This window comes from Myxine glutinosa, chromosome 14, assembly GCF_964187855.1.
Source record: "Myxine glutinosa chromosome 14, kmMyxGlut1.1, whole genome shotgun sequence".
NCBI lineage: Eukaryota > Metazoa > Chordata > Myxini > Myxiniformes > Myxinidae > Myxine > Myxine glutinosa.
This window is the reverse complement of record NC_136274.1, coordinates 59,104,552-59,176,640: the sequence shown is the minus strand read 5'-3', so window position 1 is coordinate 59,176,640 and position 72,089 is coordinate 59,104,552. Positions and strand designations below refer to the sequence as shown.

The following is a 72,089-nucleotide window of genomic DNA, read 5'->3' as shown; positions in this document are numbered from 1 at the left end:
AAACACTGTGTGTGTGTGTGTGTGTGTGTGTGTGTGTGTGTGTGTGTGTGTGTGTGTGTGTGTGTGTGTGTGTGTGTGTGTGTGTGTAATGTTACCGATAGACTCCTAAACGGAGAGGCTTACGTGCTTGATATTTGGCATAGACATGGCCATTGAGCCTGGGACGAACATGGCCGAACTCAAAATATTTGACGATCCATATTTTTTATTCATATTTACCTCAGCGCATTTCAGCGCACGGAATCAACGGAATCAGAGCATGTGGGCGCTGATTCGCTCAGAGCGATCACGTGATGACGCTATGACGCTATGAACGATATGACGCTATGAACGATATGACGCTATGAAAAAAAAAATCGCTATGACGCTATGACCGCTACGACGCTATGAAAAAAAAAAATCGCTATGACGCTATGAACGCTATGACACTATGAACGCTATGAAAAAAATAATCGCTCGCTTTGCCAAGGGGCTCGCACCCCCCCCCCCCCCCGTTCCCCGCCCCTCCCCTCTCCCGCCCGGCAATGCCGGGTACTTCTGCTAGTATAATATAATATTATAGTATAATGGTCCAAATATACTGGTCTGCGAGCTAAAGACTGGTGGTACCACCAATCGTAAGGTCGTGCAACCAGTCGGGACAGGTTGTGACTGGTCGCACTACCGATCGTGAGGTCGTACGACAGGTGGCACCACCAATCGTCAGGTGGCAGGACCAGCAGCACGACCAATCATGCGACTACTTAACCCGCGATCATGCACGACTGGTGGTGCGTCCATGCGCGACTGGTGGTACGACCATGTAAGACCTGTCTATGACCTCTTACGATTTGGAATCGCAGGTCAGAAGTTTTGAACATGACCATCGACCTTGCTGCGACTGATTTTGCTCTGGCGATCACCCACGAGCTCTGCGACCAGTCGCGCTCTCTTTCTACGATTTGCCCGTGATTCACAAAATTTTCGGTCGCAGCTAGGTCATAACCTGGTCGCAGGCCCGGTGTGACTGGGGCTTAAGTAAACACCCTGAACACACCCGTTTCATGGTCTTTCAAAAAGGTCTCAGAACACGATGCAATAGGCCGGTACAAGAGCAGGTTAGAGATGGAGGAAAGGGACCCACTTTTACTAAAACTAATAATTTTAATAAGACGGGTCAATTACAATCTTTAAATTTACAGGAGACTGGGATTTTATTCTGGAAGCCACAGGGAATTACATTGGAGGTAAGAGTAAGAGTCTGAACAACTCAGCCAACCAGTCAGAATAACAAATAAATTATTTTCCAGCCCTAAATATATTCTCATGTATATAAACAGATCCACATGGAGAAAAATTGCAGCACAGGTGTGGACGGTTTCACTCGGAACCACACTCATCAGTCATTTACACTTTGGAGAAACTCCCTCAACACCCTCTGGGCTGGCTCCGCTCCCTCACATCTTGCTCTGCTTGGCAGCGTGGAAACCAAGGCCTTCAACATCGTTGGAATCTCCCGCGATGAAGCTGAGTCTATGGGCCTATCACTTCGCCATCGCAGACAGGTCGGTGATCTCTATGTTTTCGACCTATTCATTTCTGGTCTTGCATCCTCTGCTCTTTCCGTGCTTTGTCATCCCCCAGGATTCTGCAAGGAAAAACACAGCGTACCGTCAACCTCCTTCTGGTGAAACTACCTAAATCCAGAATCACTGCTCACCTCCACTCATCTGTTCCTCTTTTCTACCACCTGTAGAAGCAACTATCACATTCTCTTCAATCCCACTCTTCCCTCCAGGTACTCAAGACATCTTCAAGATGACCATTTCAGGTCATCCTCAATCCAAGACCATGATCTCATCCATCCTCATTAACCCAACCCAAACCACCACCATAATTCCAAATTTCCAGTTTTCCCGACTGAGAGTTTCCTTCTGTATCCATCTTGGCCTTCAACTCTGCTGTTGGCATTTCCCCCTCTCTCCAGACTTAACTGCTCCTTTTGTCATGATCTGTTAAGTGTACGTGTCCTAGCTCTTCCATGAGCCTCGACTATGTATACAAAAAATACGTGACTTGTCCAAACACTTAAATAGCATTCCTTGACAAAATGTAGAAACTTATCCTTTGCGGTGCCCTTCTGCCATACCTGGAATCGATAATCTACTGGCCAATTGAAATCCCCCATAATCATTGATCATGACTCTTCCCTTTCTCTTCATTGTCCTCAATTCCTCCTCCGATTTATGTTCCATCCAATCCTTCTGAAAACACTTATTTTGCCTCCAAAACATTTCTCAATGTTCCCTTCGTGGACGCAGCACCATCCATTATCCCAACAACACTCAACAGGTAAATAAATATAAGCCTGGCGAGGTGAACGTCCATTCCCTTGCTGAGGTATTCGGTTCGTTTTTCTGTAAGAATACTCGAAAAAGGTAACTTCACAACCCCAATTGGTTTTAGGATGATGTCTATTAACCCCGATAACCCGTCTTTCACCTCCTCAATTAGATTTTCATTCCAACGTCCTCTTGACACCAAGACCCTCCGCCATTTCCGCTCTCCCCATCGCAGCATCGCTCGAAGCAACAAACCGCTCACCAAGTCGCTAATAAGCCTCGGCTAATCGTCCCTCCATAAGTATCGGGCCAGCTCAACCATAAAAGGCCGTGCGTGCCGCGTGGTCCTCACAACCGACCACGTTACGAAAATCGACGCATCTGCTTCCGTTGCGCATTACACCGCCTGTCCGTCAATGACAGATCGGTTTTATGCTCCGCCCTGAAGTAGGCGTGTGCCATCGGAGACTGTTTAGAATTAGAATTAGATTGTCATAGCGCCAAAATGGTATACGGTACACACTGTAAACCTCAGCTTGCGCTGTGTAAGGTCGATTCCTACACTGACTCAATGACGGCATTAAAGCGCGGCGTTACGCGCGCTGCTTGTGAGCAAGGAGGAAGCGGACAAGCGGTAACATATAAACGTCTTTATTGTAAGACTACACTGTAACACTGTACTGTCCCGGGCTGGGCGCCCGGTGTATATCATGAGGCCACGCCTACCCCTGGTGCGTGGCCACCGCCCACTTGGTGCGCGGAATGATGTCACCACGCCAGTGGGCTTTTGTGTCCGCCACACGCGCCCCCCCAGAATTCCCGCGCACCTGGAGGGCCAGTTTGCGGGGCAGACGAATGACCCGGCCGAAGCGCCCCCTGGCGATCGGCGGCGTCCGGGGTGCAGGGATGCCAGGCGGGATGCCCCTGGCTGCCCCTGGGATGGGTGCAGGACCGGGGGGCGGCGTGGCGGCGGGGCTGGGCGGTGCCGGGGGTCCGCCCGCAGGAGGGCGGCCCCGACGTGGGGGTCGGGCCACTGGCGGTGGATGGTCCACATCGAGGTGGGCCGGCTTGAGGCGGTCTACCGAAACGCGGTCAGGAGTACCGCCGATGTCCAGGGTGAAGTGCTTCGCCCCGGTCTCCAGCACGCGGAAAGGCCCGTCGTACGGGGGCCGCAGTGGTGTCCGATGGGCATCGTGGCGGACGAAGACGTACTCCGCCGTGCGAAGCTCCGGGGCGACGTGCGTCGGTGGGTGCCCGTGGCATGCCGTTGGCACCGGGGCGAACCTCTGGGCGGTCTCTTGTAGAGCGGAGCGCTGCTGTGCCGCGGACCATGGTGCCGTGGAGTCGGGGAGGAACTCGCCCGGCACCCGCAGCGGTTGCCCGAAGACCAATTCCGCCGCGGATGCGCGCAGGTCCTCCTTGGGCGCCGTCCGGAGGCCCAGCAGGACCCAGGGGAGCCTGTCGACCCAGCCGCCGTCGCGGAGGGTGGCCCGGAGCGCGGCCTTCAATGAGCGGTGAAATCGCTCACACAGGCCGTTAGCCTGGGGATGGTAGGCCGTGGTTCGGTGCAGCCGGACCCCGAGCCCCTGCGCAACCGCCCCCCAGAGCTCCGAGGTGAACTGGGGGCCGCGGTCGGATGAGATGTCTGAGGGGGCGCCGAACCGGGCGACCCAGGTGGCGATGAAAGCCTGCGCGACATCGGCCGCCGTTGTCGACGCCAAGGGCACGGCCTCCGGCCACCGGGTGGTGCGGTCCACCATGGTGAGGACGTAGGTGAAACCCCGCGAGGGGGGCAGAGGTCCCACCAGGTCCACGTGGACGTGGTCAAACCGGCGTTCCGGCACCGTGAACGGGGCCAACGGGGCCTGGGTGTGCCGGTGCACCTTGGCGCGCTGGCACGCGAGGCACGTCCTGGCCCAGCCGCGGACGGCCTTCCGGAGGCCATGCCAGACGAACTTGTCGGCGATCAGCCTTTGGGAGGCCCTCGCGCCCGGGTGGGACAGGCCGTGGATGGCGTCAAACACCTGGCGCTGCCAGCCCGCGGGCACGATGGGGCGAGGACGCCCGAGGGAGACGTCGCACAAGAGGGCCGCGCCCGCGCCGTCAAACGGCACCTCGGTGACGCGGAGGCCCGTGACGGCGGTCCGCAAGGCCTGGACGTCGGGGTCAGCGGCCTGGTCCGCTGCCATCCGGGCATAGTCGATGCCGAGGTGGACTGCGTGGGCGACGGCCCGGGAAAGGCAATCCGCCACCGGGTTGTCCTTCCCCGCGACGTGCTGGATGTCCGTCGTGTACTCGGACACGGCCGAGAGGTGACGTTGCTGCCGGGCCGACCACGGCTCGGTGCCTTTGCCCATCGCAAAGATCAGCGGCTTGTGGTCGACGAAGGCAGTGAACGCCCGGCCCTCGAGCAGATGGCGGAAGTGCCTGACCGCCAAGTGAAGTCCGAGCAACTCGCGGTCGAAGGTACTGTAACGGCGTTCGGGCGGGCGAAGCTGCCGGCTAAAGAACGCCAGCGGTTGCCAAGCTCCACGCACCCATTGCTCATGCACTGCGCCCACCGCGTAGTCCGAGGCATCGGTGGTGAGGGCGATCGGTGCATCGGGCGCCGGGTGCGCGAGCATGGTGGCGTTAGCCAAGGCGAGCTTCGCGCCCGTGAACGCCGTGTCCATCTGCTCGGTCCAGGTAACGTCGCCTTTGCCCGGCTTACCTCGGAGAGCTTCGTGCAGGGGGCGCAGGAGCTGGGCGATACGGGGCAGGAACCGATGGTAAAAGTTCACCATGCCCAGGAACTCCTGCAGCCCTCTGATCGTGCGGGGGCGCGGAAACCCCTTCACCGCCTCCACCTTGGCCGGTAGGGGGACGGCTCCGTGCCTGGTGACACGGTGCCCCAGAAAATCGATTGTGGCGGCGCCGAACCGGCACTTTGCGGGGTTCACAATCAGGCCATGCTGGCCCAGGCGTTCGAAGAGCGTGCGGAGGTGGCGTAGGTGCTCTTCGCGGGACGCGCTGGCGACGAGGATATCGTCCAGGTAAACGTAGACAAAATCCAAGTCGCGCAGGACGCTGTCCATCAGTCGCTGGAACGCCTGAGCCGCATTCTTCAGACCGAACGGCATGCGCAAGAACTCGAAGAGTCCGAATGGCGTGATGACCGCCGTCTTCGGGACGTCCTCCGGCCTGACGGGGACCTGATGGTAGCCGCGTATGAGGTCCACCTTCGAGAAGAAGGACCTGCCCGCCAAACGGGCGGAAAAGTCCTGAATGTGGGGGACGGGGTAGCGGTCGGGAGTCGTGGCGTCATTGAGACGGCGATAGTCCCCGCACGGTCGCCATCCCCCGCCGGGCTTCGGCACGATGTGCAGCGGCGACGCCCAAGCGCTCTCTGAGCGCCGAACGATGCCGAGTCGCTCCAGGGTAGCGAACTCCGCTTTTGCCACCGCCAGCTTCGTCGGCTCGAGGCGGCGTGCCCGGGCGTAGACCGGTGGCCCAACGGTGGGGATGTGATGGGCCACCCCGTGCTTGACGGCCCCCGCCGAGAAGGTGGGCCGCGTGAGGGCCGGGAAGCCGGCGAGGAGGCGGGTGAATGCGTCCGCTGCCGGAAGCGTACAGACCAACGTGGCCGGAACCGAATCGTTCGGCAAGCCGCTTGGCAAGCCGCTCGTTGAGCTGGGCAACGCACAAGCGAGCGAGCTGAACGTCTCGGCCTGGACAAGCCGTCTGCGCTTGACGTCGACCAGGAGCCCATTAGCGCACAGGAAGTCCGCGCCAAGCAGTGCCATGGGCACGTCGGCGGTGACGAACGTCCATCGGAAAACCTGCCCTCCAAACCGCAGAGAGAGGCAGCGTTTTCCGTACGTACGGATGGGCGTCCCGTTCGCGGCAAGCAGCGCGGGGCCCCCACCCACGGCGTGCTTGTCTGACGTGCCGGCGGGAATGACACTCACCTGCGCTCCCGTGTCGCACAGGTAACGGCGCCTGGAGAAGGTGTCCGTTATGAACAGCAGGCTGTTCGAATGGCCGGCGCTCATCGCCACTATTGAGCGCCGGCCCGGGCGTTTCCCGACCCGTTGAAGGAGCACGGCGGATGACACCGCCGAGCTTCGTGGCCGAACTTGGCATGGAACCAGCACCAGGTGGTGGAGCTGGAGGAGCGCGGCTGGCTCCGCCAGGCCGGTGGAGTTGGCGGGTTTCCCCGCGGTGGCGGTTTTCGCCGCGGCGGTGGGCGGGGCGTGGCGGCGTTCACGAGGTGCGTATCAGCATGCTGCTGAACATCAGCGTGCTGTAGAAGCTGATGCTGTGGAACATGCTGCTGAACATCAGCGTCGAGGGCCGTGACGGCCACGCCGACGCTCGCCCGCATGTCCGAAGCGGCGAAGTACCTGTCCGCCTCCGCCGCCAATGCTCGGGGTTCCGTTAGCTCGGTCCCGGCCAACGCGAGGCGGACCTGCGCTGGAAGTTGGCGCCGGAAAAGCGCCCGGAATAGCGAACCGGGGGCTTCGTCGCCCAACAGTGACAGCATATGGTCCATTCGGACCGACGGGCGCGTCTCACCGAGCTCGGGGAGATCCAGGAGGCGGTCGGCCCGTGCGTCGTCCGTAAGGCCGAACGTGGCTAGGAGTAGCCGCTTGAGTGCCTCGTACTTGTGGCCGTTCGGTGGGTGGCGAAGGACGGACACAACTCGAGCGGCCGTGCCGGGCCCGAGGGAGGCGACGACGTGGCAATAGCGCGTGTCATCGCCGGTGAGGCGCCGAAGCTGAAATTGGGCTTCGGCCTGGACGAACCAGACTTCGGCCTGAGCCTCCCAAAATTCCGGAAGTTTGACGAAGTCGGCCATGGCGATGGCGTCGCGTGTGGAAGGATCGCTCCAGCAGATCCAACGTCGAGGGTCACCAGTAAAGCGCGGCGTTACGCGCGCTGCTTGTGAGCAAGGAGGAAGCGGACAAGCGGTAACATATAAACGTCTTTATTGTAAGACTACACTGTAACACTGTACTGTCCCGGGCTGGGCGCCCGGTGTATATCATGAGGCCACGCCTACCCCTGGTGCGTGGCCACCGCCCACTTGGTGCGCGGAATGATGTCACCACGCCAGTGGGCTTTTGTGTCCGCCACAGCATATTACCTGAAGGCATAGGTGTAGTTTCACTTCTCCATTTGGGGTTCAAGGGGCTTAATATTAATAAATTGGTAGGTACGTCGGTCTGACTTCCAAAATTTCGATTTGTTAGTGTACGGTAGTTACAGTGTACATGAAATCACAAATACAGTTTACATTCATTATTTAATCACCCTTGGTTTTTCGTTTTAGCCTCATTATTTCACACGTTTACCAGCTAACACCAATATTAGCTTAACAACAAATTGTTGAATGAAAAAAAAATCGAGCACTTTTTGAATCGTCTGACATACATGTTACACATACATAAACATTGTGTTCTACTAAAAAAAGGATGAGGTGTGTTGTGCATGTGCGTGTGTGTGTTGTGTGTGTGGTGTGTGTGTGTGTGTGTGTGTGTGTGTGTGTGTGTGTGTGTGTGTGTGTGTGTGTGTGTGTGTGTGTGTGTGTGTGTGTGTGTGTGTGTGTGTTGTGTTGTGTGTTACTTGTGTGACATCTTAACACTGAGTCACAAAAGTGGATTTGTATGAATTCCATTTGTGTGATATCTTAACACTGAGTCACACACTCGAGGCATTCATATCTATCTATCTATCCATCTATCTATATCTATCTATATAATTATAAAATTGAAATCTTGCGTGTTTGTATGTAACATTCGATCGGTCCGGGGGCGTGGCTTACCCCTTTGAGAGAGTAGTAATATCCACCATTTTATTAACTCGCATAGCTTTGAGGCGTTTTGTAGGCCCGTGGTGTCTTGCTCTCTCTCTCAGTTTTATTTCAAATCAAATTCAATATATCATTTCGTTTTTCACAGTCGCTAACATAGTTTTAGACTCGGTTGAAAAAAAACGGGAAGAAAATCCGATGAAAGTTTCCGTTTATAGAACGAAATGAATTCTGAAAGGCTTGTATCTTCAAGGCCATTGAGTCTGTTTCACGCCTTTATCTTCAATCTAAGTCGCCATCTGATTTCATTTTTATCGATGGTTTTAGACTCGGTAAAAGAAATAATTGAGAACATTCACGCACACACGGGAAATTGCAGAGATATATTTTAAAAATCGCGCCACGTTGATATACGAAAATACACCGCCTAAAATAACAGGCATACAGTATATATCTTCGTCATTTCATTCAACATTATTACCCGGAAGTAAAATATGTTTCAGGAAATTACCGAGAGATATTTCTTCGATTTTTTTTATTATTTATATGCGCATACACTTTAAATAGGTTTATTTGAAATCTTTAATTTTCACAATGTAATTTATTTGTCATTTGATGATCGGCAAAACCATAGCACAAACACAATACTATTAGTATTTGCAGGAAGAATGTCGTATCAACCCTCCAACGGCGCTACGGACGCGGACAACGAATCACTCCTCACGTCTATGGACGCGAATAGCAACATCCGCACGAATCAGTCATCAATGATTTTCATTGACGCGCCTGGAGGCACAGGGAAGACCTTTCTTATTAACCTGATTCTCTCTAAAGTGAGAGCGAGTGGAGAAGTTGCCCTTGCGGTGGCCTCATCTGGCATAGCTGCTACCCTCATGCCTGTGGAAGAACAGCGCACTCAAGGTTCCAAATCCCTCTGACACCGAGGGAAGATGGCGTATGCAACATCGATAAAAATTCCACTATCGCAGACCTCTTTCGAAGTACAAAACCCATCGTGTGGGATGAGTGTACTATGATCAGGAGAGAGAGTTTCGAGGCTGTGGATCGCACGTTGCGTGATGTATGTGACAAAGACGAGCCTTTTGGAGGGATCTTGACGATATGCTGTGGTGATTTCCGTCAACGTGATCGGAGATAAGGGCCGAAATCACGTGTCACAGGTAAGTGATTTAGAACGCTGGAGAGGTGAGCCTTATGGCTTGCTGGCCCAAATAATCTCCCTGATGATGTCCAGCGTTCGCTTTAGTTCTATTCTCATATCTATTCAAACTGACATTGACCCAATGGGTCATGGGTCGTCTAGGGGTAGCATCATCATCATCATTGGCTGAGGGGTCACATCATTGGCTGAGGGGTCACATCATTGGCTGAGGGGTCACATCATTGGCTGCGGGGTGGCATCATTGGCTGAGGGGTCTTCTCCTCACTGCTCATTACTAAAAACTGCTCTTCTATGTGAGGATTGATAAATAAAAGCAATTAGAACCAGTAAATTTAGTTTTATATGGCATTTTGCCCCTCTATTAGAAAGTGTGAAAAAATTATATATCTTCACCATAGGTTGACCTTTGACCCCCACTGTAACCATGGTAACCCCTTAATTATATATTAAATAACATTGACCCAACGGGTCATGGGTCGTCTAGTATATATATATAATCGGGAGATTAAATCAGACGCGGACGTAGCTTCAGGACTTCGATCTTTAATTTCCGAAAAGCTTTCGACCAACAAAGGTCTTCCTCTGAGTCTACAAAAACAGCAGGCATGTATATCAGTCATTTATGTATAGTGATATGTGTGTAAGATGTGTGATATGTGTAGAAAATGCATACAAAAGGAAGAGCCACGCCAAAGCTCACTCACCGGCCCCAAGTTCAACGGAAGTGAAGCGCAGCTTACAGTTACCGTTTGCGTTACAGTTCCGGTGCACGTGCATATACAAATATAGAGATACATACATAAACACACAAGCATATATTCATATACCATTTATATTCATATAATATATTTATATATCTATCTATAATTCCAGTAATCTCTGTGTGTGTGTGTGTCTGTCTGTGTGTTTGTTTGTCTGTGACCGCTGTTTCTCGACAACCACGGGTCCGATATACTTGAAACTTGCCAGGTATATTGCTGGGGACCCGAGGATGTGCCTTTTCAAGGTTTCATATTAATCGGACAATTACTTACCGAGATATGTCCAAAAAACGCTTCAACCAATCAGAGAGCAGCGAGCTATCGCGTGTGCCGAACGTGGCGATCAGACTCTACCTCGGACGGCACATTTGAGAGCGTATTCATTTATTTCACGTTTGCAAACTATGTTGGCGTTAAACTATGTTTTAATAAAGTTTTAAAACTAATAAAAACGAATTTGCGATTCATTCGCTTTCCTGCGCATTTGTGCACGCGATGGCGATTGCTTTACCAAACTCCGGAAGCCGTTCGCTTTGGACCAAACCATTGCATGTAAATAGAGGGGGGGGTTCTGTGGTCGTTGCGAATGGACCAAACCATTCATGTAAATAGAGGGGGGGGATTGTCACTGTACTCGCAAGCCGTTCGCCGTTCGCTTTGGCGTTGCGAATGAACCAAACCATTTCATGTACATAGAGGGGGGGGATATAATTTTAGATAGATATATAGTACGGGCATATATATAGTACGGGCATGCCCTAGTTTATATAAATGACATATAAAGGTAGAGTGAATGAATGGGTGAATGAATGAATTGGTGAATGAATGGGTTACGGTTAATGATTTGATTGGGTTGATGTTGGAACATTCTTTAATCATCAAAATTTATGCCATGAGGGATTTTTGTCCGAAGTTTATGTATCCAAAAGGACTCACGTTTCAGAATCGTGGTGTGTGATCGATTTGTGATTGATTCAATGGCAGAGATTTGAATGTCATTTATAGAGTGATCCGGTTGATTAAAGTGTATCGTGTGAGGTAGAGATTTGCCCTGACTGGTGTGGAAGTTATTGATTTCTGACCGGGTGTTATTATATCGTGTGTAGAGTGTATTCTCAGTTTTTCCAACATATTGTTTGTTGCACTTTTGGCAAGTGATTAGGTATATGACCCATGTAGATTTGCAGTTCATATCGGAGGTGATGGGGAATTTTTGCCCAGTGCTAGAACTACAAAATTTGTTTCCTTCTAGTAAATGCTTGTGAATAATACATTTGTTTGCTGTGCATTCATAGAAGCCAGGGATCCTAGTTTGTTTGTTGTGGGGCTGTGGGTGCTTTGCTTTTACCAAGAGGTCCCTGAGTGTCCGACCACGTCGAAATGATGTTAGTGGAGGTTGAGGAAATGTGGTGCCGAGTGTTTCTGATTGATGGAGGCGAGGAAGGGCCTTATTCAGAATACTTGGCAATTGGGATGAGGTAGGAGAGTAGGTGGTTACCAGTGGGACACGGTTAGTTGCAGGTTTGGGTTTGTAAGTCAGAAGGTCTGCTCTCGGTATGTGTTTTGCTCGGTTTATTGCTTCTTTCACAGAGTGAGGGTCATAGTTTCTTGCAATGAAGTGTGTTTCTAATTGGCAGAGAGAAGTTTCTTCTGCCATTTTTTGTTGAGCAAATGCGTCTTACTCTGAGTGCTTGACTGTATGGTGTGCTTGCAATTGTATGTTTAGGATGAGATGAAGAAGGGAGAAGGTAAGAGTGAGTGTCTGTTGGTTTGGTGTGTAGTTCTGTTTCGAGTCTGTTATTTTGAAGCATGAGTGATGTGTCTAGAAAGTGAACTTCGGACTGTGAGCTGTCGAATGTAAACTTGATGGTCGGATGAATCAAATTTAATTCATTTTGGAATTGTGTGAGACTACGGGGGGGATTTTGACCAGATGAACTGGATGTCATCAATATAACGTACCCAGGATTTTTCCAAGATGCCGTGATGAGGTGTTTTTGTAGACTCAGAGGAAGTCCTTTGTTGGTCGAAAGCTTGTCAAATTAAAGATCGAAGTCCTGAAGCTACGTCTGCGTCTGATTTAATCTCCGGATTATTTATTTAATGCAAATGAGACGCCCTGCTCGTACTGTGGAGTTTATACTATTTCTCACAGTTATATATATATATATATATATATGCCTCGAGGCTCTAAACCAGTGGTTCCCAAACCCATCGTCGCGACCCAAATGAGGGTCGCGAGGGTGTTCCTGAGGGTCGCGGGACGGTCTCAAAAAAGGAAATATTAATGTTATAAGGGGATTACTTCACTGGCACAATAGGAAGGATTATTGAAATAGTAATTAAAGTAGAATAGTTGTGGATAATATAGCATCTGTTATGTTTGCAATTCACATGTTATAGTTCATAATATGTATGGAAACGGAAGTGATGGTTCGTTTTGGAGAGTGGGAGGAGCTAAGGAAAGACGGAGTTTTTGGAGGCCTAATGGGCATGCTGTGCCATGCAGTGTTGAGATTTCAGATTAAACTGTTGATGTTACCATCAAGTACGTTTCGGGTAATTGCTGGATACAACAGCATCCATATATGCTTAATATAATAATGTTTGAGTCCATTCATGTCCAATACTTGTGCATCAAGCAGACTAGTGGGGAGCCTATTGTTAAGTAGCACTCTTATCTGAATGTGATGTTGTAGATGGTGCTGTAATTTTAGCGTTTTGAGCCTAATTATTTAATGCACTGTTTTTATTCGTTAAACGTTTTTATTTAAATTAAAAATGTTTGCTTTTTATAAATTCATAGCAGTTCCAGATGAGTTTTATCAGTGGTTTATTTTATTATATTCTGTTGCCAAAATTTCTTTTTTATTCTGAATCATTCAAGAATGTACTAGAAAACCAATTTTTTGCATATAATCAATTTTATTTTCACATGTGTCGACAGTTCACATTCTGACAGTCGTGCTTTCACTTGTCTACTGGAGGCTGAGATCTAGTTACTACAAACGAAGAAAGTATTGCCTGCATCTAACTGGTCTTTATGTACGTGTGGTTTTTGATGAATGTTACTGTGTAAAGTCGATTAATATAATAATTAAGAATAATTAACTTTACAATTAGTTATTTTTAACTTTTTGAACGATTTCTAATGTTATCTAAAAATGTAATAATTTATAACTCTTTTCATTCCAGGTCTTGTATTTAACTGGAAAAATGGCCCAACGCAAAACTGCAGTACAAGCCTGACTTTTTGAAAAATGGCTTCACCGAGATGAGAGAAAATCTGGGAATGTCCGACCTCAGTGTGTTCAGTGCCTGCAAGTCCTCGCCAATGAATCTATGAAGGAAAACAAATTGAAGCGTCATTTTGCATTCAGTTCATCCAAACTTTGTCAAAAAGCCACTGAGTTACTGGGAGGACAAAGAAGAACAGGTAAAACGAAGTCGGATTGACGCTCCCTCGAGTTCAGCCTTTTCTCTGGAGAAAACTTCCTTGGCATCCTTTGAAGTGGAGTGGTATATTGCAAGATGCAAAAAGCCCCCATAACATTGGAGAGGAGCTGATGAAGCCAGCAGCAGTGGCAATAGTGAAAACGGTTTGCGGAGCAGATGTTGCCAAGAAGATTGAATCGGTACCACTTTCTGACAATAGCATCAAACATCAAACATCAAACGACAATAGCATCAAATGATCTCATTTCAGATGATATTTTGACTCAACTGATTGTGGCACTGAAAAAAGCAGGAAAAATTTCATTACAGATGGATGAATTAGTAGACATTGCAGGTGACGCTCAACTTATTGTTTTTGTAAGGTACAGAGGAGAAGACGACGTTCTGGAAGAATTTCTTTTCTGCAATGCCCTGTCAAGTACCACCACTGGAGAAGACATCTTTAATATCCTCAGCATGACTTGCGTTGTGCTCTGTCCATCAACGTAAAACCAAACTTAGAGAAGCTTTCCCACAAAATGAAGCAGTATCACGGTAACCACTGAAAAAATCTTTGTGTAATAAAGTCTCATTTTCATGTAAATTTGTTTTTCATTTTGTCCAACTAAAAACTTTGAAAATCATTTTGTGTTGGTACTTTATTCAATAAAACGATATGAATAAACACAACGTATCAAAATGATAGGTCATTAACATTGCATGCACAGCGGTTAGGGTCGCCAGGCTAGGACAAGATTGAATTCAGGGTCGCCACCAAAAAAGTTTGGGAACCACTGCTCTAGACCATCCTGCCAGCCACCTCCTTCCCCTGAACTCATTCCCCCTCCTCCCTTCTTCATTTTGAAGTTGTACAAAACTTCCACCGCATAGGTCCCGTGGTTTGTGGTTGGATGTTAAACGTCATTACTCGACGTTGCCACAATCAAAGCACTGCTGTCTCTTCCGATAGAACCCCTAGCAGCTGTGCAGCACCTCTGTGCATCGAGGCACGGTGAGAATTTCCAAAACCCTCAATATTTTTGATTCCGCCTCTTTCAATCCCTAACTTCTTTCCTGAAATTCCTAGGAGTGTTCATTTGCTTTATACCGTGTAACCCTACCTCCTCCCCAGCCCTCCCCCTTCCACAGATCTACCGACGTCCTTGTTCTCCACAGTTGTTGTGCTTGTGTGCTTCCCTCTCTCTCCCCTTCTTGTCTCCCACTCCTTTCATTGTATGTTTTATGTGTCTGTGCATGTTTTCATGTTTAATGTGTGTTAGCTCTTACACGAGCCTCGATTCTGTATCCAAAAATATATATATATATATTTCTCCGCCTTTATCAGTCATGGCGCCAACAAATCCCAAAGGATCCAAACAAGACGACCATCGACGACGACGCCACGTGGCTCTGCGTTCCTGGGTCAGGACTGCCCTCTTCCGGGCGCATGCGTCACTGCACCCAACCATGGCGTCTCGTTTAATCATTCAAAGTCCGAGTTTGGAAACTTCTTACAGCAAACGAGCCCAATTCCGATCGTTTTGAGTGGTGCGTAGAGATCACAAAGTAAACACCGCAAAAAATGTTTCACTGGTTTTATTGTTCAAAAGGTGAGCACAAAGGGTGAGTTATAATCATGATGCAGCAATACTTTGATAAACACGGGCGGGCAAGTTTGAGTTCGTTAATATGGATAATTAATGAAGAATGTTTGAGGTAAATTCGAAGGAAAGTGTGGTGTAATTTCCCAGTGTGTGAGAATGTAACATTAACTGAGTGAGGTGTGTAATATTGTGTGAGCAGTGTAACGTTAGGTGAGATGTGTAACATTGTGTGAGATGTGTAACATTGTATGAGCAGTGTAACATTAGATGAGCAGTGTAACATTAGGTGAGATGTGTAACATTGTGTGAGATGTGTAACATTGTGTGAGCAGTGTAACATTAAGTGAGCAGTGTAACATTGAGTGAGCAGTGTAACATTGGGTGAGCAGTGTAACATTAGGTGAGATGCGTAACATTAGGTGAGATGCGTAACATTATGTGAGCAGTGTAACATTGTGTGAGCAGTGTAACATTAAGTGAGCAGTGTAACATTAAGTGAGCAGTGTAACATTGAGTGAGCAGTGTAACACTGGGTGAGCAGTGTAACATTAGGTGAGATGCGTAACATTGTGTGAGGTGTAACATTGTGTGAGCAGTGTAACGTTTGGTGAGATGTGTAACATTGTGCGAGATGTGTAACATTGTGTGAGCAGTGTAACATTGGGTGAGCAGTGTAACATTAGATGAGCAGTGTAACATTGTGTGAGCAGTGTAACATTAGGTGAGATGTGTAACATTGTGTGAGCAGTGTAACATTAAGTGAGCAGTGTAACATTGAGTGAGCAGTGTAACATTGGGTGAGCAGTGCAACATTAGGTGAGATGCATAACATTGTGTGAGATGTGTAACATTGTGTGAGCAGTGTAACGTTTGGTGAGATGTGTAACATTGTGTGAGATGTGTAACATTGTGTGAGCAGTGTAACATTGGGTGAGCAGTGTAACGTTAGGTGAGATGTGTAACATTGTGTGAGATGTGTAACATTGTGTGAGTAGAGTAACATTAGATGAGCAGTGTAACATTGTGTGAGCAGTGTAACATTTGGTGAGATGTGTAACATTGTGTGAGATGTGTAACATTGTGTGAGCAGTGTAACATTGTGTGAGCAGTGTAACATTAAGTGAGCAGTGTAACATTGAGTGAGCAGTGTAACATTGGGTGAGCAGTGTAACATTAGGTGAGCAGTGTAACATTGGGTGAGTAGTGTAACATTTGGTGAGGGGTGTAACATTGTAACATTGGGTGAGTGGTGTAACATTGGGTGAGCGGTGTAACATTGGGTGAGGTGTGTAACATTGGGTGAGGTGTGTAACATTGGGTGAGGTGTGTAACATTGGGTGAGGTGTGTAACATTGGGTGAGGTGTGTAACATTGGGTGAGGGGTGTAACATTAAGTGAGCAGTGTAACATTGAGTGAGCAGTGTAAAATTGGGTGAGCAGTGTAACATTAGGTGAGCAGTGTAACATTGGGTGAGCAGTGTAACATTGTAACATTGGGTGAAGTGTGTAACATTGATTTAGGTTTTTAACATTGGGTGGGTGGTGTAACATTGGGTGAGGTGTGTAACTTTGGGTGAGGTGTGTAACATTGGGTGAGGTGTGTAACATTGGGTGAGGGGTGTAACATTGTGTGAGCAGTGTAACATTGGGTGAGGTGTTTAACATTGGGTGAGTGGTGTAAGATTGGTTGAGGTGTGTAACATTGTAACATTGGGTGGGCAGTGTAACATTGGGTGAGTGGTGTAACATTGGGTGAGGTGTGTATCATTGGGTGAGCAGTGTACCATTGGGCGAGCGGTGTAACATTGGGTGAGCAGTGTAACATTGGGTGAGGTGTGTATCATTGGGTGAGGTGTGTACCATTGGGTGAGGGGTGTAACATTGGGAGAGGTGTGTAACATTGGGTGAGGGGTGTAACATTGGATGAGGAGTGTAACATTGGGTGAGGGGTGTAACATTGTATGAGCAGTGTAACATTGGGTGAGGTGTGTAACATTGGGTGAGGCGTGTAGCATTGGGTGAGCGGTGTAACATTGGGTGAGGTGTGTAACATTGGGTGAGGTGTGTAACATTGGGTGAGGTATGTAACATTGGGTGAGGTGTGTAACAATGGTTTAGGTGTTTAACATTGGGTGAGCGGTGTAACATTGGGTGAGAGGTGTAACATTGGGTAATGTAGTGGTGGTGGCTTGAATGCAGCCTATGGCTGCTGGTTGCATCATTTTCTGGGGGCGCGGCTCATTTTGTTGACCTCAGAAGGATGACAGGCTGAATTAACCCACCTGGTGTTAACTCAATGGCAGGGGCTTTAACTCCTGATCCCAACATCTCAAGCCAGCCCCCTTAACTGATAAACTAACACCAGTCAAGGTGTGAGTCCCTACTTGAGATGTCTCACCCAGCAAGGTCTTTTCCAGAGAGGAATCTCACCCAGTCAAGGCATCTCACCAATTGAGGTCTCTACCAGAGAGGAGTCTCAACAAGTGAGGTCTCAGCCAGAGAAGTCTGTTCCAGAGAGGCTTCTCACCCAGTCAAAGCATCTCACCCTTTGAGGTCTCTTCCAGAGGGATATCTCACCCAGTCTAAGCATCTCATCCAGTGAGGTCTCTTCCAGAGGAACACCTCATGTAGTAGAAGCGTCTCAGCCAGAGGGACACCTCACCCAGTAGAAGCGTCTCAGCCAGTGAGGTCTCAGCCAGAGGGACACCTCACCCAGTGAGGTCTCAGCCAGAGGGACACCTCACCCAGTGAGGTCTCAGCCAGAGGGACACCTCACCCAGTGAGGTCTCAGCCAGAGGGACACCTCACCCAGTGAGGTCTCAGCCAGAGGGACACCTTACCTAGTGAGGTCTCTTTCAGTCAATGGTCTCATCCAGTGAGGTCTCTTCCAGAGAGCTGTCTCATCTAGTGAGGTCTCTTCCAGTAAGGTCTCTACCAGTGAGGTCTCTTCCAGTGAGGTCTCTTCCAGAGAGCTGTATCATCCAGTGAGGTCTCTTCCAGAGAGCTGTATCATCCAGTGAGGTCTTTTCCAGAGAACTGTCTCATCCAGTGAGGTATCTTCCATTGAGATCTCTTCCAGAGAGCTGTATCATCCAGTGAGGTCTTTTCCAGAGAACTGTCTCATCAAGTGAGGTCTCTTCCAGAGAAGTGTCTCACTCAGTGAGGTCTTCCAGAGAAGTGTCTCATCCAGTGAGGTCTTCCAGAGAAGTGTCTCATCCAATGAGGTCTCGTCCAGAGAAGTGTCTCACTCAGTGAGGTCTTCCAGAGAAGTGCCTCATCCAATGAGGTCTCATCCAGAGAAGTGTCTCACTCAGTGAGGTCTTCCAGAGAGGTGTCTCATCCAGTGAGGTCTTCCAGAGAAGTGTCTCATCCAGTGAGGTCTTCCAGAGAAGTGTCTCATCCAGTGAGGTCTTCCAGAGAAGTGTCTCATCCAGTGAGGTCTTCCAGAGAAGTGTCTCATCCAGTGAGGTCTTCCAGAGAAGTGTCTCATCCAGTGAGGTCTTCCAGAGAAGTGTCTCATCCAGTGAGGTCTTCCAGAGAAGTGTCTCATCCAGTGAGGTCTTCCAGAGAAGTGTTTCATCTAGTGAGGTCTTCCAGAGAGGTGTCACTTGGCACTGGCACTGGTGTCACTTGACTTGGTGTCAAGCCATGCATTCAAGCTGAATTGTATTGATGAACCTTTAAGGTTTCATCCCCAAATTGTACATTCAAAACTGCCCAAGACTGAAGCTTAAAGTGCAGGCTTGCAAACCTCCCCTTAGGAGTTGTTGCGTTTGTTCACATCTAAGGAAAGATCTCCATCCACGGATGGGTATATCGAAACCGGTGAGGCGTGCTTCTCTTCCAGATCGCCCTCTCGTCTGGAGAGGTGCGAGTCTCACCTGCGAACCGTGAGTCACATCAGGTGATACACCCGGGCATCGAATGGCAATGAGCATCACAAAGCGAAACACCGGTGTGGAAACAACAAAGGGTACATCCAATCGAGCCATGAAGCATAAAAGTAGATTTGAAAATCCATTTACAATGCATTATATACATTGGGTGATTAGTGTCATCCAATACGAAACGCTGGGCTTTTAAAATCTAATTTGCAAAGAAATAATATTGTGTGTTGTGTGTTGTGTGTTGTGTTATGTGTTATGTGTGTTGTGTGTGTGTTATGTGTTATGTGTGTTGTGTGTGTTTTGTGTGTGTTTGTGTGTGTTGTGTTATGTGTGTTGTGTGTGTGTGTGTGTGTGTGTGTGTGTGTGTGTGTGTGTGTGTGTGTGTGTGTGTGTGTGTGTGTGTGTGTGTGTGTGTGTGTGTGTGTGTGTGTGTGTGTGTGTGTTGTGTGTTATGTGCTTTTTTTTACATTCCACAACAGCAAGCGTTACATCCTTTTCAAGGCCGCTAGCTAATCTTTTCACAGGTGCAAATCTCGTCATGGATTTTCCGGACATCATGAGGAGACAGAGATTTGTACATCCGAGAGTAAAATGTGTAACAAACAGTTACCTTAGCACAAACGTAATTACACACCGTAATAATTGCACTTCTTTGTTAATGCTTGTGGAATATTGCTCTGTCACAGCATATATTATCATCTTATGTTAGAAACACGAGTGGTGAGGTTGGTTGGAGAGAGGGAGGGGAGGGGTGGGTGGTGAGGTTGGTCAGGGAAAGAGAGGGGAGGGAGAGGGGTGGGTGGTGAGGTTGGTCAGGGAAAGAGAGGGGAGGGAGAGGGGTGGGTGGTGAGGTTGGTCAGTGAGGGTGAGGGGTGGGTGGTGAGATTGGTCAGGGAGGGTGAGGGGTGGGTGGTGAGATTGGTCAGGGAGGGTGAGGGGTGGGTGTTGAGGTTGGTCAGGGAAAGGGAGGGGAGGGGAGGGGCGGGTGGTGAGGTTGGTCAGGGAAAGGGAGGGGGATGGGCGGGGAGTGAGGTTGGTCAGGGATCGGCAGGTGGTGAGGTTGGTCGGGGAGAGAGAGGCGTGGAGTGGGTGGTGAGGTTGGTCGGGGAGAGGAAGGGATGGAGTGGGTGGTGATGTTGGTCAGGGAGAGGGAGGAGAGGGGCAGGTGGTGTGGTTGGTCGGTGAGAGGGTGTGGGAAGAATGGGTGGTGATGTTGGTGCGGGAGAGGGAGGGGGAGGGGCGGGTGGTGAGGTTGATCGGGGAGAGGAAGGGGAGGGGAGGGGCGGGTGGTGAGGTTGGTCGGGGAGAGGGAGGGGTGGGTGGTGAGGTTGGTCGGGGAGAGGAAGGGGAGGGGAGGGGCGGGTGGTGAGGTTGGTCGGGAAGAGGGATGAGAGGTTGGTCGGGGAGAAGGAGGGGAGGGGTGGGTGGTGAGGTTGGTCGGGGAGAGAGGGGAGTGTGGGTGGTGAGGTTGGTCGGGGAGAGGGATGAGAGGTTGGTCGGGGAGAAGGAGGGGAGGGGTGGGTGGTGAGGTTGGTCGGGGAGAGAGGGGAGTGTGGGTGGTGAGGTTGGTCGGGGAGAGAGGGGAGGGGGGAGAGAGGGGAGGGGGGAGGGAGGAAAATGTACATGGAATTTGAAACGATGAATGCGGATAGAATCACCCTGACAAAGTCCCCTCACATTTATCTGATGAGAAGGTTGTTGTGTTGCCCAAGTCATGTCAAAACATACACATGTGGATCGGGCTGAGACCAATACCTTACACACGTGGCCTGACCTCGGACCATTTAGGTAACATTGTACTTATAAACCTAACCCTGACCATTGGAGATCATTTTAATGACGTATGCCGGCACAAGTACCTGGATATTCTGGCCAAATACAGAGATGATAAGTGCGGACGCACGCACGCACGCACGCTAAAATGTATACAGACTAATATTTCAGAAAAATTCATTTCAGAGCAGAGAGAGGGGGTGGGGGGGGGGGGGTTGTCGAGAGATGCATAGCATTAGCCTGCAACGGAATGATTGCACGTCATCAGTGAGCTGTTACCCATAAGGTTGCAAAAGCGTTGCAAAACAACAACATCGTGGTTTTCGGTATATAAAGTCTGTATACATTTTATTGAGACACCCTGTTTTATCACGCCTGTTGTTTTCTTTTTTTAACTTGAAACTGATGTATATATATATTTTTATTTATTTATTATTATTTTTACCTCAACCAGGACTCTGCATCGCGCAGCAGGAACATTCAAACAATAGTCCGGGTCCACAATGTACAAGACGCTAAAGATCCAAACCAGAGTATACAGGCGTTAACCCTAGGCGGGTGGATGGGACGGATGACCCAGACCTATTAAGACCATTTCCGCGATAACCACTGAAGCGCTATGATGATGCCGAACGAATGACGAGTTTATCACGAAAGATCAGATCTCATGTGGAACACCTGTGGTCTCCTCAGGCTTTGGCCAACCTGTTCGACAAAAGTCTTAAAGATATGACCAGTTCAGAGCGACCATGAAGTCCATCTCACCGGTGTAGAACACCACGACTCTAATATTAAGCAGCAAGTTGTTGGATACAAATTGAAATTTTGGAATCTACGAGGTTGATGTACATTTTCCAAAATCCAGAACCCAGTGGGACGTCCGGAGCATCTTGGACACATTGACCCATGGTGTCTGCCATTCCTTGGTGTGTCTCCTCAATCGGCGAGGTACCACCCTACCGAGTTTCTTCACTTGAAAAGAGCGGGCGATCGATCTCAAGCAGCTACGTGTTCCATGTCTTTCCTCCTGCGTAGCTGTCCTGGCTCCATCATCTTTGCTTAGCCCTGCAGATCTTTCCGGAAGCCCCCAAAAGCACTAGACTTCCACCAAAAAGGAATAAAAAGAGGCAAACCTATCACGGCGACTTATCCCAGGTAAAAGGGCCTTGTGTGCAAATGCAGGTCCCAGGGAATATGAGCAAACAAGCTGTGGATGGGGTAGAGAATGAAAAAGAACGGGAAAGCTCTTGCAGCGTGTCAATGTTGCGTGGAACCGCCACAGTAGGTTGAGGAAATGTGGTCACGTGGGCTGAGACACAGGAGGATTGCAGCCCCCAGCATGAAAATGGCGGCTCCCCATGCCAGTCCGTAACCCCAATCAAACTCGTGGTAAGATCGCAGAGCGGTCTCATCGAGGAACTTGATTGGGAAGAGAATTAGCGCACACACCTGGAGGATGACTGACAAAGAAAGAGGCAGACGAACCGTAATAATCAACAGTTATTTTGTGTAAAATAGTAAAAAATATATATATAAGTAATTTACCATCAAGCCAGTAATTGACTGTGTGTTTTACACATTCAGGAAGCACAGCGACCTGTGAGAATGAAATGAACATCCCTGATTGTTAAAATAAGTGTGTGTGCAATCTGCGATATGAACACAATGTATTAATATCTGGTATAAACATGTCCTTTGGCATCATAAGGTGCTCGTACCTGTGGAGACATCGAAAAGATATTCAGTTTGATTACCCAATGCATATTTGGCCAAATGTGGAGTTCTTGGTGTTGTTGTTGTTGTATAGCTCCGGACAGTTCTCTCGAACAAGCCGGCTGCACGGAGACAGCCAATCGATCTCGCAGGAGCGACCCAGAGATCCCCCACATCCAGGATGGTGTACCCCAGCCTTCATGAAGTCAGGGCCATGACAGAGTAAGGGGAAGAGAGAGAACGAGGGAGAGAAAGAAAGAGAGAGGGACAGAAAAAGAGAAAGAAAGAGAGAGGGAGAGAGACAAAGAAAGAGAAAAAAAGAAAGAGAAAGAGAGACAAAGAAAGAGAAAAAGAAAGAGAGACAAATAAAGAAAAAGAAAGAGACAAAGAAAGAGAAAAGAAAGAAAGAGAAAAAGAAAGAGAAAGAAAGAGAAAAAGAAGTCCCAGAAAAAAGAAAGAGAAAGAAAGAGAAAGAGAAAGAAAGAGAGACAAAAAAAGGAAAAGAAAAAGAAAAAGAGAGGCAAAGAAAGAGAAAAAGAAAGGGAAAGAAAGAGAAAAAGAAAAAAAAGAAAAAGGGACAAAGAAAGAGAAAAAGAAAAAAAAGAAAAAGAGAGACAAAGAAAGAGAAAAAGAGAAAGAAAGAGAAAAAGAAAGAAAGAGACAAAGATAGAGAAAAAGAGAAAGAGAAAGAAAGAGAAAAAGAAAATAAAGAAAGAGAGGCAAAGAAAGAAAGAGAAAGAGAGAGAGAGAAAAAAAAGAGGGAAAGGGCCGGTCCAAGGATCGCGATCGGCACACCGACTGAGACCACGCTTCCTGACGAAGCAGGGAAGATTTGTCCCCCGACTTGCGTTGGGGGGTACAACCAACACGAAGAGGCGTCCCCAATAGTTGTTAAATGTGTGGTAGATTTTGTTGCAGCTCAGTGTATTACTTGCCAGGGTTGTCTTTTCCGTAGGTCGAGATCCATGTTCCCAGACGATTTCGTATCAGGACTCTGTGGTGTATGGAGAAGAAGCTGCACTCTATTTTGTCTCTTCCAAACACAGGTCTGTCTGTGGAGTTATCACCATCCTCCCTCGTGTAAGGTCCTTCTTTGACACACCAGAGCTAAGTCTCAGGCATCTACTTATAAGGCCTTCATCTGCACCTTGATGGAGTACTGCTCTCCCCTATGGGCTGGTGCTCCTGCCTCACATCTTGCTCAGCTTGACGCTGTGGAAACCAAAGCTTTCACGATCATTGGAATCTCTCGTGATGAAGCTGAGTCTATGGGCCGATCACTTTGTCATTGCCGACATGTCAGTGCATCCTTTCTGTCTTCTTCCGCCTCCTTCCTGGTCTTGCATCCTCTGACTTCTCCATTGTTCGTCTCCCTCATGTATCTGCAGGACGCATGCGGCCCACCTGCAACCCCTTCCTAGTGAAACTCCCAAAATCCAGAACCACTGTTCACCTCCACCCATTTATTCCTCTTCCTCCATCACTCCATCACTCCCTCCAACCCCCCCCCCCCCTCCCGAGCTCTTCCATGAGCCTGTAGCGACCCATGGGTCCCCCAAGCGAGACCAGCAGCAGAATCTCCTTGCTCCAGCCGGTGACGGCACTGGCGGACAACCTCGGCGCCGGGGTGGCTGGTCACGTGACCACCAAAGCGTGCCGCGCATGCGGTTATAATCCTTTGCACCTGTCGGTCACGTGACTACCGAAACACGCCTCGCCTGAGAGGCGTGGCTTTCGGTTTCAGTTATGCTTTCTGGTTGTGGATATATATGCAGCCCGATAAACGGGCTTGGAGAGAGTTCCCGAGTTGGTTTTTACAATAAACATCTTCTCGGACGAGTTTGTGTCTTGCCCGTCACTTCGTCCGTCTCAAGCAAGAGCCCGGCTCTTCACTGGTGACCCCGACGTGATTTGAACACGCAACCTTCTGATTGCCCCCGCAGGGATGCGGGGGCTGCGAACGGACACGGCAAGCAAGCCCTAGCCAGGGAAGCCACCTAGGCTGGTGACGCCGGCTTCTCCCGCACGGCTTCGGGCGCAGTTTCAACCACGGTTTCGAAATGCCGGAGTTTCGGTAACGACGACGGCCATGACTATGAGGTTCGCACACCGTGCTCGGCTCCTCCTCTACGACCGGAGGGGCGAACCTATTCCAAGACCCTCCGAAGGCACGGCTGCTTCGTCACCTTCGCGCGCACTGACGTTGGCGGAACGGCTGCTTCGTCACCTTCGCGCACACTGACGTTCGCGGCATGGCCGCTTCGTCACCCTCGCGCACCTACAACTACAACCGCAACTACTTCTCCGACCCTGCATCCTCGGGAGGCCCGCGAGGAACCTCGGCAGCCTCCCCCGAGGCCTTGACCAGCCCCTCGGTTGGCTCACCCGCTTTTCGCGTGCACCGCTCGAGCCTTCTCGGCACTGCACCCGCGAACTGCAACCTCGGTAGGCCCGCGAGGAACCTCGGTAGCCTCCCCCGAGGACTTGCCCGGCCCCTCGGCCGCCCCCCGTCCTGCACCCCCCGTCCGACCACCCGCCACCACACCGGACCCCCCCCCCTGCCTGCACCCCCCCCCCCCCGCGACTGGCCAGGGGTCGTTTCGGTCGGGTCATCCGGACCCCCCTCAGGTTGACCTTCCTGGATCAAGTCCATTCTGGGGGGGCATGTGTAGCGACCCATGGTTCCCCCAAGCGAGACCAGCAGCAGAATCTCCTTGCTCCAGCCGGTGACGTCGCCGGGGTGGCTGGTCACGTGACCACCAAAGCGTGCCGCGCGTGCGGTTATAATCCTTTGCACCTGTCGGTCACGTGACCACCGAAACACGCCTCGCCTAAGAGGCGTGGCTTTCGGTTTCGGTTATGCTTTCTGGTTGTGGATATATATGCAGCCCGATAAACGGGCTTGGAGAGAGTTCCCGAGTTGGTTTTTACAATAAACATCTTCTCGGACGAGTTTGTGTCTTACCCGTCACTTCGTCCGTCTCAAGCAAGAGCCCGGCTCTTCAAGCCTCGACTTTGTATACAAAAAAACAAATTGGTCTGGTATGGCACCACCTTCCTGCTGTAATTGTGTTCCATTGCTGGTAAGAGGGTTTTTTCCATGCATCAGCAAGGCATATCCCACATGGACAGAGAACCACCTCTACCCGTGGAAGTAACGGAATGGAGTGCAGCTTCTTCTCCGGGCTCCAAGGAGTCCTGACATGAACGTCATCAAACACGTCTGGGAACAAGGATAGCGAGCTGCGGAAAAGCCAACCCTGCCAAATAATACACAGGAGCAGCAACAAAATCGACTCCGCATTTGGAAAATTTTGGATCAGGTTGTCATACGGGATATCGATTTATGCCTCCACGGGTTCAAGCACCATATGTTCATATCACAAGTTGTTGAAATAACGTTTCTTTACACTCAGATGTTATTATATTCTGGCAGGGCGGTGTATAATCACACAGATCTCAATCTGGTCCATACGTTATAATCAACATTCCTTTATTATAATTATTATCCGCAATTTATGAAAAACATTTTTTATGATCATTTTCCACAACTAACCAGACCTGGCATGAGAAGATTTCAACCAGCTTGTTGAACGACTTCATCACAATATTGTCCAAGAAACCCCAAAACGTATAAAAACATAGGGGCAATACCCCTGAGCGCTCACCTCGTAGATTAAAACAGTTTACCACACAGACTAAAGGTATTTTAAACCAATTTCAATGGTTCCGAGAAGACAGGGAAGCACTACAATCATACTAATGTAATCATAAGACTAAACATACAAACCAAAAAAAATACCTATTTTGGGGAAACGCCCCCCCCCCCCCCCACCCCTCCATAGACGACCTTAGACCCCGATTTTTTTTTGTAGTGCCGTGAACAAACTTTGTTACATCATGGGTGGTGAAGGTTGTGGTGAAGTTTCATCGAAATAGTGTGTGTAGTTTCAGAGGAAAAAGCAAATTCCTATTTTGGGGGTCAAACCTGGATCCACTTTGACCCCCGGTAGACCCCCTTTTTTAATGCCGTGAACAAACTTTAGTCACAACACAACAAATATCATTTGTGCCAAATTTGGTCACAATCCCTTCAACGGTTTCGGAGAAGAAGTTGCAAGTGTTTACGTACCAGGTGAGCTAAAAACATGTACGTAGTTTGTATATAAAACATTTCCTTATACCGTATACTGAACATCAATAAATAAAAAAACAAAGGGGAAATAACAAGGGGAAAAACAGCAATACTTATGTGGACATAAAATCCATGGGGGATCACAAAACAAAGGGGGCACAAATGGGGGAAAGGCAAGACAAAGGGGCCATTAATGGGGGAAGGCAACACAAACGGTACATTAATGGGGGAAAGTATCACAAAGGGAACATGTAATGGGGGAGAGGCAACACAACGGGGACATTAATGGGGGAGAGGCAACACAAAGGGGGCAGTATTGGGGGAAAGGCAAGACAAAGGGGACATTAATGGGGGAAAGGCAACACAAACGGTACATTAATGGGGGAAAGTATCACAAAGGAGGCATTAATTGGGGGAAACAACACTAATGGGACTTTAATGGGGGAAAACAACACTAAGGGGACATTAATTGTGGGAAACAACACTAATGGGACTTTAATGGGGGAAAACAACACTAAGGGGACATTAATTGTGGGAAACAACACTAATGGGACTTTAATGGGGGAAAACAACACTAAGGGGACATTAATGGGGGAAAACAACACTATGGGGACATTAATGGGGGAAAAGCAACACTAAGGGGACATTAATGGGGGGAAAAAAACACTAAGGGGACATTAATGGGGGAAAACAACACTAAGGGGACACTAATGGGAGAAAACAACACTAAGGGGACACTAATGGGAGAAAACAACACTAAGGGGACATTAATGGGGGAAAAGCAACACAAAGTCAAAATATTTGAAAGCAGCTGAAAAATAAAGAACTAAAAAAACATTTGAACGAAATGGGAAATCTTTGGGAGAAAAATCAACATCATCTCCAATGGAGGTAACTTGGGAAGGATTTGTCCGCAAATTTGTCCCAACATGTCCCGAGACAGGCTCACGTGTTACCTACCGGCCAAGTACAGAAGTGCAGCCATCGGGAGAGAGATCCTTCGGAAGGAACCCGCACAAAGGGCGACCAGGCCCGCGATCGTGGCGAGAAGGGACAACAAGCAGGAGGCGAGGACCAGAGCCAGTGTCGCCATTTTCCAGTCTGCGGATGCAAGACCGGAGAGGGGGTAGGGGAGAAGGTGGGGTTCAAACTGCAGACCTGCACCTCATCGTGCGTGGGCGAATCGATAGAGGATGGTACATTCTGGTGCCGTAAAAGAGGGGGTTGCACCACGGAGCATGACGCCCTCTGCCGGAACGTTAAGCCGGCTATCCCGAAGTCCAAACCAATGGAGCAATTGGAGGAATACTCTTTCAAGGCCGACATGATAATATGGTCGGATAACGCCAATCGGACCGAGCCGGGATACTTTTGGCGGGAAATCGTTTGGTGTGAATACAACTTGCGGAAGGTAGCCAGTGACGTTTCAGACATAAACACTTTGTTATGACAATGATGGCTCGATAAAGGTCAAACCAAACCCAAACTTGACCCTGTCGTGACTCATGAAACCCACCTGATGGCGACTTACCCGTTTCACATTCACATAAACGCACGTCTCGTGTCACCTTTCATTTACACCTAGCTAATACCTGTCCGTCCAGCTGGTTTATTCGTCGTGAGGGAAGGAAATGGATTTCACCATCAACCTGCAGTTTTAACTATCCCCGATTTTAAAGATGGCAATGAAGTTATTATCCAGAAAGCAAGAAAGATGGGAAAAAGTAAAAATAAAATAAAAATAAAACTACCTGAACCAAAATCTCATCGCCTTGTTTTTGTCACCTACCCAACTCATCGACCTGGTTTTGTCACAAACCGTCCACAACGATTTGAAATATCGTTCTATATATCGTTTTTGGCCCCATCTCTCAATGGTGACGAATTATTTTAAAACTCCGAGTGAAAAATGAATAAAGTCCTCCTCGTCACACACCCAACCTGTACAACAAGGTTCGGCCGAACCCGTCCATGACTTTTTGAGATATCATGTTCACAAACAAACAGACAGATAGGGGTGAAAACGACCTCTGCCAACCTTCAATGGCGAAGTGTTACGTGCTCCTCCCCGACCCCCTGGTCACGGTGTACCTCCGAGCCCCGAGAGGAGTCACGGCAGAAAAATGTGTTATTCTGTATGTCAAAGATCAATGGGGAAGCCACACCACTTGTTACTCACAAACAAATATTGTATTAAGATCACACAAGAACAACAGTACAACAATAATAGTAATCAAAAGTACAATCAATATATCCTATGATGGTACCATCAGTTTCGTAATATATAACTCACTGTGCTCCAAGTGAGTGAACCAAGAACATTCCCAGTGTCTCTTTCACGGCTTCAAACCCAAGTTGAACCTCGATCGTCAGAACGATGTCCAATCGACCAGAATCTCGTTCGGATTACAGTCACAGTCACACGGCCAAAGCTGCATAAAGGCACCCTCAAGGCGACTGGGAAATCCAAAGGCGCCCTCCAGGCGACTGGGAAATCACACCCTCGGGTATGGACATTCCGCGTTGAACACACACACACACCAGATACGTCTGAATGTGGTGAAAATGGCCGACGTGAAGCAAAGAAAAACCTTGCGTGACACGCAAAGGCTGAGGCGAAGCAAAGAAACCTTGCTCGACGCACAAAGCGCGCGAGTCAAAATGGCCGACGGCCCGTTCTCGAGACGTAAAGGCCCAACGATGATTCTCTCCGGAATCGATCACAAAACCTGACACACAGGTTAATCTGTCACAGCAATAACCACTCTGTCGCAGGAATCCCTTTCCTGGGAAACTCAAAGTTCACTCGTGACTCTTGCTCGCCAACGTTCGCTCCAAACCACAAAGCAACTATGCTTCTTGTCCGACTCCACTCGCTCCGCCTTCTTTTTTCTCTCTTCCTCTTCTTCGTCGTCCGGTTCCCGATCCGGTTTCCTGTTTCTTTTAACTCTAACTTTTCACCTTTTGAAAACAGTTCATAAACAATAAACCTTTTGAAAACAATAATAGTACATGGAATCAAAAATGTTTACAGTGCATGAAAACCACCACAACGGAAGTGACAAATCCGTAACACTTCCCCCCCTCAAGAAAGAAAGTTTTCACTATGTTCAAACTTTCTTTGCAGACAAAAACTCTTTTAACAAACAAAAGTAAAACTCACACCCAAATCATCAATTCACGTGAGCAACAATAATCAACATTTCCCAAAATAAAGCAACAAAACTTCCAAACAACCTACAGAAATTTCCAAAGTTAGTTCACTCTGGACAAAGCATCAACAACGACATTGTCCCTGCCCTTTACATGCTCAATTTCCAAGTTGAACTCCTGCAAAGCCAAACTCCATCTCATCAACCTCTGGTTTTTATTTTTCATTTTTTGAATGAAGGTTAAGGGGTTGTGATCAAGAATCCAAAACAAAGCAAATCTATAGCACTTTTTGAAGGAGGCCGAGCTGAGAGCCAGGTTTCATGGTGGTTGGGTGGTGAGGCCTGGAAGTATTCACGACATGGACGCCTTTAGGAACATGGAGTTCACGGTTAATCTGTGTAGGAATCTTGGCTCGGCTGCTCCGCAGCATTCAGTGCTTCAAACTCTTCCTAGCTTTCATAATAATCACGGTTGGAGCGCTTGTCGTTGTAGTCACGTGAATAGCGGTCTCCTTCTCGGCCACTACCCTGATGACCATCCCTTCCGGAGCTGCCATAACTCTGGAAGCCTCCATAGTAATCTCAACTGCGGCCACCACCCAAACTACTACTCCCACCCCGGGAGCCATAGAAACCCCTGAAACTACTTCCACGTTTTCCTCCTCTGTAGCCCCCTCGACGCCCATGGCCTGCCTTCTCTACCATTGAGGTTCGACCATCCAAATCCTTGCCATTCCAATCCTTTTCTGCATCTTTGGCATCCTTTATGTTTTCAAATGTGACAAAGCCAAACCCTCTCGACTTTTGCGTCTCCCTGTCTTTTATCAGCAACACTTCCAAGAGTGGTCCATATTTGCCGAAGACAAAGTCCAGAACATCTTCCCTTGTGTTGAAGTTCAGTCCACCTACAAAGAGCTTGCCAACATTGCCTCCATCCCTGACTTGTGTGTGCTGACACTTAGATTCAGGGTACTCGACAAGATGTGCCTGTGCAAAGTGTGACGTCAGTACCTTCTCCTTCTCTTCAGAGCGCTTCCTACCCATAGCACGAGTCACGGCACAGGATGGAAAGATACCTGGAATCTTCTGTTCTAACAGTGCAGTGTTATTTTCCATACTGGGCTTTTCAACCAACATTGGATTACCAGAAACTTGACCACCGGCCAAATCATTCCCGATAACAAAAGATATTCCCTCTACAGGTAGAGTGGCTTGTAAACCTACGGTGACCGGTCCTGACACCAAATCAGACTTTAAATGGATGACATGAAGTGGAGCTTTAACATAGCCACCAACCCCCTGTAAAAGAACACCAACACCAGTTGCCGTCTTCTCTGACAATGGCAAAATGCCTTCAAGCATCAAAGATTGAAATGCTCCTGTATCCCTCAATACCCTAACAGGTCTCTGGTTAGTCAAGTCTCCATCCAGTGACACAAACCCCTCTGAAATAAAAGGTTTGTAACCCTCTTGAACAAGGTCGTTGTGTGATGCCGTAACTTTGGCATGGGAACCTTCACTAGGCACTGTCCTCCAAGGACGATTTCTCGCATTTGCCAATGCTTTCGGAGTTGTACTAATCTGACTCCGCTCCTGATTTTTCCTTTTCAGGGCATAACATTGGGACATCAAATGTCCAGGTTTCTTGCAAAAAGCGCAAGTAGCCCCGGAGGAAAAACTCGTGGTCTGCCTCGGGCCCCCCAGAAGATAAGTCTGTCTTGGAACTGTAGTCTTCTGATCCCCTAAAGTCGGCGGTATCAGATTTGTCCCCATAGTCATCTCTAGGCCGCCTCCACGAATATTTGTTCTCCGCCCCTGATTTACCATAACTCTCCTGGCTAACTCTAGGCGGTAAGTTAGGTTTGTGGAACCCCATCCTATGTGTCAAGGCATAGTCATCTGCCACGGTTGCTGCCTCATACAACTCTGGTACTTTCTTTTCATCCAGATGTACTTTAATGTCCACGTGGACACACTGTTTGAATTCCTCCACCAAGATCAATTGTCGCAACAGTTTGAAGTCTTTCCCAATCCCCTTCGAATCACACCACCGATCAAACATGGTTTCCTTCATTCTGGCAAACTCCACATGGGTCTCATTCTCCCTCTTCCTGGCATTCCGGAATTTTTGCCGGTAAGCTTCAGGAACCAATTCATAGGCTTTGAGAATGGTTTTCTTCACTATCTCATAATCTGCACATTGGTCAATCGGTAAAGCCGAAAATATATCTTGAGCTTTACACCACCAGAACACTTTGCACTGACATAGTCCAGGGCCCCACAGGCAATTTTAGCATTTGAGCCACTTTCTCAAAGTGTAAAAAAAACTTGGCTACCTCCTTTTCATTGAAGGGTGGAACCAGCCTCACATGCCTACCAACATCCCAAGTGTTCTGACTAGTTGTCGAACTAGCCGGCATGGATACTACTTCTCTCCGTTCTCCCATTAATTCCAGCTAATATCCCACCTTGTTCCAGCCAGAACTTTCCGTCTCACTCAAACTATAGCTACCTGGCTAGCTTCAATCTCTCTTTCTCGCAAACAAACACCATACACTTTTCCTCTCTTTTATTTAAGGCCCGGCCTCGATGAGGGCTACACAGTCCGTACCTGGAGCCTCCAACATAATTTTTTTTTGAAAAACCTCCCCATTCCTGGTACGTGAGGGCAGCTCCCCATACCAAATGCTCCATTGGAAGGTGATTAACCACATTAAGAGAATCCGTCCCAAATCCGTCCAATCATTTTTTTTTGTATACTAAGAAGTCGAGGCTCGTTTAAGAGCTAAAACTCATTATTAAAAGGGTAGCTACATTTGAATACCGGGTCAGAATTTTGAACGAGGTACATTTGGGCCCCCCAGGGGTCAAATTTTTTTTTTGGAATAGCTAAAAATCACCTTGATATCCTTAAAGCCCTAATCCTGGGCTATCAATTGCAGCCAAACTGACACCGATCGGCCCAGAGGTTCCGTTTTTATTCATGGTCAAAGTTTCCCTTCCTTGTTAGCATAACGTAAGAGACCAAAATAAGATATATGAATTCCTTCCTCTTCTTCCCGAAGATGCTGTTTCGGCTAGTTTTGCGTACTTAACGCACCAGGAGCGTCCCGATCTTTTGAAATGGCATAGAATTCAAGCTAATGTGATGGTCTGATGGTATATTTCACTTCAATATGCACTTACCTGGCTTACAGGGAGCATGACGTGCGTAACGTAAGAGACCGTTATGGTTTCTAAATTCACACTCAAGCTTGTTGCGTCTCAGAGAAACAAAGGAGGTCAATGATTTTTACAGAGTTAATACATACGTATAAGTGCTGTTTGTTGCGCCCTAAAGAAGAACTATGGAACACCCTGATATGTGTAAAACAGGGCTTATATAAATATCTCTTACGTTACGGTTCATCTGCTTCATCCTATATGAGGAGGAGCTGTGACTCAGGAACTGACATGAGTAACACAAAAACACATTCAGTAGAGTAGTTATATAGATCTACTTTTATTCCAGCTGTGAAAAGTATCTGAAAAAGGCTTTTATAATGAATGCATGGCTTTGAAGGGTAACGAAATACTAAAAAAAATGCCCTTTTCCACCATTTTTTGAGGTTCAGAGGCTTATAACATGTAGATAATAATTGATAAAAAAAAGTATATAAAACTATACATTTTCTGAAAGCCGTGATTATGTTCTACAAGATGACACCTAAATGTACTAATTCAGAACATTTGGGACAAAGTTATATAGGTTTAAAGCAATCAATGTGTGTTTTTTGGGATTTGTACCTCGTTCAAAATTCTGACACATACCCCAAGGCTTTAAACCGAACAAGCATTATTTATTCTCACGTTCCCCAAACTCCTCTAATTGACGTTCACAAAGCGAATTTTACACCTTTACTCCATCACTTTTAAAATCTCAAATTAAACCCTCAACCTGTGCATTTGAATCACTAAAAAAAAAAAAAAACGTTCCACTTGAAAAAACAAACAAAATTCTCATTTGACATTGACACTTCCATGGGAATGCCTACGCTATTCTTCGGATGATAAGTTTTAGTACCTTGGCCAAACGTCATGCTTCCAGTTACCTGTGCCTCGAGCTCCCTTGGTGTGTATTTCTTTTGATTAAAAAAAAAGTTCCTGGAATGCAGTGTGGCAGGAAAGTTTTGAAAGTTGTGGTACGGAGCATAAATCTGTTGGAAACAGAGGAAACGGTGAGCAAGGGAGAGACAATGGTGGATGTTGAAGGCAGGAGTTAAAGCACGTGGGAAAATTGAATTACCTGTGTTCTACTTTGGAGGACTGGGGTGGTTGCAGTTGCAGAGAAGAATGTCAGACACTCAGGGAAGGGTGGAGAAAATGGAGGAGTGTTCTGATGTGGTCTTTCACAGAAATATCATGCTGGTTCAGCTGAAGATGAAGATTTGGTAATATGGGTCTCCTGTATGGAGCGGAGACCTGCGCTTTGAGAAAAGGAAGACAGATTGCTGCAGAGAATAGAGATGTGGCCCAATTAGAGGAAGCACAAGATGGAGTAGTGTTTTAATTGGGATTAATTCAATAAAAACAAGGTGGGATTGATTGAGACGATGAAAGTTGCAGTTCATGGAAGGAAGTGCACGTTCAATTGTGAGTAAGTCTGAAGATGTCTAAATTGTACAAGTTTTAGTACCTGGATATTCCCTGTGAAATCTATACATCACAATGCTGTTTTCGTGTTTAAATACTGGCATCGTGCAGTCACTGGGGTCCTGGCATTGTACGGTAACTGGGGTCCTGGCATTGTACGGTAACTGGGGTCCTGGCATTGTACAGTGGCTGGGGTCCTGGCATTGTGCAGTGGCTGGGGTCCTGGCATTGTCCGGTAACTGGGGTCCTGGCATTGTACGGTAACTGGGGTCCTGGCATTGTACAGTGGCTGGGGTCCTGGCATTGTACAGTGGCTGGGGTCCTGGCATTGTAAGGTGACTGGGGTCCTGGCATTGTACAGTGGCTGGGGTCCTGGCATTGTACAGTGGCTGGGGTCCTGGCATTGTACAGTGGCTGGGGTCCTGGCATTGTACAGTGGCTGGGGTCCTGGCATTGTATGGTAACTGGGGTCCTGGCATTGTACAGTGGCTGGGGTCCTGGCATTGTACGGTAACTGGGGTCCTGGCATTGTACGGTAACTGGGGTCCTGGCATTGTACGGTAACTGGGGTCCTGGCATTGTACAGTGGCCAGAGTCCTGGCATGGTGCAGTAACCGGGGTGCTGGCATCATGCCGTGGCTGCGGGTGTCCGGATAGCGTACAGTAGAATGCCTCCTGGAATCGTGCAGCGGCAGTTGCCCTGGCATTCAGGAGCGGCCGGGGTCGTCGCAATGTGCAGCGGCCAGGTTCCAGGTATCATGGAGCGGCAGTGGTCCCAGAATTGTGCAGTGGCCTGGCACCTGGCATCGTGCAGTGGATGGAGTCTAGGTTGTCTTGGTCACACACAATGTATTGCTTAACAATCAATCTGGGTCTTTTGAAACATGACTCTTACTGTCCAAACCAATTTCAGTGATAAATAACGGATCGATGAATCTTCCCAAAATTCACGTAATAGATCAACTAGAAACGCGGGCCAGCCCTGTTTTATTTTATTTTATGATTTTTAGTTGTACACACACACACACACACACACACACACACACACACACACACATATATATATATATATATATATATATATATATATATATATATATACGTATATATATATATATATATATATATATATATATATATATATATATATATATATATATATTATATATATATATATAAGAAAGTTTTTGTTTGTTTGTTTGGCTGCACGCACTAATCTCCTGAACGGTGAAAGATAGGAGGAAACCTCTGAAACAAAAAATGTCGGGGCGGGCCCCAGGAAGGTTATAGGCTAGGTGGCGAGGCCGGTCGAGGCCACCTCGGCCGGGCTAGGCCCATTTCGCAATTAAAAGCTGAGCTAAATTATAGTAGTCAATCTTCTACGACCGCGAGTAAAAGCTGAATTATAGTAGTCAATCTTCTACGGCCGCGAGTAAAAGCTGAATTATAGTAGTCAATCTTCTACGGCCGCGAGTAAAAGCTGAATTATAGTAGTAAGACCTATTGTTACGGAGTCCTCTACAATATCCTGGTCTCAGTAACCTCCGAACCCCGAGAGGAGCCCCGGCAGAAAAATATGTTACCCTGTGTTGAAAATTAATAGTGAAACCACACCAATGATTACAAATGAACAAAATTGTATTAGAAATCATACACAGGAATCACGGTACAACAAATGGCCATTAAGAGTGCACTCTATTTACCATTAATAAAGTCAGGTAACTCACTGCGCTGCCAGTGAGTGAAAGGACACTCCTCAATGTCTCTATAACCTTTTCCAAGGCGTATGTGATTCACTCCAGCGGTCGATAGAACGAAATCCGGTCGAAGCCCGAATCTTGCTCTCCAGTCGATATCCGAAGCGCGTACAGTTGGCCTTAGAGATCGCCCCGCCAGACTGTACAAGAGCGCCCTCCAGAGGCGCACCTTCACCGCTCAATTAGCAACCCGCAACGTAATTGGAGACGAAGCGGTCGCACACACACATCCCCGACAGATGGTAGGATGTTGGTGTGAAGATGACGTGAGGCAAAACCTTCGTTGGTATCTGAAGCGCGGGGTTCAAAATGGCCGACGGCTCCTGCTTGAGCCGATGCGACGAGGCGAGGATTCGTCGGAATCACAGCACCCAAATCTGACTACGCAGATTTCTCCCCCTCCAGCGATACTTCCTATCGCCGGATGTCCTTTCAAGGAACTCAAAATTCCCTCGCGACTGTCGGTAGACCTTGCTCGTTACGGAGCGCTGACGTCACGCGTGTTCTCCCACTTTGCTCGCGCCGCTTCTTCCTCTTCCTCTCTTCCGGTTCGGTTTCCTGTATCATTTAAAGTTAGCCTTGTTAACTTTAGATAACCGTTCCTGAATAATAAGCCTTTTGAAGATAATAATAGTACATAAGATCAGAACTACGTCAAGTGGGTGAAAACCCCAATAACGGAAGTTACGAATCTGTAACACTATGTACAGAAGAATAAATTCATTCAAAAAGAACCCGGCAATGCCGGGTGCATTCAGCTCATGTATACACACACACACACACACACACACACACACACACACACACACACACACACACACACACCTACAGTCGTGGCCAAAAATATTGGCACCCTTACACGTTTTTCAAATAATGCACCATTCCTTCCAGAAAATTGTTGACATTAAAAAATATTTTAGTATCCACATTTTTTTATTTTTTTTTTGTATACTGAATCGAGGCTCGTGAAAGAGCTAACATTTATTTCACAAACAAATCAACCAGACAAACAAAATGTATAAAAAGAGGGAGCGGAAGAAAAGATGGGGAGAGAAGGGGAAGCACACAAACACAACATTTGAGAGCAGGGAGAAGTGTGGGAGGGAGAGCGCTTGGGGGGAGGAGGCGTGAGAAGGGGGGGGGGGGGGGGGAGAGGTATAAAACACAAGGAGACCAAGGACTTCCAGGACAGAAGTTGGTATTTCAAAAAAGTGTAGGATTTGGGGTGAAATTAGCAGGGGTAGAAAAGATCAAGGTTTTGGATGGGGGAAGATAAGAGATGGTGGTGAACAGCTGTTTTAAAGACCTGGAGGGTTCTTTCTTTTTCTTTGGTTTGCAGTGGAACAAAACAAAAAAAGCGGAAAAAATTACTAAATCTTAGCTTATTCCACACAGAAATCCAAAAATGGCCTGGATAATATTAATGGCACCTTTTAGAAGTTGTTAGAAATAATTAGATTTCAAGCAGGTGATTCTCCTTTACTTTGGAATTGAACTCACCTGTGGTGAGTTGCAGATGCCTGCAATATAAAAATCACTCATTCAACCAGTTTGAATGGAGAAAAGGAGTCATTCTGCTGTTTTGTGTCACTGTGTGTACCTCAATGAGCATGGAGAAAAGAAAGAAAACCAGAGAATTGCTGACCATGTCAGACACAAGATTGTAGCCAAGCATGGACAACCTCAAGACTACAAGTCCATCTCCAGAGACCTTGATGTTCCTGTGTCCACCGTACCCAATGTTATCTGGAAGTGTAAGGCCCATGCCTGTAGCCAACCTCCCTGGACGCGGCCGCAAGACAAAACTTGTTTCGAAGATTGCAGTGAATGATTGTACGAATGGTGGAGAAAGCACCTCAATCAACTGCCAAACAGATTCAAGCTGACCTTCAGATACTAGATATGACAGTTTCAACTCGCACCATGTATCGCCAACTCAATGAAAGGGGGTTATATAGTAGGAGACCCAGGAGGACCACACTGCTGAGAAAGCCCAACTGGAGTTTTCCAAAACACACCTGAACAAGCCAAAATCCTTCTGGGAGAATGTCCTGTGGCCAGATGAGACCAAATTAGAGCTTTTTGGTAAAGCACATCATCTCTATGTTTACAGAAAACAAAATGAAGCCTTCAAAGAAAAGAACATCTTCCCTCCAGTCAAAGATGGAGGAGGTTCAGTGATGTTTTTGGGTTGCTGTGCTGCCTCTGGCACTGGGTGCCTTGAATGTGTGCATGGCATCATGAAATCAGGAGATTACCAAGGTATTTTGGAGCACAATGTTCAACCCAGTGTCAGAAAGCTGGGTCTCCATCGAATGTCATGGGTCTTGCAGCAGGACAATGACCCCAAACACACTTCAAAAAGCACCCAGGAATGGTTCAAGACAAAACGCTGGACTGTTCTGAAGTGGCCTGCAATGAGTCCAGATCTAAATCTCATTGAACACCCGTGGGGAGATCTGAAAACAGCAGTTGGGAGAAGGCCCCTTCAAATCTGGGAGAACTGGAGCTCATTCATGGATATAGGAAGCGCTTGACTGTAGTTATTATGTCCAAAGATTGTGCTGCCAAATATTAAGTCTCGGGTGTCAATAATTTGTCAATGCCATTTCTTTTGATTTTCTGATTTAAAAGGACATATTAAGTTCTGAATCAAAAACAAAGGTTCTGTAATATTAACAGTGAAATAAGGAATTGTGGAGATCAAATACTTTTGTCAATTTCAACTTATTTTTTGAGAAAATTGTGAGTTATTTGAAAAATATAGTGCAAGGGTGCCAATGTTTTTGGCCACGACTGTGTATATGTATATACATACTGGCTTAAGATTTATCTCCCGACCATCACTATTTGGCTCTGTTTCACTTACTGCTCTCCCAACTCTACAAACTTTACAGCTTTCTTTGACCATCTTAATTCCTGCCATGAGGCCATGACATACGAACACCCTCAAGCAGAATTCCTCCATTTAGGAGACTTCAATGTACACCGCAGGGAGTGGTTGAAATCGTCCCACACGGATGATGGAGGAGTTGAAGTTCTTACATTTTCCATTCTCAATGATTTGGAACTAATTATCACCCACCCTACCCATATCCCAGATCGTCATGACCACTCTTACAATACTTTGGATTTGTTCTTCACCTCCAATCCGTTCCGTTACAACTGCTGAATTTCACCTCCTTTTTTTTCTTCTGACCACAATCTCGTGAAAATCACTTTACCAACCACCACTCCTCCGACTAAACGCCAGTATTGACATTTAAATGGCGCTCATTGGACTGGTTTACAAATCGTCTTTTCTGATATTCCCTGGAAAGACTACTGCATCTGCTCAGGCGTTGCCTCAATCTCTGCTGAACCTATAGCTGAAGTTATTGTTGCAGGAATGGAGGCTTATATCCCCTTCTCTTTCAAGTTTACCTCTCCTACCAACTCTTGGTTCAATAATTCCTGCTCTGCAGCCATTCGTGCACGAGATGCGTCATATCGGACATGGAAAAACTCTTCTTCCTCCGACTCACATTCAGCCTTCATATCTGCAAGAAACCATTGCAAACATGTTATTTGTGAGGCGAAGCATATATCCAAAAGAAATGTGACAACCTCTCATCTTATTCCACTAATAGATCTTTCTGGTCAATAGCTAAAAGTATCTCCAACAACTTCTGTCGCTCTACCTCTCATACGCTTTTCCATTCCGATGATACTATCGCTGTCTCTCCGTCTGATGGAGAAACCCTTTTTGGTTCACGAGTTATCAAGTGACCACTATATTCGTCATGTGTGTGCGTCTGTCTGTGTGTCTGTCTGTCCACAGCCTAACTACCCGATGATATCATCCGATCTTGATGAAACTTGGGTGGGAGGGTGATATCATGATCTCGTTGTGTCCTGCCTAGAGTGGGCGTATTGCGCCCATTGTGGGCGGAGCCACGCCCGAAAAATATGTCTTTTTAGGGGGTAATCGAGTTCAAGCTACATCTTCTCCGAGGGAGTTGGTGGAATCTGACAGGGGTTTCGGTATTTGGTTCGGCCAATGTCATGTGTCCAGCCCCACGGAGCTTGATTTTTTTTTTCATTTATTATTATTATTTTTTTTTTCATTTTTCACCGAATTTTCGGTATTGTGTAGATAACTAACCTCATAACTGATTATACATTATTTTCTATCTCATTTCAAGGTCAGTAACCTTCGTTTTGACATTTCCGGGCCTGGCCTGTCTGGGCCTGTTTCGGTTATAGTCCGTCCTTTGTCATTGAATACCGCTCGCTCGTGAACAATCGTCGTCTCCTGACTTGTCTCCTCTAATTCCATTCTGGATGACTCCAAAATCCCATCTCCCTCTGATTCACCCCTTACCAATTCTATGCCCCTCCCTATAATCTCTTTTCATGCAGTTCAAAAAGTACTCCTCTCTCTGGACACAAGAAAAGGCATACGGACAAGATGGCATTCCTCCTTGTGTTTTTTTTTTTTTTTTTTTTTTTTTTTTTGTATACTGAATCGAGGCTCGTGTAAGAGCTAACATTAATGACAAAAAAAAACAAAAGGACACATAAGACGAATTAATGTGAGCGGAGACAAGATGGGGAGAGAGGGGGAAGCACACAAGTACAACATTTGAGAGCAGTGACGTCGGGAGATCTGTGGGAGGTAGAGGGCTTGGGGAGGAGGCGTGGGAATGGGGTGGGGGATGGGAGAGGTTTTAAAAAAACATGGACACTGCTAGGACTTCCAGGAAAGAAGTCGGTATTTCAGAAAAGTGGATCTGGGGGTGAATTAACAGGGGTAGAAAAGATCAAGGTTTTGGATGGGGGAAGATAAGAGATGGTGGTGAACAGCTGTGTTAAAGACCTGGAGGGATGAGTGGGATTGAAGAGAGTGAGGGAGTTTGTTCCAGAGGCGGGAGAAAATAGGAATGAAAGAGTGAAGGTGAGCAGAGAGTCTTGATTTTGGCAGTTTCACCAGAAGAGGGTTGCAGGCAGATCTTGTGCGACCTGTAGAAGTATTTGGGGGACGGGGGTGGGGGGTTAGGCGAGAGAGGAGTCGGTAGATGACAGAAAGACCACCAACCTGCCTGTAGTGAGTGAGTGAAAGGCCCTCGGAGTTAGCTTCATCGCGGGAGATGTAAGGATAGAGAGAACAATGAATGGAGCCAAATACAAGCAAATCCTTGAGGATAACCGGGTTCAGAGTGCAAAAAGACCTCAGTACGACTGTGGCGAAGATTTATGTTCCAACAGGCCAATGACCCCAAGCATACAGCCAAAGCCACACTGGAATTGCTTCAGCACAATAACGTGAAAGTCATTGAGTGGACCAGCCAAAGCTTGAATCCTCTTGAGAATCTGTGGAATGACTTGACGATTGCTGTTCACCAATGCTCCTCATCCAAGTTGACATAGCTTGAGCAAATCTCCAAGGAAGAATGTGAAAAACTCCCCAAATCCAGATGCGCAAAGCTGATAGACATACCCAAGAAGACACGATGCTGTAATCGATTCCAAAGTCACTTCTGCGAAGCACTGACTCAGGGGGTTGAATACTTATGTAAATTAGACACAGGGTGTTCCAAAAAGATCAGCACAACTTTGGTTGTTTATATATTTAGAACCACATATGATACAACGCTACCCTTTGTTTTTTATGATACAGAAACTCAAAGTTTTGTGCACAGCATCAATACACTTCTATGTGAGCTGTGTTTGTCGCTCACAGGACATCAAGGCAGTCCACGAGTTCTTGCCATGTTCGGCTGAGCATATTTGCGTCCACCAATGCACATGCAGCTGTGATTAGAGAATTAAGTTCCTGCAGGTGTGCCACCTCGGTGTTGTTGACAACATCTTTGACAAACCCCCACAGAAAACAAATCAAGGGGGGTTATGTCTGGTGATCGTTGGGGCCAGGCAGTTGGTCTGTCTCATCCAATCCAGTGAACTGGATATTTTCATTCAGGATGGCTCGAATGACAAAGGCCCAATGAGGGGAAGTGCCGGCCTGTTGAAAAGTTATATCGGGTTGCAGGTCTTCAATCTGTGGGAAGGTGAATCCTTCCAACATGTTCATGTAAATAGTTGAGGTCGCTCTGTATCTTTGCAGAGAAAAACGGAACCCATAAAATGGTCATGAAGAAGGCCACACCACACATTGACCTTTGGACTGTACGTATGTGTTCAATGACCATGCGGGGGTTTCAGAGCCCCAGAACCTCACATTTTGCCAGTTGACCTTCCCCGATACATGAAAGAAAGCTTTGTCTGTGAACATGATCCTTTTCAGGTAATCTTCACCATCCTCTATGCGACTGCGCATTTCCAAGGCAAAGGCCTTGCGTTTGGGTCCATCATTACCTCCGCTACCTAAGGAGGATGGAGGTTATGTTTTCACCCATGTCTGTCTGTCTGTCTCTGTTTGTGAACAAGGTACCTCAAAAAGTTGTGGACGGATTCGGACGAAATTTGGCAGAGAGGTAGTCTTTGTCACACGGACAAAATGATTAGATATTGGTGAAGATCTGGATTCCGATCTGGCGAGTAGAATTTTTAAGTGATTCTTCACAATTGTGAAATAGGGCCAAAAACGATATATAGCAATACATCTCAAAAAGTTTTGGATGGATTTGGATATAACTTGATGAACCGGTTGGGTGTGTGACAAGACGGAATCCTTTCGATTTTGGTGAAGATCTGAATATGGATTCGGATACGAGAATTATTTAATTTTTAAGCAATTCTTCACCATTGAGAGATCAGGCAAAGAGCGATATATAACATGATATTTTAAAAAGTTAGGGATAACTTATGACTAAACTAGGTGGATGAGTTGTTTAGGTGACAAAACAAGCCGATTAGATTTTAATTCAGCCATGATATCCGGCCTATCAGTGCGATACAAAACAAACTGTTCAGCCTGGTGGAGGTATGCGCTCTACCGAGTGCCGTTCTAGTTTGGTTTGAGTTCCTACAGAATCTGCACCTTTTCGGCATAACGCTTCAGTCTTTTATGCAAAATCCTGTGTACAGTAGTGGTTGGTAGTCCCAGTTCTCTGGATGCGCATCAGATTGATTTTCTCAGACTTCGTTGAAATGATTCACTCACTTGTTCATCGTCTGCTGCACTTGTGCTTGGTCGACCGGTACTTTTATGTTTATGACAACTTCTAGTCTCCTTAAACCTCCTGTACCATTCTCTGATACTAATCCGCGATGGTGGATTCCTTCCATACTTTGTATGGAAATTATGCTGAGGTTTTGTGTCAGATTTCGTCTTGATGAACCATTGGACGCACTGAGCTTTTTCTTGTGGAGTCGCCATTTTATTTTAGATTAAACCACCAGACCTGAAAATAAAGAAAATGTTATGAGTTTCTGTATTGTATAAACCAAAGGGTATCGTTGTATAATTTGGGTACTATTCTAAATACGAGTATATTAACAACCAATCGTTGTATAATGTCCATGTCTTTTGGAACACACTGTATTCCTGTATTTCTGTATTACATAAACACCCTGTCAAAATTTATAACAATAAAAAAAATTCTACTTTGACATTATGGGGTATTATGTGTAGATCAGTGACAAAAAAAATCTCAATTTAATCAATTTTAAATTCAGGCTGTAACACAACAAAATGTGAAAAAGGTCAAGGGGTGTGAATACTTTCTGAAGCACTATATTGTTACGTTTCTAAGGGGGAGGGTGGTTAGAGATTAACTTTGAACAGATAGAACTGTACAAGGTAGTATGGTCTGTGTACGAGTAATTAGCCAATGTCGATGTAATAATCAGGGACATGCAGAGTGCCTTCAGAAACCGTGCTTCGTACGTACGTACATGATAAATAGAAGCATTATGATTGATGATAGGCAAGTATCACAAACCTCCTGGAATGAGTTTTTAAATTTTCATTTATGGATTCTTCGGTTTTTATAACGTAAATTTTCATTTAGGGACGCTTTCCGACAGTCCTGTGAGTTTTCCCGTTGTATCAGCTTCGATGTCCATCGGCACGCCAAATTTCAGCTTTCTATGACACGCAGAAGGTACTGAACATGTATATCAGTCAGTGAGTCAGTCAGTTCACTCATGGTTTGCTCGGCAGTAGTAGTTGTAGTTGAAGGTGGGTGAAAGCTGAAGGCATGGACCTCAGCTGATGTCATTGGGTCACCAACAGGTTACACGGCATAAAAGGAGAGAAAACCCTGTTAGACCTAATTATCCCAACCAGTGTCAGCTGTTGCTTAACTACTTAAAATGAGTCCCTAGAATACCCTTTTCAAGAGACCGAGAGGGTGCTCCAGGGGTTATTCACTTTAGGTAGTTAACAACCCGTCAGACCGCGGAGTTATCCGTGGCCTGGTGGTCTCAGTGTTGGTGGTGGTGGCGGGTCCAAGTACGTACCTCGAGGGCCCGGTGCATGTGCCGATACCCTACCAAGCGAACTATCTTCCAACCATATCTATCTATAATTCCAGTAATCTCTGTGTGTATGTTTGTATGTTTGTATGTTTGTATGTCTGTATGTCTGTGACCGCTGTTTCTCGACAACCACGGGTCCGATATACTTGAAACTTGCCAGGTATATTGCTGGGGACCCGAGGATGTGCCTTTTCAAGGTTTCATATTAATCGGACAAGTAGTTACCGAGCTATGTCCAAAAAAACGATTCAACCAATCAGAGAGCAGCGAGTTATCACGTGTGCCGAACGTGGCGAACAGACTCTGCCTCGGACGGCACATTTGAGAGCGTATTCATTTATTTCACGTTGGCAAACTATGTTGCCGCTATGTTGGCGTTAAACTATGTTTTAAAACTAATTAAAACTAATTTGCGATTCTTTCGCTTTCCTGCGCGTTTGTGCACGCGATGGCGATTTCTTTACCAAACTCCGCAAGCCGTTCGCTTTGGACCAAACCATTTCATGTAAATAGAGGGGGGGGGGATTGTCACCGTACTCGCAAGCCGTTCGCTTTGGACCAAACCATTTCATGTAAATAGAGGGGGGGGGGGGGGGATATAATTTTAGATATAGATATAGTACGGGCATGCCCTAGTTATATATAAACCCTATATATATAGATAGATATATATATATATATATATATATATATATATATATATATATATATATATATATATATATATTTGCATATGATTGGGGTAACCATCGTAACCACAGTATGTACAATGTTGAATGATACCTCATTGAAGAGCTCTTGGATCTAGACAGTGCATGAGGAGGTCAAAATTATTGTTCTTCATGCAATCTCGAGTTATATTCATTTTTGTTGCGCACATGGTGTATATGCTCAGAGTGTTTGGTTTGCACATACACAGGAAGTTAAAAAAGCTATTCAGTCAATCTGTATATATGGATATATCGAAATATATAAAACTGAAAAACATGGTTGGTGAAGCTGTCCGTCTGTCCGTGAAGTCATCTGTCCGTTTAGCCATGTGACTATGTCTATTAATTACGTACGGTTTGAACGTCGGTTGAATCCTGTGTATTAAATACGACATACGTCTATTAATTATGTACTGTTTAAATGTACCTTTCGATCATTTAGAGTGCTGAGGCCCCTTAGACCTTTGAAGATCCCCAAGACCCCTGAAGACCTCTAAGACCCAAAAGACCCCGAGGACCCAAAGAGCCAGAGAACGTAAAATACCCAAACTACCCCGAGGACCTAAAATACCCCAAGGAATCCAAAGACCCAAAGGACCCTGAATACCTTTAAGAACCTCTATGACCCAGAATACACAAAAGACCGCAAAAACCCAAAAGACCACAGAGACCAAAAAGACCCCAAATAGCTTAATAACTTAAAAGACCCAAAACACTCCGAAGACCCAAAATACACCAAATACCCCAAAAACCATGAAGACAATTAAATACCCTGAAGACCCAAAGGCCCCGAGGACACAAAATACTCAGATGACCTAAAAGACCCTAATGACTCAAAAGACCCTGAAGACCATTAAATACCCTGAAGACCAAGATGAACCAAAAGACCCCGATGACTCAAAGAGACACAAAAACCCCGAAGACCCAAAATATCCCAAAGACCGTTAAAGACGCAAAATACCCCATAGACCCTAAACGACCCCTAAGACACCGATGAATCAAAAGACCCCAAAGACCCCAAAATAACTGAAAGACACTTAACCATCCCAAAGACCTAATGGAACGAAAAGACCCCGAGTACTCAAAATGACCATGCTTACCCAAAAGACACAGAGGCCCTAAGATATCCCAATAACTCCAAAGACCCAAAATACCCTTAAGAACCATTGAAGCCCCAAAGACCCAAAATACCATGAAGACCCTTAAATATGCTGAACACTAAAAATACCCCTAAGACCCAAAAGACCCTGAAGACTCAAAAGACCAAGAGTACACAAAAGACCCGTAGAGACCCAAAAGACCCTTAGAGACCCAAAAGACCCTTTAAACCCCGAATACCTTCCAGACCTAAAATACCCAAAAAGACCAGGAGGAATTTCCAAGGGCCTCAGTCACAATGCTGTCAAAGGACATTCCTGTCAAACTCCCTAAAAATTCCATACTCCATGGCAAACTATTTCCCATAGAACAACCCAGTTGTTGACTGGGTTATCTGCTCTTGTATATATATATATATATATATATATATATATATATATATATATATATATATATATATATATATATATAATAATTATATATATATATATATATATATATAATTATTATATATATATATATATATATATATATATATATGTATATATATATATATATATATATATATATATATTATATATATATATATATATATATAAATATATATATATATATATATATATATATATTATATATATATATATATATATATAAATATATATATATATATATATATATATATATATATATATATATATGTGTGTGTATATATATATATATATATATATATATATATATATATACATATATATATTTATTATATATATATATATATATATATATGTATATATATATATATATATATATGTGTATGTAAATATATATATATATATATATATATATATATATGTCGAGATCATGCCTTTTATTGTGCCTTATGTAATTGTGGTTTGCATTTAATAATGGTTGCTTTGTGAAAAGGATTAAGCTTACTATGTTCCCTCTTGCTTTTTAACTATGCTATATTTTCCAACTGTGCCAAAAAATGTAGAAAAGATAGTGAAACCGCTTGCTCCGTTAGACCCCCTAGTGAAAACGCGTCTGTCTGTCCTTGACCAAAAGCCAACATGGAAGATAATTGAGAATGTCACGGTGCTCTTTCTCCCTCCCGCATCTTGCCCTTTGCTCATGCCAAAGAAGATAGGTTCTCGGGGGGGGGGGGGGGATGTCGAGCCAGTTTTTCCTTTGTCCGTGCTCATTTTTCAGCGGAGATTTTTTGTATAATTCTGTGTATATAAAGAAACTCTGGGTTGCCAATTTTCTAGGAGTGTATGTGGCCATGCTGTTCAATTGTGAATGGTATGACTCTTACACCCTCCACAGCACTGTGATATTGGTTCATCATTAAATCTTGTTATCTCTTGAAAAAAAAAAAAAAAAAAAAAAAAACTGACGAGAATAGAACCATGTTCCACACCTTGAGTTCAAGAGATAACAAGATTTAATGATGAACCAATATCACAGCGCTGTGGAGGGTGTAAGAGTCATACCATTCACAATTGAACAGCATGGCCACATACACTCCTAGAAAATTGGCAACCCAGAGTTTCTTTATATACACAGAATTATACAAAAAATCTCCGCTGAAAAATGAGCACGGACAAAGGAAAAACTGGCTCGACATCCCCCCCCCCCCCCCCCGAGAACCTATCTTCTTTGGCATATATATATATATATATATATATATATATATATATATATATATATATATATATATATATATATATATATATATATATATATATATACACAGACTTGGCATTTAATATGGAATATTTTTTTTTTTCTTGACTTCGGTTTTCTTTCTTAACTCAGTATATCAATCTAGTGAGTTTCTTTTACACTTTGGTGATTTATTTGTTAAAAGAACCATGTCACTGATTGTCTGTCACAGCAAGAAGTCAACAACAGGATTATATAACAGGTAGCGTGGCAAAATGTACGGACAGGTGCATTTGATGATTGGCTTCACAGTCGGGTATACAAGGGTTGTTGCGTTCTGTATTAGTGGACAACAACTGCTGCATGTCTCCAAAGGTTATTGCCGCTTCCACTGGAGATGGTCCGTCAACTCGACAATGCTGTTTGTCATGGAGTGGTGGCTTTACGAAATTACGGCATGAAACAGCGTGCTATTGCTCGGCAGTATGGCATCACTCAAGGTCAGGTGTCAAAGATCCTGAAACGAAATGCTCAGAGGGGTGTCCCTACTCCAATACCGAGGCCAGGACGTCCCCGCAGAACCACAAGGAGGGATGATCGCCAGCTGCACCGTTTAGACCGCAATGGCCATACCAAGTCAGCTAATCGGCTTAGGGCTGAGTGTCAGCAACTGACAAATGTGCCTGTATCCAGAAGGCTAGTCAACCAACGACTGGTTCAAGCAGGCTATCGTGCCAGGCATCCCCTGAGAAAGCCACGCCTGACCAGACAACACAGGCAGCGCCGATTGCAGTGGGCCAGAGAGCACAGTCAATGGCAGCCAGGACACTGGAATCACGTGACCTTCAGTGACAAGTCTAGATTTCTGGTCTATCGTCAAGATGGCCACGTCCGAGTGCGCAGACAAGTGCATGAAGCCCACAACGAAGATTGTATAGTGCCAAGAGTCCAAGCTGGAGGTGGTGGGGTGACCGTTTGGGCTGCTTTTCGTGCAGAGGCAAAACTGACCTGGTTGTTCTGAATGGAAACCTGAACCAGTTCAAGTGCAGGGTCATTCTGGAAGAAACATTGCTTCCATTTTCTCGTGCAGCCTTTAGAGGAAACTTTGTCTTCCAAGATGACAATGCACGGCCTCATCGTGCTCTCATGATCCAACAATTTCTTGCTGACCGTGGTGTATAGCATATGGAGTGGCCTGCCATGTCCCCGGATATGAATCCGATAGAGAACTTGTGGGCAGAATTAACGCGTCAAATCGACAACTTGGACCAGCAGCCGACCTCTGTGCGTGAATTGCAGCAGACTATTGTCACTGCATGGCAAGCGATTCCTGTCCAAACCTTGGCAAATCTCGTGAACAGCATGCCTCGACGTGTACGTGCTCTCTTGAATGCTTGTGGGGGTTACACGAAGTACTGAACTGTAATTTTACTGTCCGTAATCCCATTCATAATTTAGCTTTTGTTTTTGTTGAATTTTTCTTTGGCTAATGTGCAAAATAAAGAGATACTTCTGGAAAACGTACAGAAGTTTAACACAGTACTGTCCATGAATTGAGTTCGATATCAGTTTACATCACTTTCAAGGATCAATTTATTTACTTCAAAATGTCAAATGTGGTTTTGTTTGTTTTAAAGGTCACATTAACAAAATCTAGAATAATTTCAACATAATTCTAATGAACTTTCGGTTCTAAGTCATCTTGAAAAGTAAGTTCACCCCCACAAAAAAAATATTCCATATTAAATGCCAAGTCTGTATATATACATACAGGAGGGTAGGTGCAAACTGGAAGTTTGAGATGATTACACCGCACCACCACAAAATGAAAAACACCGCACCACCATTAAATAAAAAACACCTCACCACCATGTAATTCAAAACACCTCACCACCACATAATTCAAAACACCTCACCACCACGCAATTTAAAACTCCTCACAACCATGCAATTCAAAACACCTCACCACCACATATTTCAAAACACCTCACCACCACGTGATTCAAAACACCTCACCACCACGTAATTCAAAACACCTCACCCACCACGTAATTCAAAACACCTCACCACCACATAATTCAAAACACCCCCCACCATGTAATTCAAAACACCTCACCACCATGTAATTCAAAACACCTCACCACCACGTGATTCAAAACACCTCACCACCACATGATTCAAAACACCTCACCACCACGTGATTCAAAACACCTCACCAACAACGTTATTAAAAACACTTCACAACCACTGAAACAAAAGTTTGAGGGAGTCATTCAGTGACAACACAGACACTGCCCACATATGTAGATACATAGATAGCGGACTGTATCTGAGTTGCTGTTTTGTCATGGTTTACACCAATCATAATACAAACAATTATTTTGCACAATGGATTTGTAATATACGTGATATTACATTTTATAAACAATTATTGAAGTTGAAGATTTAAGTTTAAAAAAACATTTAAAAAATATTTCAATTTTTTTTTTAAACAAATACCCTTAGGACATACTCACGGGAGAGATAGGTGCATACCAGAAGTTTGGTACGATTTCACAAAAGTTTGAGGGAGTTGTTCAGTGACTAGATAACACAAGATAAGACTTGTAAAGTAAGTTCACTGCACAGATATAAATACTAGTGGGGTATACTTATACATTGTAAGAGAGGCATCACTGATCTGCTGGATATGGTTTTTAAGAATGTTTTATATAAACTTGTTTGCGGTTTTTTACGTAAATTTTCATTGAGGTTTTCAACGTGATTTTCCATTGGGTTTTTTTCATTTCACAATTTACAGTAATATAAATTATAATTTTTAGAAAGTAATATAAGACATAAAGACCACCATCCAGCGTACGGTGAGAGAGTGAAAGACCCTCAGAGATACCAATGATCCTGAAAGCCTTGATTCCTTCAGTGTGAAGCCGAGCTAGGTGTGAGGCAGGAGCATCAGCCCAGAGGGGAAAGCAGTACTCCATCAATATATATATATATAATCAACGAACATAACAGCGTGACGAGCGCTGTCCCGATCTCCTGTGGACCGAAGTCCTAGACCAAAGCGTCACCTCCGACCCAAAGGGTCTTCTGGAGGCCTCAGCCCGGCCACTCTGTCAACAGACAGAGATTTATTCATTGGTCCCCATTGGCTAAACATCAAGCAGAGCCGCCAATCCAGATTTCGGGCTTATTGACCTGTTTTGGGGCCACAGGAAAGGCCCGCCTTTTTTGCTTGTGAAAAAGGTAAAAAGTCAAACATTTGAACAGCCTTGGACGTGCACCTTGACCCCATGGCCAAGGCACAACGTCAACAAGGCTGTCCCAATAACATTACACATGTGCCTCAACCCCAAGGGGGAAGCACATGGTCATTCAAACGCATGCATCATGCCCCCAGAGGGCCACAATGCATGGTCATACAATTTAGACCACTCCTCTTAATAGGAGTAAGACCCCTTAATCCACCAGCAGGGCATTACTCCTGCCAGGTCCGATTTGCATGCAGGTCTACCGCTGTTTTGGGGCCACAGCTAAGGCCTGCCTTTTTTGCTTGTGAAAAAAGGTAAAAAGTCAAACATTTGAACAGCCTCGGACGTGCACCTTGACCCCATGGTCAAGGCACAACGTCAACAAGGCTGTCCCAATAACAATACACATGCGCCTCAACCCCAAGGGGGAAGCGCATGTTCATTCAAACGCATGCATCATGCCCCCGAGGGGCCACAATGCATGGTCATTCAATTGGGACCACTCCTCTCAATAGGAGTAAGACCCCTTAATCCACTGACAGGGCATTACTCCTGTCAGGTACGATTTGCGCTGTTTTGGGGCCACAGCTAAGGCCTGCCTTTTTTGCTTGTGAAAAAAGGTAAAAAGTCAAACATTTGAACAGCCTCGGACGTGCACCTTGACCCCATGGTCAAGGCACAACGTCAACAAGGCTGTCCCAATAACAATACACATGCACCTCAACCCCAAGGGGGAAGCGCATGGTCATTCAAACACATGCATCATGCCCCCGAGGGGCCACAATGCATGGTCATTCAATTGGGACCACTCCTCTCAATATGAGTAAGACCCCTTAATCCACTGACAGGGCATTACTCCTGTCAGGTACGATTTGCGCTTTTAGGGCCTGCGCAAGGCCTGCCTTTTTTGCTTGTGAAAAAAGGTAAAAAGTCAAACATTTGAACAGCCTCGGACGTGCACCTTGACCCCATGGCCAAGGCACAACGTCAACAAGGCTGTCCCAATAACAATACACATGTGCCTCAACCCCAAGGGGGAAGCGCATGGTCATTCAAACGCATGCATCATGCCCCCGAGGGGCCACAATGCATGGTCATTCAATTGGGACCACTCCTCTCAATAGGAGTAAGACCCCTTAATCCACTGACAGGGCATTACTCCTGTCAGGTACGATTTGCGCTGTTTAGGGCCTGCGCAAGGCCTGCATTTTTTGCTTGTGAAAAAAGGTAAAAAGTCAAACATTTGAACAGCCTCGGACGTGCACCTGGACCCCATGGCCAAGGCACAACGTCAACAAGGCTGTCCCAATAACAATACACATGTGCCTCAACCCCAAGGGGGAAGCGCATGGTCATTCAAACGCATGCATCATGCCCCCGAGGGGCCACAATGCATGGTCATTCAATAGGAGTAAGACCCCTTAATCCACTGACAGGGCATTACTCCTGTCAGGTACGATTTGCACCTGTTTTAGGGCCCCAGGCAGGGCCTGCCTTTTTTACACGAAAAAAGGTAAAAAGTCAAACATTCGAACAGCCTCGGACGTGCACCTTGACCCCATGGCCAAGGCACAACGTCAACGAGGCTGTCCCCATAACAATACACATGCGCCTCAACCCCGAGGGGGAAGCGCATGGCCATTCAAACGCATGCATCATGCCCCCGAAGGGCCACAATGCATGGTCATACAATTGGGACCACTCCTCTTAATAGGAGTAAGACCCCTTAATCCACCAGCAGGGCATTACTCCTGCCAGGTCCGATTTGCATGCAGTTCTTTGCACGTTTAGGGCCCGCACAGAAGGCCTGCCTTTTTTACAATGAAAAAAGGTAAAAAGTCAAACATTTGAACAGCCTTGGACGTGCACCTTGACCCCATGGTCAAGGCACATCGTCAACAAGGCTGTCCTCATAACAATACACATGCGCCTCAACCCCGAGGGGGAAGCGCATGGTCATTCAAACGCATGCATCATGCCCCCGAAGGGCCACAATGCATGGTCATACAATTGGGACCACTCCTCTTAATAGGAGTAAGACCCCTTAATCCACCAGCAGGGCATTACTCCTGCCAGGTCCGATTTGCATGCAGTTGTTTGCACGTTTTGGGCCCGCACAAAAAGGCCTGCCTTTTTTACAATGAAAAAAGGTAAAAAGTCAAACATTTGAACAGCCTTGGACGTGCACCTTGACCCCATGGTCAAGGCACATCGTCAACAAGGCTGTCCCCATAACAATACACATGCGCCTCAACTCCGAGGGGGAAGCGCATGGTCATTCAAACGCATGCATCATGCCCCCGAAGGGCCACAATGCATGGTCATACAATTGGGACCACGCCGCTTAATAGGAGTAAGACCCCTTAATCCACCAGCAGGGCATTACTCCTGCCAGGTCCGATTTGCATGCAGTTCTTTGCACGTTTTGGGCCCGCGCAAAAAGGCCTGCCTTTTTTACAATGAAAAAAGGTAAAAAGTCAAACATTTGAACAGCCTTGGACGTGCATCTTGACCCCATGGTCAAGGCACATCGTCAACAAGGCTGTCCCCATAACAATACACATGTGCCTCAACCCCGAGGGGGAAGCGCATGGTCATTCAAACGCATGCATCATGCCCCCGAGGGGCCACAATGCATGGTCATTCAATTGGGACCACTCCTCTCAATAGGAGTAAGACCCCTTAATCCACTGACAGGGCATTACTCCTGTCAGGTACGATTTGCGCTGTTTAGGGCCTGCGCAAGGCCTGCCTTTTTTGCTTGTGAAAAAAGGTAAAAAGTCAAACATTTGAACAGCCTCGGACGTGCACCTGGACCCCATGGCCGAGGCACAACGTCAACAAGGCTGTCCCAATAACAATACACATGCGCCTCAACCCCAAGGGGGAAGCGTATGGTCATTCAAATGCATGCATCATGCCCCCGAGGGGCCACAATGCATGGTCATTCAATAGGAGTAAGACCCCTTAATCCACTGACAGGGCATTACTCCTGTCAGGTACGATTTGCACCTGTTTTAGGGCCCCAGGCAGGGCCTGCCTTTTTTACACGAAAAAAAGGTAAAAAGTCAAACATTCGAACAGCCTTGGACGTGCACCTTGACCCCATGGTCAAGGCACATCGTCAACAAGGCTGTCCTCATAACAATACACATGCGCCTCAACCCCGAGGGGGAAGCGCATGGTCATTCAAACGCATGCATCATGCCCCCGAAGGGCCACAATGCATGGTCATACAATTGGGACCACTCCTCTTAATAGGAGTAAGACCCCTTAAGCCACCAGCAGGGCATTACTCCTGCCAGGTCCGATTTGCATGCAGTTCTTTGCACGTTTTGGGCCCGCACAAAAAGGCCTGCCTTTTTTACAATGAAAAAAGGTAAAAAGTCAAACATTTGAACAGCCTTGGACGTGCATCTTGACCCCATGGTCAAGGCACATCGTCAACAAGGCTGTCCCCATAACAATACACATGCGCCTCAACCCCGAGGGGGAAGCGCATGGTCATTCAAACGCATGCATCATGCCCCCGAAGGGCCACAATGCATGGTCATACAATTGGGACCACTCCTCTTAATAGGAGTAAGACCCCTTAATCCACCAGCAGGGCATTACTCCTGCCAGGTCCGATTTTGCAGGCTTGAGAACCTGTTTTAGGGCCCCAGGGGGGGCCTGCCTTTTTTACACGAAAAAAGGTAAAAAGTCAAACATTCGAACAGCCTCGGACGTGCACCTTGACCCCATGGCCAAGGCACAACGTCAACGAGGCTGTCCCCATAACAATACACATGCGCCTCAACCCCAAGGGGGAAGCGCATGGTCATTCAAACGCATGCATCATGCCCCCGAAGGGCCATAATGCATGGTCATACAATTGGGACCACTCCTCTTAATAGGAGTAAGACCCCTTAATCCACCAGCAGGGCATTACTCCTGTCAGGTACGATTTGCGCCTGTTTTGGGGCCACAGGGAAGCCCTGCCTTTTTTACTATGAAAAAAGGTAAAAAGTCAAACATTTGAACAGCCTTGGACGTGCACCTTGACCCCATGGTCAAGGCACAACGTCAACAAGGCTGTCCCCATAACAATACGCATGCGCCTCAACCCCGAGGGGGAAGCGCATGGTCATTCAAACGCATGCATCATGCCCCCCGAAGGGCCACAATGCATGGTCATACAGTTGGGACCACTCCTCTTAATAGGAGTGAGACCCCTTAATCCACCGGCAGGGCATTACTCCTGTCAGGTACGATTTGCGCTGTTTTGGGGCCACAGCTAAGGCCTGCCTTTTTTGCTTGTGAAAAAAGGTAAAAAGTCAAACATTTGAACAGCCTCGGACGTGCACCTTGACCCCATGGTCAAGGCACAACGTCAACAAGGCTGTCCCAATAACAATACACATGCGCCTCAACCCCAAGGGGGAAGCGCATGGTCATTCAAACACATGCATCATGCCCCCAAGGGGCCACAATGCATGGTCATTCAATTGGGACCACTCCTCTCAATAGGAGTAAGACCCCTTAATCCACTGACAGGGCATTACTCCTGTCAGGTACGATTTGCGCCGTTTTAGGGCCCCGGACAGGGCCTGCCTTTTTTACAAAGAAAAAAGGTAAAAAGTCAAACATTTGAACAGCCTTGGACGTGCACCTTGACCCCATGGTCAAGGCACATCGTCAACAAGGCTGTCCCCAAAACAATACACATGCGCCTCAACCCCGAGGGGGAAGCACATGGTCATTCAAACGCATGCATCATGCCCCCGAAGGGCCACAATGCATGGTCATACAGGTGGGACCACTCCTCTTAATAGGAGTGAGACCCCTTAATCCACTGGCAGGGAATTACTCCTGCCAGGTCCGATTTCCATGCAGTACTTGTGCACATTTAGGGCCCGCGCGAAGGCCTGCCTTTTTTGCAGTGAAAAAAGGTAAAAACTCAAACATTTGAACAGCCTTGGACGTGCACCTTGACCCCATGGTCAAGGCACATCGTCAACAAGGCTGTCCCCAAAACAATACACATGCGCCTCAACCCCGAGGGGGAAGCACATGGTCATTCAAACGCATGCATCATGCCCCCGAAGGGCCACAATGCATGGTCATCCAGGTGGGACCACTCCTCTTAATAGGAGTGAGACCCCTTAATCCACCGGCAGGGCATTACTCCTGCCAGGTCCGATTTGCATGCAGTTTTTGCCAACTGGTTTAGGGCCGCAGTCAGGGCCTGCCTTTTTTACGTGTGAAAAAAGGTAAAAAGTCCAAACATTTGAACAGCCTCGGACGTGCACCTTGACCCCATGGCCAAGGCACATCGTCAACAAGGCTGTCCCCAAAACAATACACATGCACCTCAACCCCGAGGGGGAAGCACATGGTCATTCAAACGCATGCATCATGCCCCCGAAGGGCCACAATGCATGGTCATACAGGTGGGACCACTCCTCTTAATAGGAGTGAGACCCCTTAATCCACCGGCAGGGCATTACTCCTGCCAGGTCCGATTTGCATGCAGTTTTTGCCAACCGTTTTAGGGCCCCGGACAGGGCCTGCCTTTTTTACAAAGAAAAAAGGTAAAAAGTCAAACATTTGAACAGCCTTGGACGTGCACCTTGACCCCATGGTCAAGGCACATCGTCAACAAGGCTGTCCCCATAACAATACACATGCGCCTCAACCCCGAGGGGGAAGCGCATGGTCATTCAAACGCATGCATCATGCCCCCCGAAGGGCCACAATGCATGGTCATACAATTGGGACCACTCCTCTTAATAGGAGTGAGACCCCTTAATCCACCGGCAGGGAATTACTCCTGCCAGGTCCGATTTGCATGCAGTTTTTCGCGTCGCCACAGGGCGGCACACTGCGAAAAATCTAACCAATGAGGACCAAAATCGTCTATTAAGATGATCAAGGCACCTCCTAGCTTTAATGGTGAGCACCAGCCACGAATTATGTCTCACACGGTAAATACCGCATAACCCGCAAGGAACCAACAGCCTGTCTGCCACACAGACCATCGTTCCCACCAGTGCAAACCAAAACCAGGGGGTGCGGTGCGATCGGCGGGGATAATAATCAACGAACATAACAGCGTGACGAGCGCTGTCCCGATCTCCTGTGGACCGAAGTCCTAGACCAAAGCGTCACCTCCGACCCAAAGGGTCTTTTGGGATGAATCGAACACCTTTGGGATGAATTGGAACGCTGGCTGTGAGCCAGGCCTAATCGCCCAACATCAGTGCCCGACCCCGCTAATGCTCTTGTGACTGAATGGAAGCAATTCTCCGCAGCAATGTTCCAACCTCTCGTGGAAAGCCTTCCCAAAAGAGTGGAGTCTGTTATAGCAGCAAAGCAGGGACCAAGTCCATATTAATGGACATGATTTTGGAATGAGATTTTCGATGTTCGGGTGTCCACATACTTTTGGTCATGTAGTGTGTGTGTGTGTGTATGTGTGTGTGTGTGTGTGTGTGTGTGTGTGTGTGTGTGTGTGTGTGTGTGTGTGTATGTATGTATATATATATATATATATATATATATATATATATATATATATATATATATATATATATATATGCATCAGCCGACCTGAAGTGGGCAATTCAAGGTGGTGCTATTTCTTTTGGAACACACTGTACACTATTATCTGTCACGGTAACTAATGTCAGTAGACAGGAGATACCCAATTTAACGTCAATCCAAGAAACAGCACACACATTGATGAATCACCCTGGCTGTTAAACACTGGGATGACAGTTTATAGCTGTCGCGGGATTCAAACCTAGGCTGCACAGCTCAGAGGCAAATGTGTGTACCTCTAGGCCATCCTGTCATCCCATATGCAAGTAAACCATAGAGTATCAGTCTGTAGCAGTTAACCATGAAATATATGGAGGTCAACGATAGAGTATGCAGAGGTCACCCATTGAGAAAATGGAGGTTAATCATTGCGTATATGGAGGATCGAGACGGATCTGTATTGTAATCTGGAGATTGTCGGTTCAAATCCTAACACCCCAAGGTAGGCCAATGGAAAACAACGCAATGGATTCCTTGCTGCGAAACCTCTTTTCTCATACAGACCCATGTACAGTCCTCCCGCATTGGATGGATGGATAATTGTTTTATGAACTGTACGTAGTCGAGGCTAAGGTTGCGGGCATGAGGCAACTGCAGAACATTAATTTTGTTAACTTGCAAAATGGCATTGCCTTTGCCAGAAGAATGTCCATCGCACAGCGGTGTGGTTCAGGCGCTCGGTCTCCCTGTCTCCGCTCCCGGTTCCGCAGGAGGGCGACTGGTGCATGGGGGAATTGCTCACGAAAGCAACTGCACAAGAGCATTCTCTCAAGGCTGCTCCCGCAGTATCGATTTCATTTTGGTCTCCACTCAGCCAGATAACGCTGCCGAGTCGTCCGTGTCGAGGGCTCGTCTCGGGTTGAAATGTGTAACGACGACTCGTCTATCTACACAACTCCGCGATCAGGAATCTCGAGCCCCTTATCGATTCGGTCTCCCAAAGCGGCGAGAGCCACATCAGCAATGCCATCAGGAGGCGACTCCTGAGATTTCACTGAAGACCATGAATGTGAGGGGAAACGGGTGGACTGAAGGGCAGACATAACAAACGGAAAACAGTGGAGTGGCATCTGAACATCGTGTGCTGTTAAACGGACAGAGAGTGATTGGCGAGACCTTTACCAAACGTTTTAATTCAGCACGTGTTGCTTTTTCTCAGATAAAGGCCAACCGCTCAATGGCAGCACCCACTACGAACAGCGACTCCTATTCCAGTGGAGATTGATCGGCGTCGCAGGACTCCGCCACCCCCTTAGTTAAACCAGAGGATTACACCCCATCCATTAATCACACCGAGGCACCTGCTATGGAAGAGCTGTTTCCACTGAATTCCCGAGGTCTTGCCAGCCCAGTTAGCACAGTCTTTCAAAGGAATGAAGATCCGATGTTACTCACTTCGGCGAAGCCAACCGAGCGCCGCTCTCAACGTCAATGTGGGAAAGTGTATGAAGGTGGAAAAGGGATTGGAGGGAAGCTTTGCTAAATAATGCATGGAGCACTACCGGAGAGAAGAAATAGATGTGCCTTTCGGGGAAGAATAGATATTCCAGTAAGTGCTTTGGGCAGTGCAGGGAACAATGTGAGGAAAGGACCTTTTAGACGCTTGGTAGGTGGTTTACAACACGGCATGGGCAAAATGTATAGAGGTCGAGGTGAATGAAAGCATTTTACGGCCGCTGCCTTGTGAGGGCCAACTATCCAGCACACACGGGCACAAATTGTGCGTTAATATCAGGAAGCATCTACAGGCACAAAAATGCAATGACGGGGCAGGGGACTTGAACTAAAGGCGGACAGGGTTTGTAAAGGGTTTGTAAGTCGGACAAACAGAGCCTGTACTGTGAATGTGGAGCAATGTGAAAGCTCTGTGGCCCGCCTGAACAATGCTCTGCACCCCCCCCCCCTTCCTAGAAAAAGCTCTGTACCATGTCCCCTTGATAAAAGCTTTGTGGCCCACCTGAACAATGCTCTGCACCCCCCCCCCCTTCCTAGAAAAAGCTCTGTACCATGTCCCCTTGAGAAAAGCTCTGTGGCCCACCGGAACAATGCTCTGCACCCCCCCCCCTTCCTAGAAAAAGCTCTGTACCATATCCCCTTGAGAAAATCTCTGTGGCCCGCCTGAACAATGCTCTGCACCCCCCCCCTTTCCTAGAAAAAGCTCTGTACCATATCCCCTTGAGAAAATCTCTGTGGCTCGCCTGAACAATGCTCTGCACCCCCCTCCCTTCCTAGAAAAAGCTCTGTACCATGTCCCCTTGAGAAAAGCTCTCTGTGGCCCGCCGAAACAATACTCTGCACCCCCCCCCCCTTCCAAGAAAAAGCTCTGTACCATGTCCCCTTGAGAAAAGGTCTGTGCCCACCATCCTCAGAAACGCACTGTGCACCCTTTAAAATACCTGTGACGCCCTTAAAAGGAGGCTCTGCATCCCCTTTAAAAGAGGCTCAATGCCTCCTTTAAAAAAAAAGATCTTTGCCCCCATTCAAAATAAAGGCTCATTGCCCCCTTATATAAAAAAAAAGCTCGTTCCCCCTTTAAAAGGCTCTGTGTCCCCTGGATGAGGTTCTGCGCCTGCTAGAAAAGGCTTGCGCGGAATTCACTCTCCTTGAAAGACCCCAAACCGGCACTCTTATGTGAACTGCCCGACAGACTGGGATTCGGACCAAAACATGAGCGACTTGAGGAAATTCAATTTGTCTTTCCAAAGCCTGCCAATTTGAACATCCGGATTTTTTTATTCTTCTTTCCAGAGGTAGATTATACATCCTGCCACACTAGATTGGTGCGGTGCACAAGGTGCGGGATTGTTGTGAAAGTCGTTGTGTTCACACCTGTTTGCGCATTAATTGCAACAACCAACGGCAGTAGATGTGGAGGGTAGCCAGACCTGTGAGGGGACAAGATTAAATGATGAATGCTTAAAAAGGCCTCAGGGGAACGCGTTCGCTGGTTTTTTTTCCACTTGGCAGGAGCGAGCCGTTGAGGAATAAACACAAGTTTTAAAAATGCATTCTGTGTCGCTCCATAAGAGGAGGCCGGGGAGGCACAAAGTGAGCGGGAGTGTGGTGAGTCTGAAAGTATGTAAAACACTGCTTCGGCTTGGATGTCATAAATAGAAACTTGATTTTTTTTTGAGTTGTGGGAAGGGGTGAAGAGGGGTTCTACCATCTGAACCCCTGGATGATGATGCGATAACCCAGATTGAAATCCCTTCGTCCTTGTAATTCATGCGATCTACCATGGTCCTACGATGTCCGTGTCCTACATGCTATTTACATACAAGCTCCTCCATGACCTTCGATCAATGTTCAAAGTTAAAAAAAAAAAAAACCTTTCAAAGTAAGTCTTTAAATTGTGACGTCACAATCGAAGCGGCATTTCCAGTGTTGCTCTAACACACATGACTTTCCCCCATCGAGTCAAGTGGAACGTTTAAGAACAGTATCGGCAGCAAATTGTGCAATGCGGGTTCCGAACCGAACCGAGCCCTCACGGCTCGCACAAAGTCCGTACCGTTGTGCAGACTCAGGTTGCTCTTACATCCCCACACAAGCTGCGCTCCTTCGCGACTCGCGCTCCCCTCGCATTCTTCCCACAGAGACAGCTTGAAACCTTGGGCGGTGACCCAGGCCGGACTGAACACGGCCACCGAGGCCAGGGACACGGCCAGGAAGGCGCACAGCAGCGCGATTGCTTTGAAGGGACGCACAACCACCGAGACGCCCGTCTCCATCTTGCTCGCCTCCATGCGCAGGGCACCAGCTCCCCAATCTGCTGCCCGGCCTGAGTGCGCCGAGTCGGCTCTCATAGCCCGATTTGCGGGCGGGAGGAGGGACATAACGAGGCAGGAGGATGGAGGAACGGGGGCCGCGGGAGGTGGCCCGAGCCCTCGAACGCGTCTGCCGCTGTTTGACGGTGGGACTCGCAGAACGCGTCGGGTTCAGAGATCGCAGGAACATCACCTGGGTCAATATTAAACCCAAGACTTTTGACCTTGACAGTGACGTCTTACCCTCGCGGATGCGTCAAGCTCACCTTCAAGGATTGCTCTGTTCAAAGCCAAAATATCATGAAAGTTTATACCAAGGGTCACACAACTGACTTGGGGATCTCCTCCCAATCCCGGCCACTCCATGATGACAAAATAAATATTCAGCCTCATCACCACCTTCTCCTCCCCCCTCTCCCACTCATCTTCTTGTTGCCAAATTGATGGATTTTTACTTCCGCACGCGCGCTTCCAGCCGTCAAACGCTTTCTTATTCTAATTTGCACCTTCTGCGGACTGTAAAAGGACACTTTTTATGGGCGATTAGAGTCACTCGGAACAAACCGAGACATTCATAACCGTCCATATACACGTCGCGTCCAGGTGCGTGTTGCCTTCACCGATTCCACAGCGCGTGCACTAAAGCAGGCAATTTGCACTCTCCGGTGATTTGGGGAGTTTTGTGCGCCTGTTCGTCCAGGACGGCATCACCTTCACGCACCGTTCTCACCATTTCTGATGACCATAGAGAGAGAGAGAGACACTGATGCGGGGTGGGGGGTGAACCCTGACGCATGCTGCTTGGCAATTCACATTCCAGAGATTGCTCAGAATCTGGGAGATGGTGACCGCGGTCATATTGCTCCGACCTTCGCGGTTTTAAAGAATTTGCGCAAAGATGCGGAGAAAGGGTCGTTCAGCAGGAGCTGCCCCAACGCATTTTCCCTCCTCCATTCTCCCCTCTCCCTCCTCGATTCTCTCCTCTCCCTCCTCGATTATCTCCTCTCCCTCCTCGATTCTCTCCTCTCCCTTCTCGATGGGTTCCCTCCTCGATTCTCTCCTCTCCCTCCTCGATTCTCTCCTCTCCCTCCTCGATTCTCTCCTCTCCCTCCTCGATTCTCTCCTCTCCCTCCACGATGGGTTCCCGCCTCGATTCTCTCTCTCCCTCCTCGATTGGTTCCCGCCTCGATTCTCTCTCTCTCCCTCCTCGATTGGTTCCTGCCTCGATTCTCTCCTCTCCCTCCTCGATTCTCTCCTCTCCCTCCTCGATTCTCTCCTCTCCCTCCTCGATGGGTTCCCTCCTCGATTCTCTCCTCTCCCTCCTCGATTCTCTCCTCTCCCTCCTCGATTCTCTCCTCTCCCTCCTCGATTCTCTCCTCTCCGTCCTCGCTGGCTTCCCTCCTTGATTCTCTCCTCTCCCCTCCTCAATTCTCTCCTCTCCCTCCTCGATGAGTTCCCTCCTCTCCCTCCTCGATAGGTTCCCTCCTCGATAGGTACTCTCCTCGATTCTCTCCTCTCCCTCCTCAATTCTCTCCTCTCCCTCCTCGATTCTCTCCTCTCCCTCCTCGATTCTCTCCTCTCCCTCCTCAATTCTCTCCTCTCCCTCCTCGATTCTCTCCTCTGCCTCCTCGATGGGTTCCCTCCTCGATTCTCTCCTCTGCCTCCTTGATGGGTTCCCTCCTCGATTCTCTCCTCTGCCTCACCGATGGGTTCCCTCCTCGATTCTCCCCTCTCCCTCCTCAATTCTCTCCTCTCTCTCCTCGATTCTCTCCTCTCCTCCCCCTCCTCAATTCTCTCCTCTCCCTCCTCGATTCTCTCCTCTCCTCCCCCTCCTCAATTCTCTCCTCTCCCTCCTCGATTCTCTCCTCTCTCTCTCCTCGATGGGTTTCCTCCTCTCCCTCCTCAATGGGTTCTCTCCTGATTCTCTCCTCTCCCTCCTCGATTCTCTCCTCTGCCTCACCGATGGCTTCACTCCTCGATTCTCTCCTCTGCCTCATCGATGGGTTCCCTCCTCGATTCTCTCCTGTCCCTCCTCAATGGGTTCTCTCCTGATTCTCTCCTCTCCCTCCTCGATTCTCTCCTCTGCCTCCTCTGCCCTCCTCGATGGGTTTCCTCCTCGATTTTCTCCTCTGCCTCACCGATGGGTTCCCTCCTTGATTCTCTCCTCTCCCTCCTCGATGGGTTCTCTCCTCGATTCTCTCCTCTCTCTCCTCGATTCTCTCCTCTCCCTCCTCGATTCTCTCCTCTGCCTCCTCGATGGGTTCCCGCCTCGATTCTCTCCTCTCCATCTTCAATGGGTTCTCTCCTGATTCTCTCCTCTCCCTCCTCGATGGGTTCCCTCCTCGATTTTCTCCTCTCCCTCACCGATGGGTTCCCTCCTTGATTCTCTCCTCTCCCTCCTCGATGGGTTCTCTCCTCGAATCTCTCCTCTCCCTCCTCGATTCTCTCCTCTGCCTCCTCGATGGGTTCCCTCCTCGATTCTCTCCTCTGCCTCCTCAATGGGTTCTCTCCTGATTCTCTCCTCTCCCTCCTCGATTCTCTCCGCTGCCTCCTCTGCCCTCGTCGATGGGTTCTCTCCTCGATTCTCTCCTCTGCCTCCTCGATGGGTTCTCTCCTCTCCCTCCTCGATTCTCTCCTCTCCCTCCTCGATGGGTTCCCGCCTCGATTCTCTCCTCTCCCTCCTCAATGGGTTCTTTCCTCTCGCTCCTCGATGGGTTCCCTCCTCGATTCTCTCCTGTCCCTCCTCAATGGGTTCTCTCCTGATTCTCTCCTCTCCCTCCTCGATTCTCTCCTCTGCCTCCTCTGCCCTCGTCGATGGGGTTCCTCCTCGATTTTCTCCTCTGCCTCATCGATGGGTTCTCTCCTCGATTCTCTCCTCTCCCTCCTCGGCCTCCTCGATGGGTTTCCTCCTCGATGGGTTTCCTCCTCGATTTTCTCCTCTGCCTCATCGATTGGTTCTCTCCTCGATTCTCTCCTCTCCCTCCCCGGCCTCCTCGATGGGTTCCCTCCTTGATTCTCTCCTCTCCCTCCTCGATGGGTTCTCTCCTCGATTCTCTCCTCTCCCTCCTCAATGGGTTCTCTCCTCTCACTCCTCGATGGGTTCCTTCCTCGATTCTCTCCTCTGCCTCCTCGATCGGTTCCCTCCTCGATGGGTTCCCTCCTCGATTATCTCCTCTCCCCCCTCGATTCTCTCCTCTCCCTCCTCGATTCTCTCCTCTCCCTCCTCAATGGGTTCTCTCCTCTCCCTCCACGATGGGTTCCCTCCTCGATTCTCTCCTCTCCCGCCTCGATTCTCTCCTCTCCCTCCTCGATTCTCCCCTCTCCCTCCTCGATTCTCCCCTCTCCCTCCTCGATTCTCCCCTCTCCCTCCTCAATTCTCTCCTCTCCCTCCTCAATTCTCGCCTCTCCCACCTCGATTCTCTCCTCTCCCTCCTCGATTCTCTCCTCTCCCTCCTCAATTCTCTCCTCTCCCTCCTCAATTCTCTCCTCTCCCACCTCAATTCTCTCCTGTCCCTCCTCAATTCTCTCCTCTCCAACCTCGATTCTCTCCTCTCCCTCCTAGATTCTCTCCTCTCCCTCCTCGATTCTCTCCTCTCCCTCCTCGATTCTCTCCTCTCCCTCCTCGATTCTCTCCTCTCCCACCTCGATTCTCTCCTCTCCCTCCTCGATTCACTCCTCTCCCACCTCGAATCTCTCCTCTCCCTCCTCAATGGGTTCTCTCCTCTCACTCCTCGATGGGTTCCTTCCTCGATTCTCTCCTCTCCCTCCTCAATGGGTTCTCTCCTCTCACTCCTCGATGGGTTCCTTCCTCGATTCTCACCTCTGCCTCCTCGATCGGTTCCCTCCTCGATTATCTCCTCTGCCTCCTCGATGGGTTCCTTCCTCGATTATCTCCTCTCCCCCCTCGATTCTCTCCTCTCCCTCCTCGATTCTCTCCTCTCCCTCCTCAATGGGTTCTCGCCTCTCCCTCCACGATGGGTTCCCTCCTCGATTCTCTCCTCTCCCGCCTCGATGGGTTTCCTCCTCGATTATCTCCTCTCCCCCTCGATTCTCTCCTCACCCTCCTCGATTATCTCCTCTCCCTCCTCAATGGGTTCTCTCCTCTCCCTCCACGATGGGTTCCCGCCTCGATTCTCTCCTCTCCCTCCTCGATTCTCTCCTCTCCCGCCTCGATTCTCTCCTCTCCCTCCTCGATTCTCTCCTCTCCCTCCTCGATTCTCTCCTCTCCCTCCTCGATTCTCTCCTCTCCCTCCTCAATTCTCTCCTCTCCCACCTCAATTCTCTCCTCTCCCACCTCAATTCTCTCCTGTCCCTCCTCGATTCTCTCCTCTCCCACCTCGATTCTCTCCTCTCCCTCCACGATTCTCTCCTCTCTCCCCCCTCGATTCTCTCCTCTCCCACCTCGATTCTCTCCTCTCCCTCCTCGATTCTCTCCTCTCCCACCTCGATTCTCTCCTCTCCCTCCTCGATTCTCTCCTCTCCCTCTTCGATTCTCTCCTCTCCCACCTCGATTCTCTCCTCTCCCACCTCGATTCTCTCCTCTCCCTCCTCGATTCTCTCCTCTCCCACCTCGATTCTCTCCTCTCCCTCCTCGATTCTCTCCTCTCCCTCCTCGATTCTCTCCTCTCCCTCCTCGATTCTCTCCTCTCCCACCTCGATTCTCTCCTCTCCCTCCTCGATTCTCTCCTCTCCCTCCTCGATTCTCTCCTCTCCCTCCTCGATTCTCTCCTCTCCCTCCACGATTCTCTCCTCTCCCTCCTCGATTCTCTCCTCTCCCTACTCGATTCTCTCCTCTCCCTCCTCGATTCTCTCCTCTCCCTCCTCGATTCTCTCCTCTCCCTCCTCGATTCTCTCCTCTCCCTCCTCGATTCTCTCCTCTCCCTCCTCGATGGGTTTTTTGGCGCACAGTAGGAGCCACCCCGTGGAGTCGCCCACCCTGCCATCTATTTATGAGTGTATACGAGATCATCCGATTGTGACGTCCCATGCTATTCAGGTTCCCTACTCCAAAAGCCATCAGTGCCATTGTAAATCTCGCAGAGTCATAATTCGCAATTAGGTTTTGACTCAGGTATGCGAGTGGTGCATCACATCATCAAATTAATGAATAAATCATTAGGAGGGATCGAGGTGCGGATGCAGATTATGGCGATGCAGACAATCTGCTGACAGCGAGACAAACGTGTGATTGCATTTATGGACAGCACACGTGGTTTTTAAACTCCTCACACCATGGCGTTTATTGCTTAATTGAAAACACCAGGAAAGGACTCTTTTGAGACACAGATCATTAGAAAGCTAACACCAAGGAGCTAATTCGTTTGAAACTCCTGCTGCTTACATGTTGGAAAGCGTAGAGAAACCTCCGGACTGATGACGAGATGAACACCTTTAAAGATTGGCCACCTTGAGGGTAACTCGAAGGTTGCAGCGATGCCAAAGTCATGACTCGTGCAAAGCCAGCGGAGCTCCTTTTACTGGAGAAGATGGCCCTGTCTGAATGAGCCTCTGGTTCTCCCGGATGAAGTTGCGGGCACTTTTCTGTGGACGGTGTTGGTCCTGCATTTGATGTTCAGGGTCAGCAGGGTGATTTGTGGTCAGGGCGGCAGGATGATGATGTTGATAAAACATGGAGTGGAGGGAGGACACAGGTGATGGTGGGTAGTACTGTGGAATTTCTCCACAGATCTTGTAAAGCCACCTCTCGGACATTGTCTACGGGAAAGGCAGACAGACAGATAAAGAGGGAGAGACAGATTGAGTGGGCGAGGGGTGGGGAGAGGCCGGGAGGGGTTTGGGTGGGAGGGCGTTGGGAGGCGCACAGTGGGCAGTGCGTGAGTGTGTGGTGAGAGAGGACGAGATAGATGTGAGAAAGAGATAGAGAGATATATGTGAGAAAGAAATAGAGAGATAGATGTGAGAAACAGATAGAGAGATAGATGTGAGAAACAGATAGAGAGATAGATGTGAGAAAGAGATGGAGAGATAGATGTGAGAAAGAGATAGAGAGATAGATGCGAGAAAGAGATAGAGAGATAGATGTGAGAAAGAGATAGAGAGATAGATGTGAGAAAGAGGTAGAGATATAGATGTGAGAAAGAGGTAGAGAGATAGATGTGAGAAAGAGATGGAGAGATAGCTGTGAGAAAGAGATAGAGAGATAGATGTGAGAAAGAGATAGAGAGATAGATGTGAGAAAGAGATAGAGAGATAGATGTGAGAAAGAGATAGCGAGATAGATGTGAGAAAGAGATAGAGAGATAGATGTGAGAAAGAGATAGAGAGATAGATGTGAGAAAGAGATAGAGAGATAGATGTGAGAAAGAGATAGAGAGATAGATGTGAGAAAGAGATCGAGAGATAGATGTGAGAAAGAGATAGAGAGATAGATGTAAGAAAGAGATCGATAGATAGATGTGAGAAAGAGATAAAGAGATAGATGTGAGAAAGAGATAGAGAGATAGATGTGAGAAAGAGATAGAGAGATAGATGTGAGAAAGAGATAGAGAGATAGATGTGAGAAAGAGATAGAGAGATAGATGTGAGAAAGAGATAGAGAGATAGATGTGAGAAACTGATAGAGAGATAGATGTGAGAAAGAGATAGAGAGATAGATGTGAGAAAGAGATGGAGAGATAGATGTGAGAAAGAGATAGAGAGATAGATGCGAGAAAGAGATAGAGAGATAGATGTGAGAAAGAGCTAGAGAGATAGATGTGAGAAACAGATAGAGAGATAGATGTGAGAAAGAGATAGAGAGATAGATGTGAGAAAGAGATGGAGAGATAGATGCGAGAAAGAGATAGAGAGATAGATGCGAGAAAGAGATAGAGAGATAGATGCGAGAAAGAGATAGAGAGATAGATGCGAGAAAGAGATAGAGAGATAGATGTGAGAAAGAGATAGAGAGATAGATGTGAGAAAGAGATAGAGAGATAGATGTGAGAAAGAGATAGAGATAGATGTGAGAAAGAGGTAGAGAGATAGATGTGAGAAAGAGATAGAGAGATAGATGTGAGAAAGAGATAGAGATATAGATGTGAGAAAGAGATAGAGAGATAGATGTGAGAAACAGATAGCGAGATAGATGTGAGAAAGAGAGAGAGAGATAGATGTGAGAAAGAGATAGAGAGATAGATGTGAGAAAGAGATAGAGAGATAGATGTGAGAAAGAGATAGAGAGATAGATGTGAGAAAGAGATAGAGAGATAGATGTGAGAAAGAGGTAGAGAGATAGATGTGAGAAAGAGATAGAGAGATAGATGTGAGAAAGAGATAGAGAGATAGATGTGAGAAAGAGATAGAGAGATAGATGTGAGAAAGAGATAGAGAGATAGATGTGAGAAAGAGATAGAGAGATAGATGTGAGAAAGAGGTAGAGAGATAGATGTGAGAAAGAGATAGAGAGATAGATGTGAGAAAAAGATAGAGAGATAGATGTGAGAAACAGATAGAGAGATAGATGTGAGAAAGAGATAGAGAGATAGATGTGAGAAAGAGGTAGAGAGATAGATGTGAGAAAGAGATAGAGAGATAGATGTGAGAAAGAGATAGAGAGATAGATGTGAGAAACAGATAGAGAGATAGATGTGAGAAAGAGATAGAGAGATAGATGTGAGAAAGAGATAGAGAGATAGATGTGAGAAAGAGATAGAGAGATAGATGTGAGAAAGAGATAGAGAGATAGATGTGAGAAACAGATAGAGAGATAGATGTGAGAAAGAGATAGAGAGATAGATGTGAGAAAGAGATAGAGAGATAGATGTGAGAAACAGATAGAGAGATAGATGCGAGAAAGAGATGGAGAGATAGATGCGAGAAAGAGATAGAGAGATAGATGCGAGAAAGAGATAGAGAGATAGATGTGAGAAAGAGATAGAGAGATAGATGTGAGAAAGAGATAGAGAGATAGATGTGAGAAAGAGATAGAGAGATAGATGTGAGAAAGAGATAGAGAGATAGATGTGAGAAAGAGGTAGAGAGATAGATGTGAGAAAGAGATAGAGAGATAGATGTGAGAAAGAGATAGAGAGATAGATGTGAGAAAGAGATAGAGAGATAGATGTGAGAAAGAGATAGAGATAGATGTGAGAAAGAGGTAGAGAGATAGATGTGAGAAAGAGATAGAGAGATAGATGTGAGAAAGAGATAGAGATATAGATGTGAGAAAGAGATAGAGAGATAGATGTGAGAAACAGATAGCGAGATAGATGTGAGAAAGAGATAGAGAGATAGATGTGAGAAAGAGATAGAGAGATAGATGTGAGAAAGAGATAGAGAGATAGATGTGAGAAAGAGATAGAGAGATAGATGTGAGAAAGAGGTAGAGAGATAGATGTGAGAAAGAGATAGAGAGATAGATGTGAGAAAGAGATAGAGAGACAGATGTGAGAAAGAGATAGAGAGATAGATGTGAGAAAGAGGTAGAGAGATAGATGTGAGAAAGAGATAGAGAGATAGATGTGAGAAAGAGATAGAGAGATAGATGTGAGAAACAGATAGAGAGATAGATGTGAGAAAGAGATAGAGAGATAGATGTGAGAAAGAGGTAGAGAGATAGATGTGAGAAAGAGATAGAGAGATAGATGTGAGAAAGAGATAGAGAGATAGATGTGAGAAAGAGATAGAGAGATAGATGTGAGAAACAGATAGAGAGATAGATGTGAGAAAGAGATAGAGAGATAGATGTGAGAAAGAGATAGAGAGATAGATGTGAGAAAGAGATAGAGAGATAGATGTGAGAAAGAGATAGAGAGATAGATGTGAGAAACAGATAGAGAGATAGATGTGAGAAAGAGATAGAGAGATAGATGTGAGAAAGAGATAGAGAGATAGATGTGAGAAACAGATAGAGAGATAGATGTGAGAAAGAGATAGAGAGATAGATGTGAGAAAGAGGTAGAGAGATAGATGTGAGAAAGAGATAGAGAGATAGATGTGAGAAAGAGATAGAGAGATAGATGTGAGAAAGAGATAGAGAGATAGATGTGAGAAACAGATAGAGAGATAGATGTGAGAAAGAGATAGAGAGATAGATGTGAGAAAGAGATAGAGAGATAGATGTGAGAAAGAGATAGAGAGATAGATGTGAGAAAGAGATAGAGAGATAGATGTGAGAAACAGATAGAGAGATAGATGTGAGAAAGAGATAGAGAGATAGATGTGAGAAAGAGATAGAGAGATAGATGTGAGAAAGAGATAGAGAGATAGATGTGAGAAAGAGATAGAGAGATAGATGTGAGAAACAGATAGAGAGATAGATGTGAAAAAGAGATGGAGAGATAGATGCGAGAAAGAGATAGAGAGATAGATGCGAGAAAGAGATAGAGAGATAGATGCGAGAAAGAGATAGAGAGATAGATGTGAGAAAGTGATAGAGAGATAGATGTGAGAAAGAGATAGAGAGATAGATGTGAGAAAGAGATAGAGAGATAGATGTGAGAAAGAGATAGAGAGATAGATGTGAGAAAGAGATAGAGAGATAGATGTGAGAAAGAGATAGAGAGATAGATGTGAGAAAGAGATAGAGAGATAGATGTGAGAAAGAGATAGAGAGATAGATGTGAGAAAGAGGTAGAGAGATAGATGTGAGAAAGAGATAGAGAGATAGATGTGAGAAAGAGATAGAGAGATAGATGTGAGAAACAGATAGAGAGATAGATGTGAGAAAGAGATAGAGAGATAGATGTGAGAAAGAGGTAGAGAGATAGATGTGAGAAAGAGATAGAGAGATAGATGTGAGAAAGAGATAGAGAGATAGATGTGAGAAACAGATAGAGAGATAGATGTGAGAAAGAGATGGAGAGATAGATGCGAGAAAGAGATAGAGAGATAGATGCGAGAAAGAGATAGAGAGATAGATGCGAGAAAGAGATAGAGAGATAGATGTGAGAAAGAGAAAGAGAGATAGATGTGAGAAACAGATAGAGAGATAGATGTGAGAAAGAGATAGAGAGATAGATGTGAGAAACAGATAGAGAGATAGATGTGAGAAAGAGATAGAGAGATAGATGTGAGAAACAGATAGAGAGATAGATGTGAGAAAGAGATAGAGAGATAGATGTGAGAAAGAGAAAGAGAGATAGATGTGAGAAAGAGATAGAGAGATAGATGTGAGAAAGAGATAGAGAGATAGATGTGAGAAACAGATAGAGAGATAGATGTGAGAAAGAGATAGAGAGATAGATGTGAGAAAGAGGTAGAGAGATAGATGTGAGAAAGAGGTAGAGAGATAGATGTGAGAAAGAGATAGAGAGATAGATGTGAGAAAGAGATAGAGAGATAGATGTGAGAAACAGATAGAGAGATAGATGTGAGAAAGAGATAGAGAGATAGATGTGAAAAAGAGATAGAGAGATAGATGTGAGAAAGAGATAGAGAGATAGATGTGAGAAAGAGATAGAGAGATAGATGTGAGAAACAGATAGAGAGATAGATGTGAGAAAGAGATA

At 46.8% G+C, this 72,089-nt stretch overlaps 1 protein-coding gene and 1 long non-coding RNA gene across 2 annotated transcripts; both read right to left on the bottom strand.

The window, feature by feature from the left end:
* Positions 1–1,168: 1,168 nt before the first annotated feature.
* On the bottom strand, positions 1,169–2,711 carry LOC137439360 (uncharacterized). The gene is made up of 2 exons (XR_010986897.2): positions 2,482–2,711; positions 1,169–1,627 (listed from the first exon to the last, which is right to left on the bottom strand). It is a non-coding gene; the product is annotated as an uncharacterized LOC137439360 (long non-coding RNA).
* Positions 2,712–21,086: 18,375 nt separating this feature from the next.
* On the bottom strand, positions 21,087–61,683 carry TMEM47 (transmembrane protein 47). The gene is made up of 3 exons (XM_068135078.2): positions 61,383–61,683; positions 27,564–27,704; positions 21,087–22,215 (listed from the first exon to the last, which is right to left on the bottom strand). Exons 1-3 carry the CDS (start codon positions 61,675–61,677, stop codon positions 22,013–22,015), a joined length of 639 nt encoding a protein of 212 aa, XP_067991179.2. The 5' UTR covers positions 61,678–61,683; the 3' UTR covers positions 21,087–22,012.
* Between the last annotated feature and the right edge of the window lie 10,406 nt (positions 61,684–72,089).

What these genes read in the sequence shown, in the direction of transcription:
- TMEM47 (XM_068135078.2), bottom strand. Translation starts at nt 61,677, where the DNA reads ATGAGAGCCGACTCGGCGCACTCAGGCCGGGCAGCAGATTGGGGAGCT. An exon ending in CAACCTGAGTCTGCACAACG is followed by an intron (nt 27,705 to 61,382) that starts GTACGGACTTTG and finishes TTGCATCCGCAG; the next exon opens with ACTGGAAAATGGCGACACTG. An exon ending in TGCACTTCTGTACTTGGCCG is followed by an intron (nt 22,216 to 27,563) that starts GTAGGTAACACG and finishes TTTCTTTGTCAG; the next exon opens with TCATCCTCCAGGTGTGTGCG.